Source organism: Podarcis muralis, chromosome 2 (assembly GCF_964188315.1).
Source record: "Podarcis muralis chromosome 2, rPodMur119.hap1.1, whole genome shotgun sequence".
In the NCBI taxonomy this organism is placed as follows: Eukaryota; Metazoa; Chordata; class Lepidosauria; order Squamata; family Lacertidae; genus Podarcis; species Podarcis muralis.
Genome location: NC_135656.1, coordinates 107,746,455 through 107,799,616, shown reverse-complemented (window position 1 = coordinate 107,799,616; position 53,162 = coordinate 107,746,455). Strand labels below are relative to the sequence as shown.

At 47.6% G+C, this 53,162-nt stretch overlaps 5 protein-coding genes across 7 annotated transcripts; all 5 read left to right on the top strand.

The window, feature by feature from the left end:
• The first annotated feature begins 514 nt into the window (after positions 1 to 514).
• On the top strand, positions 515 to 6,573 carry LOC114588637 (cholinesterase-like). Of its 2 annotated transcripts, none has more exons than XM_028714045.2 (4): positions 515 to 633; positions 1,416 to 2,895; positions 3,698 to 3,864; positions 5,491 to 6,573. In XM_028714045.2, exons 2-4 carry the CDS (start codon positions 1,424 to 1,426, stop codon positions 5,556 to 5,558), a joined length of 1,707 nt encoding a protein of 568 aa, XP_028569878.2. In that variant the 5' UTR covers positions 515 to 633; positions 1,416 to 1,423; the 3' UTR covers positions 5,559 to 6,573. The 2 variants fall into 2 exon arrangements, with proteins under 2 accessions (XP_028569878.2, XP_077781294.1); XM_077925168.1 differs by having other exon boundaries at positions 1,413 to 2,895.
• A 3,924-nt stretch (positions 6,574 to 10,497) lies between these two features.
• Positions 10,498 to 22,177, top strand: LOC114588661 (cholinesterase-like). Its single transcript, XM_077925164.1, has 4 exons — positions 10,498 to 10,635; positions 18,184 to 19,645; positions 20,398 to 20,561; positions 21,408 to 22,177. The coding sequence occupies exons 2-4, from the start codon at positions 18,195 to 18,197 to the stop codon at positions 21,500 to 21,502; spliced, it is 1,710 nt and encodes a 569-aa protein (XP_077781290.1). The 5' UTR covers positions 10,498 to 10,635; positions 18,184 to 18,194; the 3' UTR covers positions 21,503 to 22,177.
• Positions 22,178 to 24,526: 2,349 nt separating this feature from the next.
• On the top strand, positions 24,527 to 31,946 carry LOC144327040 (cholinesterase-like). Of its 2 annotated transcripts, none has more exons than XM_077925162.1 (4): positions 24,527 to 24,542; positions 28,700 to 30,161; positions 30,391 to 30,554; positions 31,837 to 31,946. In XM_077925162.1, exons 2-4 carry the CDS (start codon positions 28,711 to 28,713, stop codon positions 31,929 to 31,931), a joined length of 1,710 nt encoding a protein of 569 aa, XP_077781288.1. In that variant the 5' UTR covers positions 24,527 to 24,542; positions 28,700 to 28,710; the 3' UTR covers positions 31,932 to 31,946. The 2 variants fall into 2 exon arrangements, with proteins under 2 accessions (XP_077781288.1, XP_077781287.1); XM_077925161.1 differs by lacking the exon at positions 24,527 to 24,542 and adding an exon at positions 24,549 to 24,570.
• A 4,698-nt stretch (positions 31,947 to 36,644) lies between these two features.
• Positions 36,645 to 41,304, top strand: LOC114588625 (cholinesterase-like). The gene is made up of 3 exons (XM_077925163.1): positions 36,645 to 38,095; positions 39,081 to 39,244; positions 40,532 to 41,304. The coding sequence occupies exons 1-3, from the start codon at positions 36,645 to 36,647 to the stop codon at positions 40,624 to 40,626; spliced, it is 1,710 nt and encodes a 569-aa protein (XP_077781289.1). The 3' UTR covers positions 40,627 to 41,304.
• A 5,693-nt stretch (positions 41,305 to 46,997) lies between these two features.
• On the top strand, positions 46,998 to 51,418 carry LOC114588623 (cholinesterase-like). Its single transcript, XM_077923482.1, has 3 exons — positions 46,998 to 48,457; positions 49,490 to 49,653; positions 51,184 to 51,418. Exons 1-3 carry the CDS (start codon positions 47,001 to 47,003, stop codon positions 51,195 to 51,197), a joined length of 1,635 nt encoding a protein of 544 aa, XP_077779608.1. The 5' UTR covers positions 46,998 to 47,000; the 3' UTR covers positions 51,198 to 51,418.
• The last annotated feature ends 1,744 nt before the right edge of the window (positions 51,419 to 53,162 follow it).

Here is a 53,162-nt window from a genome sequence, read left to right as displayed (position 1 = left end):
TTTCCCTGTATCTGTGGACATTTGTATCACTCCATGGCTAAAGGACAGAAGGATTGAAATAACTTTGGGCTTCAGCAGGTGAAGCCGACTCCTGGCCCATGACAAGCCCTTTGTGCTGACAGAAGAATCACACAAGTTTTCACTTAAGCACTGCATTTTGTTCTGAGAGCCAGGCTACTGGTTGGTTGTATTTGTGGACATTGGTATTACTTCGTAGCCAAAGGACAGGAGGATGGCAATAACTTTGGGCTGAATCCTTTTAAGTTCTACTCAGAGTGGACACACGGAAATCAATGGTCCTATCATAGTCATGTCCTTTAATTGTAGTGGGTCTCCTCTGAGTATGACTTATTTTGGAGGCAGCCCTTTGTCTTTCCCCCTGACCTTCCCCCAATTTATGTAAAAGCAAAGTCTCTCTGACCCCTGACATACATTCGGATCCTGCCAAGCTGTAGCCTCCTCCCACTGGGTGAGCAAAGCCAGTTGGTCATTGACTTTTGCTTACGTACAGATGGGCAGATGCTCCCACGCCCAGGTGTTTTTCATAAGAGTCTCTGGATCCTCAGCACTACCTAACTTTCCTCTTCAGAGTGAGTTGCAGGGGATACTGAGGAGCAGGAGAACCCCATCAGGGTGAGTCTGTAAGGAACAGAAATGTGATTTGAGCTGGCCATGGAGGTTAACTCAGAACATTACCAAAAACTGGAACCACAGCAACTCTAGATCACAAATCAGAGTGTCTCTTAAAATGGATGAGAATGGGGGAATGTTCTTTGGAGAACAGGTAGAAGACCTGCCATAGGAAAGGAAATCAGAAACTTGTGTTCTAGCAGTGTCAATGTTGTTGCTGTTTTTACCTTTTTTGGGGTTGGGTTTGTCTTTGGCGATTTCAGTGATAACCCCTTCTGTCAAACTGTACAACAATAGACCTGGAGAAACGTTATTTGTGGAATAGCTAAAGTACAGTATGGAGATGCTTTGAGTATCCAGGTGTTGATTCCCCAGGAGATTTGAGCAAGGTGAAGATACTTCTCAATGTCTCCATTTAAGGTGTACTGTAGCTGTTAGGACAGATGTACATGATCGAGAGATGTGATATACCCAGTTACCTGTTGCATTCATAATTTAGAGGAACCAAAACTTCTGTTAAATAAAATAGGCATTAATAACTATATATGCTTAGGACGGTACAGGGACTAGAAACCATCAAAATACTGGACAGTGTCCCCTGGTACCTTAAAGAGTTTTTATTGTGGTATATGTTCTTTTGTAGGAAGGGACATACAAAAAGAAGATATGTTTGATACTGACCCTTCCATTTGGGTTTCTTCTTGTATTCAGGCTTGGTTGCATTATTCAAATGTCCCATATTTTAATGTTTCCCAACCCACCCTTATTTCTGATTCGTTCAGCAGCAGCAACTATGTGTTGTTTCCGGATTTCACCCTCCTCCTTGTGCCTCCTCCTCTTCCTCCTGGCTTCCAGTTCTGCCTCTGAAGATGATACTGTGGTGGTCACCAGCAGCGGTCCTATTAGAGGCAAAAGACTCCCAGCTGGCTCTGGCTCTGTGACCGCCTACCTGGGCATCCCCTATGCTGAGCCCCCCATAGGCAAACTGCGCTTCCAGAAGCCAGTTCCACATCAGCCGTGGAGCCAGGTCTTGGAGGCCACCAGCTTTGGCAATTCTTGCCTTCAGGTAAACATTGAAAAAATGCCATATGCAGAGCTATTTGCTGCTAACACACCACTTTCAGAGGACTGCCTCTTCCTCAACATCTGGGTGCCCCACCCACGGCCAGTCACACCAGTGCCCATCCTCCTTTGGATCTACGGCGGGGGTTTCATCATTGGCACAGCCTCTTTGGATATGTACAATGGGGCCTTGTTAGCAGCTACAGAGAATGTCATTGTGGCCTCCATGAATTACCGCGTGGGGACCCTAGGTTTCCTGTACATGCCGCCAGATGCCCCAGGAAACGTTGGCTTGTGGGACCAACATCTGGCTCTGAAGTGGGTGAGTGAGAATGCAGCTGTGTTTGGCGGTGATGCAACCCGGATAACTCTATTTGGCGAAAGTGCTGGAGGAGCTGCAGTTGGTTTCCACCTGCTTTCACCGGCAAGCCAACCCCTTTTTGCCCGTGCTGTGCTTCAGAGTGGAGTTCCCAATGCCCCCTGGGCTTGGAAGAATCCTGAAGATGCCCTAAGAGATTCGGCGATGGTTAGTGGCCTTGTGGGGTGCCCTAAAGCTAACCACAGTGCTATGGTAAGCTGCCTACAGGGGTTGGAAATGAACAGCAAAATGTTTGATGCCTTGCAAACTTTCTTCTCATTGACAACGGATGGGGAGTTCCTCCCAGATGATCCCCCAAAGCTGCTGGAGAGTGGCCTTGTTCACAGCAAACCCATTCTCACTGGCGTCACTGCTGATGAAGGGTCAACTATGGTATTTTTTATGTTTCCTAACATGACATCGAAGGATGCAATACTGACCCAGGAGCAGGCCCTTAGAGCAGTCAATGGAACTTTGAAAGGAGCAACCAAACAAAATGTTGACCAGGATGTGATACAGAAGTACACTGAAGGTAGCCATGGGTCGGAACAATATCGTTTGGCCATGAGTCATTATATGGGAGATTACTTCTTTGTGTGCCCTCTGCTTGAATTTGCTGAGAAGGTGGGGAAAGATAAGAACCAAGTTTATGTTTACTCCTTCGACCACCGCAATCCTGACTCTATTTGGCCTGAATGGGCGGGGACACCTCATGGAGCTGAGGTACCTTACTTGTTTGGAAGCGTGGAATTAGTGTTGCAAACAAACCGGTCGGAGGTGAAGGCTGCCGAAGCCGAATTGAGCCGCCAAGTGATGCGATACTGGGCAGAATTTGCCAGAAGCGGGTAAGGCATTAGTCAAACACTTTCGGATCATCCGTGTCATTGATGGCACCTTTGCGCAGGTTGTGAATGTGGTTCAGCTTGAATGTTGTGGGTTGTCCACCTCCCAGCATGTTTCCTTTGCTAAAAGGCTTCCATTTTGTGGAGGACGGGTGGGATTCTCTCTGTCCGGTCATTGGGCGTCTCCCTCCCCAGTGCACCCCTCTCACCTGCTGGGTTCTGTGCTATCCTTGAGGGCTTTCCCCAGACTGGAATATGTCCTTAAAGTGAGGTAATATTTCTTGCATGCCTCGATGCAGAGATTGATGTTTTCATGGCAGGAATGTAGCCTATTGTACAAGGCAAGAGTCACATCCATTGACTGGCCCACTTTTGGCTCCCTAAAGCTTATGTATGAGGTAATGTGGCCCCTGCTCTGAAAGGTGTTCTCCACCTCTGCTGTAGTTATCATGGACAATGCCTTACTGCACCTGTGAGTAAGCTTCTACCACAGCATGTATGATCCTAGGTTGGAGGGCACCATTTTGAGAAACACAGTCATTTTTCCTAAAGCGAATCTGTTGCCCATATACAGGACTGCTGTCAGCAACTGGAATCCTTGCACAGCTGCCCACTTCTGATGTCGGCTATGGGGCAACTTTTATTTGTGGCACAGCACTCCCAGCAGCACTGGGAGCAAGGTTTAGACAGCATTTAAATCCTGGTGTGGCTTATCTATTTATTACATTATACAACACTGGAAGCTTCACCCTGCAAACCAATCTGAGGCTGAGATATGGCTCTGATTTCTTTGTTTCCTCTACAGGAATCCCACTGGGTCCATGGGAGATGAGGCACAGTGGCCTGTCTACAACGCCGCAGAGCAGAAGTTCTTCCACATTGGCACAGATGTGGCAGCCCAGCTCAAACGGATGTCACCTAGCCCACAATGCGATTTCCTGAGCTCCTTGCATTCCAAGGCCACACAAACAGGTGTGATTAGGGCCCTTTAAGGAAAGGAACCATATGCAGTTCCCAGCTCTGGATTAGAATCACAGAACAGAACCAGAGAATTGTAGAGTTGGAACAAACCTCAAGGATCATTTAGTGCAAGCCCCTGCAGTACAGGAATAGGCAGGTGGCTCGTGAGGGAATGAGACCCGTGGCCTTGGCGTGATCAGAACCATGCCCCCAGTGCAACCACTAGGAGAAGGGATATCACTGAAAGTAGGCAATACTTCTGTGAGGGCTGCACAAAGAGGTGGCATTGTGGGGCATATGTTCTGGGCCCACACCCCAGGAGAGGGACCATGGACAGGATCCGTCCCCACCTGCTTCTCTTCTTTACCGTTGCAACCTGCTTGTACACCTGCCTGTCACCCTGGCTCAGACAAGGGGTGGGTGGGTGAAAAGGCAAAGCAGTGGATGTCCCTGTCTGCTTGCCTCTCCATCTGGCAAACAAGCCGGTGGTAGCAATGAGGAGAAAGGTGAATAATACCAGCCGGTGATAATGCCAGAGTGGCAGTTGACTCGGTAAGAGAAGGGGCCTCATGATGTGTGCTTTGTTCAAGGGCCCTCCGAAATTTGAAACCAGTGCTATCTTCTGTGAGCCCAGAATGTTCTAGAACAAGGCCCAAATATGTCCCTCTCTAAGAAAGAGTTGCCTCAGCATACCAGGCACCTGTGCTGAAAGCGGATCATCATCTAGCTGTTCTTTCTCACATCACGGTCCTATTCAGTTCTCCTCGTGGCCACTTCAAGAAATTGAGGGCGGTTTTCTTTTATCAAAGGTTCTCCACAAACTCCCCACAGCAGTATTGTTCCCTCAGTACTCTTCTCCTCTCCCCTCACTGGCTTAACCACCCTCCAAAGGTCATTCTCCCAACACCCCAAATCCCTTAGCAACAGTTGCCAAGGCTGCCCCAAACCCTCAGCCTTCACTTGCTCACAATTCAATTCTTTTCCTTGTTTTCCCAGGCAACTGGCCTAATGAAACATATTAAAACAGCAAGAACATTAAACAACCTAACAAAACGACACGAATAGATAAATGATCTTCCACACACATTTTCATGAGTCCTTTTCCACCTAAATTGCCGGCAGCTGCAGGAATGTGCGGAACTGAATTTAAGAATGAAGAAATGAGAAACTGGGAGAACCAAAATGGGCAGATCTGTCTATCTTTAGTGGCTACTGGTCAGGGATGATCACCACAGGCCAACAACATCTGGAGGGCCACAGGTTCCCCATCCTCTGCTTTTTAAAAAAGGCCTCATCAGCTCCCACAGCATTCTGGTACAGGAGACATGATGTGGAAAAGGAAACTTTGTTATTGTCATTGTAGGAGTAGCGGCAAGGGCTTTTAAAAATAAATAAATTGGTAAAGTGAGGAGGGAAAGGAACACCTGTTCCCCTCAGCCACCTCTGAGAGCTTTGCCCCTGAAGCAGCTTAAGACCCCATCTTCAGTGGGGCATGAAGGGTACCATAAAATGTGGGGAGGGGGATTCTGCTTTTGCTTAAAAACAAAAGTCAGGAGACTGAGCAATCTCCTGCATGGATAGTCGTTTGACCTTCTGCTCATTAGTTCTTTCCCTCTGTCCCACATTTGTCTTTTGCAGAAAAATCTCCAGAGGTTCCTGCTTCATCTACTTTGGAGAAAGATGTGAACAGTGCGACAGAAACCTAGAAAGGCAGAACAGGAAATATCTTGCAGCAAGTGAAATGGGAAGCTCTGAAATGGGGAAAATCATGCCTTAGAAACAGTTTCAGCTAGGCCTGCTCCTTAACACAACTATTCACAATGCAGCTGTTCATTGGGACAAAACTGACTGAAGAAAAAAACAAATGGTTTGATAGGCAGTTGATGAAAATGTAAATCCCACTCAGGCATTTGGTACTCTGGGCAACTGAGTGCATGAATGGGATCTGCAGAAGACATGCGCTCATTTAGGGTTTCCATCCCCAAGGAGGGAGCCACCTGCATAGAATAATAGAATCAGAGTTGGGAGGGGCCCAAGGGTCATCTAGTCCAGTGTTTCCCAACCTTGGGCCTCCAGCTGTTTTTGGACTACAATTCCCACCATCCCTTGCCACTGGTCTTGCTAGTCAGGGATGATGGGAGTTGTAGTTCAAAAACAGCTGGAGGCCCAAGGTTGGGAAACACTGATCTAGTCCAACCCTCTGCAATGCAGGAGTCTCAGCTAAAGCATCCATGACAGATGGCCTATAGGACTCCTTTATGCTGATGTCAGTCATGCATCCCCTAGGCAGCATGGCTTAGCCTGGTCATTCTGGAGAGGCTCTTCAAATGTTCAGTATAAACAGGTAGCGAGTGCTTGAGTGGGACTGAAACGGAAAGGAATGAAGTGAGTACAGCCTCGTTCTCTCAGAGGGCAGCCAGATCACCCCTTTGTCATCGTTCACATTCATAGGTTTTTCCAACCACCACAAGAAGATATCAAGATTAGGGATCCTTGAAGCTTTTGTTCTGTCTGAATTTTTCATTGAACCAACGTAGATGTGTCTGTCCTGAAAAAAATATGCAGATCAGAACACAGGCAGACTTTGGTTTTCACACTAAATATTGCATACTGGGTTTCAGCTCAGATACATACCAAAATGCATATTAAAAAGGGATGTGCTTAGTTGAAATGTGTAGATAAAGGCAGACTTTGTGAGGAAATATATACGTTCAAAAATAATGCAAGTGTTTGGTGTTTTATTGTTGTTGCTGTTGTTAAAAGGAATGACAGGAATGATAGCTAAATCTATGCAGGTCTTTCCAAAAAGCGAAGTTCCCAGATGTGCTGGGAGTGTAAAACATTTGGCAGCTGAGCCAAATGCTATTGTGTGACACACCCACTTTGCCATTACTGTTCCTTTGGCCTCTAATTGACCACCCCATTTAATAATAATAATAATAATAATAATAATAATAATAATAATAATAATGTAGTATTATTTATACCCCACCCATCTGGCTGGGCTTCCCCAGCCACTCTGGGCGGCTTCCAAAAAAATATTAAAATACAGTAATGCATCAGACATTAAAAGCTTCCCTAAGCAGGGCTGCCTTCAGATGTCTTCTAAAAGTCTGGTAGTTCTTGTTCTCTTTGACATCTGGTGGGAGGGCATTCCACAGGGCGGGTGCCACTACCGAGAAGGCCCTCTGCCTGGTTCCCTATGATTTGGCTTCTCGCAGTGAAGGAACCACCAGAAGGCCCTCGGCGCTGGACCTCAGTGTCCGGGCAGAATGATGGGGATGGAGATGCTCCTTCAGATATACTGGACTGAGGCCGTTTAGGGCTTTAAAGATCAGCACCAACACTTTGAATTGTGCTCGAAAACGTACTGGGAGCCAATGTGGGTCGTTCAAGACCGGTGTTATGTGGTCTTGGTGGCTGCTCCCAGTCACCAGTCTAGCTGCTGCATTCTGGATTAGTTGTAGTTTCTGGGTCACCTTCAAAGGTATCCCCACGTAGAGCGCATTGCAGTAGTCCAAGCGAGAGGCAACCAGAGCATGCACCACTCTGGCGAGGCAGTCTGTGGGCAGATAGGGTCTCAGCCTGCATACCACATGGAGCTGGTAAACAGGGCTGCCTTAGACACAGAATTGACCTGTGCCTCCATGGACAGCTGTGAGTCCAAAATGACTCCCAGGCTGCACACCTGGTCCTTAAGGGGCACAGTTACCCGATTCAGGACCAGGGAGTCCTCCACACCTGCCCGCCTCCTGTCCCCCAAAAACAGTACTTCTGTCTTGTCAGGATTCAGCCTCAATCTGTTAGCCACCATCCATCTTCCAACCGCCTCCAGACACTCACACAGGACCTTCACCACCTTCACTGGTTCTGATTTGAAAGAGAGGTAGAACTGCATATCATCCGCATATTGATGGACACCCAGCCCAAACCCCCTGATGATCTCTCCCAGCGGTTGCATGTAGATGTTGAAAAGGATGGGGAAAGGACAGAACCCTGAGGCACTCCACAGGGGTCTGAACACTCACCCCCCGACTTGCTGAACACGGCCCAGGAGGAAGGAGCAGAACCACTGTATAACAGTGCCCCCAACCCCTCTAGACTGTCCAGAAGGATGCTGTGGTCGATGGTATCAAACGCCGCTGAGATATCCAGCAGAACTAGGAAACAGCTCTCACCTTTGTCCCTAGCTCACCGGAGATCATCAACCAGTGCGACCAAGGCAGTTTCAGTCCCATGATGAGGCCTGAATCCCGACTGGAAGGGATCCAAATGGTCCGCTTCTTCCAGGCGAGCCTGGAGTTGTTCAGCAACCACTCGCTCAATCACCTTGCCCAAGAATGGAAGATTTGAGACTGGGTGATAGTTGGCCATATTGGCCGCATCTAAAGATGGTTTTTTAAGAAGCGGTTTGATAACCGCCTCTTTCAATGGGTCTGGGAAGGCTCCCTCGCAGAGAGAAGCATTCACCACCCCGCGAAGCCCATCGCCCAGCCCTTCCTGGCTAGCTTTTATAAGCCAGGATGGGGAAGGATCAAGGAGACAGGTGGTTGGTTTCACTCGTCCAAGCAGCCTGTCCACATCCTCGGGGGTAACAGATTGGAATTGATCCCATACAACTTAACTTACATGATCTATATTTTAAATAGCATGGAAAGAGTTTACCAGCCACATTCTTTTTTTAAATTGAAATGTTTTCTCAGCAGCATTAAAATTAAAGAAATCCTAGTGACAATCTCATTCACCTCCGGTGAAGTGACCTACTGGTTAACCAGTGTATCAGTAGAACCAGGCTACCCAGTGCTTATGCTGGAACAGAGACCCAGTAGACGTTCCTATCTTGTTGGGCTACATTTGCTATTATCTCTACCCAATCTCTTCTGGTGGGAGCTGCAGCCAAACAATAGATGGAGGGCCACAGGATCTTCAGCCCTGGCTTCATACAACCAGAGTGAGAAAGCTGGGATTCATTACAGGTATAGTTGTAAATCTGTATAGAAAAGAATAAACCTCATAGAGTGGTGGAAGCATAAAGCGCAGGGAAAAAAGCAAGGATAAAACTAGGTTTGAACCCAGCATGCCTCAAACATTGACACGTTGGAAAGAGTTGCATGCCAACAGGATCACAGTGCTTATGCAGGATTCAGTTTCCTTGGAATGATGGACAGCGGAGACGGTGGTGCTTTTAGGATATATGAATAAATATCATTGCCTGCAATGATATCTTAGGAATGGGTGTGTATTGTTCGAAAGCTGCTACTTAAAAATCCAAAATGGAGTTCCAGGTTTCTTAAATGAGGGGTTGTTGTGGTTCCTATCCAGAAGACAATACAGTGGTACCTCAGGTTACATACGCTTCAGGTTACATATGCTTCAGGTTACAGACTCCGCTAACCCAGAAATAGTACCTCGGGTTAAGAACTTTGCTTCAGGATGAGAACAGAAATCGTGCTCCAGCGGTGTGGTGCTACCTAAAGTGGTGCTTCAGGTTAAGTACAGTTTCAGGTTAAGTGTGGAGCTCCGGAACGAATTAAGTACTTAACCAGAGGTACCACTGTATAAGAAGAATAACCCCTATGAGCCAAGCCCTCTTGTATCCCATGATGCCAACCCATGGCAGAGCTCAGTGGCAGGAGTGGCCAGCCAACCAGTCAAGTCTCAGGGTGGGTGGGTATTTGCCTGGAGGCAGAGTCCGTACACAAAGTTCAGTCCAGTCCTAAAGTCAGGAGTATCTCACTTCACGTAGTTTAACAGTCCGGGGGATCAAGGAAGCTGAGAGTCCAGGGTCACAAGAAGCCAAAAGCAGCAAGGTCTGGCCAGGAATGACAAATGTTGTTTCTAGCAACTGACTGACGCTGCAAACCCTGCTTAGGAAAGCTGGAGCCATCTGGTTCTCCTCATGAGCTAGAAGGTTGATCAGCAGCAGGTGGAGTCACTCTGCCTTCTGCAACTTCAGGCTGCTGCTCAGCAGGTGAAGCCGACTCCTGGCCCATGACAAGCCCTTTGTGCTGACAGAAGAAGAAGAAGAAGAAGAGGAGGAGGAGGAGGAGGAGTTTGGCTTTGATATCCCGCCTTTCACTCCCCTTCAGGAGTCTCAAAGCGGCTAACATTCTCCTTTCCCTTCCTCCCTCACAGCAAACACTCTGTGAGGTGAGTGAGGCTGAGAGACTTCAGAGAAGTGTGACTGGCCCAAGGTCACCCAGCAGCTGCATGTGGAGGAGCGGAGACGCGAACCCGGTTCCCCAGATTACGAGACTACCTCTCTTAACCACTACACCACACTGGTTTTCACTTAAGCACTGCATTTTGTTCTGAGAGCCAGGCTACTGGTTGGTTGTATTTGTGGACATTGGTATTACTCCGTAGCCAAAGGACAGGAGGATTGCAATAACTTTGGGCTGAATCCTTTTAAGTTCTACTCAGAGTGGACACATGGAAATCAATGGTCCTATCATAGTCATGTCCTTTAATTGTAGTGGATCTCCTCTGAGTATGACTTATTTTGGAGGCAGCCCTTTGTCTTTCCCCCTGCACCTTCCCCCAATTTATGTAAAAGCAAAGTCTCTCTGACCCCTGACATACATTCGGATGCTGCCAAGATGTAGCCTCCTCCCACTGGGTGAGCAAAGCCAGTCGGTCATTGACTTTTGCATACGTACAGATGGGCAGATGCTCACACGCCCAGGTGTTTTTCATATAAGGGTCTGGATCCTCAGCAGTACCTAACTCTCCTCTTCAGAGTGAGCTGCAGGGGATACTGAGGAGCAGGAGAACCCCATCAGGGTGAGTCTGTAAGGAACAGAAATGCGATGTGAGTTGGCTATGGGGGATAACTCAGAACATTACCAAAAATTGGAACCACAACAACCCTAGACCACAAATCAGAGTGCTTCTAAAAAATGAATGAGAATGGGAGAATAGGTAGAGGATCTGCCATAGGAATGGAAATCAGAAACTCGAGTAGTTGTGGAGAAACTTCACCCATAGTGCAGTTTGGTGATGCTTTGAGTAACTGGGTGTAGATGCCCCAGCAGATTTGAACAAGAAGGGGACTCTCTTCAATTTCTCTATTTAAGGTGTAGCTGTGAAGATCGATGTGCATGATCAAGTGATGGCTTGTGTTATTGTATTTATATTTATTGTTTATTTATTTAATAAAAATTATTTTAAAAAACCTGCAAAGTGGTTTACCAAAACAAACCCCCCCCCAAAAACACACCACAGCAGTAGATAGAATCAGGAAAAATTAACAATCCTACTTTAAAACATACAAAAGATTGAAATTACTTCAACTTCCTAAGCATCTAGGTATGCTTGCCTAAAGAAGAATGCTTTTAGCAGGTGCCCGAAAAGAGTCTAGCAAAGGCACATGCTTTGTTGCAATAGGCGAGGAGTTCCAAAGTGCAGGCGCTGTCACAGTAAACAATGCAGTACAGATATTATGTGGACCTGTAGTAGTGCTTGAAACTACTGAAGGGGAGGTTTTATTTTTTGTGATTTCACCATGCTCTGTATTATCCGAAAAGGAAAATATTTATTTAAGAAACAGGACTGCACAGCAGCAATCTAGTCTCATCATGATCAGTGGGACTTATTCCCGAGCCCACGGTGCATAAGACGGGCTGCAATCCTATGCACCCCTTGCATCCAACTTGTACCTAAAACTCTGCATGAGCCTGCACCAGAGAATTGCAGAGTTGGAAGGGACCCCTGAGGGTCATTTAGCCAAACTCCTGGGGCAATGCAGGAATCTCCAGCAGGACCATCCCTGACCGGTGGCCATCCTTCTTCTGTTTTTCCCCTCAGCCAGGAAGATACAACAACGGAGACTAGAGGTGGGGGAAAAGATAAATTTTGACAATGGGGCAGATTTATCAGGTGTGCACAGGCACAGCTTGAAGACTTTACACAGAGAGGAACCCCACATGGGTTTTGTTATGTAGTGTAGTTTCACCCTGGGCCAACAGGGGGATACTGTATATAGTTTTCACTCAGGTCTGTAGATAGTTTTCACTCAGGTCCGCGGCAGTTATTTTAGGCGGGAACTCTGGGCTGTTGTGGTTACAATGTGACAGCCGGCTGCCTATAAATACAGGCCGGCTGAGCTGTTCACTGTCAGTTCTATTCCAGCTTACCAGAATAAAGAGCTACTTGAAGAAATCGCTGTGCCGGCTGCTATGTCAACCCACCACTTAACACTGGCGACGAGGATGGGATCGATGGACATCAGAGCACAGCCAGATGCGGCCAGCCTCTGAACTGAGCTGAATCACTGAGCTGAATCACAGAGCGAAATCACTGAGCGAAATCACTGGGCAGAACCAGTTCAGAGCTGACTGTTCTGGCTAGAGCACTGTGTTCCATCCATCGCCCTTCACGCCGGCATCGGAATCATGGCTTCACTTGTGCCTCTACCGCCGTTTGCGCCAGCCTCTGAATCATGGGACTCCTACCTCGCTCGGTTCGACTGCTACCTCCAAGCCAACGAACTGACAGCAGTATCACAGGATCGGAAGCGGGGCCTATTCCTCAGCCTCTGTGGGCCTGAGGTGTTTGAGACGGCCCGAGCGTTGGTTGCGCCTGAAGCAGTCCAGGCATCACCATGGGACACGATCCAAGAGAAGCTCCGCAACCACTACGCACCAAAGCCGTCCAAGATTGCTGCCCGCCATGCGTTCTACCACAGGAACCAGGCAGAGGGGGAGTCAATCAACAACTACACCACCGCCCTGCGACAGGCTGCAATGCACTGTGAGTTCCGAGACTTAGACGATGCCCTGATGGATCGAATCGTCTGCGGGGTCCGGGACATCCATCTGCAACGGCGTCTCCTAGCCAAGCCAGACCTCACGCTACAGAAAGCCATTGAGGAGGCTGTGGCCTCAGAAGCTGCTGAACGCTCCGCTCAGGAGATCCGCAAGTCCAGCAGCCTGCGTCTTGCTAGGGAGCCCGTTCCGGTGCATCATGAAGAGGCCAGCAGTGAGGAGGCATCCTCCAGTGAAGACGATGATGTGCACCAGACAAAGCGGGAGCGCAGGAAGTTCCAACAGAAGTCCAAGGGCCAACCGGAATGTGCTGGCTGCGGAGGCAACCATTCCCGTGCCAAGTGTCGATTCAGAGACGCCATCTGTAGGAGGTGTTCCAGAAGGGGCCACATCGCTAAGGTCTGCCGATCGGCTCCGTCTGACACCCCCCCTTCATCGACTCGCAAGTCCAAGTCTTCACTCCAGTCTGCCAAGGAAAGTTGTTTCGCTCTCACCAACTGCCGCTGCCCGTCTGGAACCACGATTGGCCAAACCGACTCGCCTACGAGACGCAAGCTGAACGTCACGGTGCTCATTGAAGGAGCTCCATGTGACATGGAGATCGACACCGGGTCTGCCCTGTCCATCGTGTCATGGAGCACCATCAAAAGACTGGTACCCAGAGTGTCCAAAAGGCAACTCGACTCTCACCGCGTACACCTGAGAGACTACCAGGGAAACGACGTTCCCGTGGTAGGCGTTGGCCGGTTCCGGATCGCCTTCAAGGATTTTTCGGGCCTGCTCCGGTTGGTGGTGGTCGAAGGTCAGCGGCCAAGCCTCCTAGGGCTAGACTGGTTTGATGCCCTCGGCCTGGAAGTCACCGGCATCAACTGCATCTCTAACGCAGAGACTGAGGGTCTGGTCAAAGACTTTGCCGAGGTTTTTGACGGCACCTTGGGCCAATATACAGGTACGCCCATCTCCTTTAGCCTGGATCCACAAGTCGCCCCCATCAAGCTAAAGCCACGCCGGGTTCCCTTTGCTCTCAAGGCTAAGGTGGACGAACAACTGGACAAACTGATCGCCCAAGGAGTTTTGGAGCCGGTTGACCACGCAAAGTGGGAAACCCCCATCGTCACGCCTGTCAAGCCAGATGGGTCGGTGAGAATCTGCGCTGACTACAAGTGCACGATCAACAAGGCACTTCAGCAGCACGCTTATCCGGTTCCTGTTGTCCAACACCTGCTGCATTCCCTGGGTGAGGGTAAGGTCTTCGCTAAGCTGGACCTTGCCCAAGCCTATCAACAACTGCCAGTCGATGATGCCACTGCTGAAGCCCAGACGATCGTCACCCACCGGGGGGCATTCCGTTGCCGCCGGTTGCAGTTCGGGGTGAGTGTGGCTCCTGGCATCTTCCAAGGCCTTATGGAGCGTCTCCTGCAAGGGCTTCCGGGCGTGGTACCATATTTTGATGACGTCTTGGTGTCTGCAGACTCACACCAGCAGCTGTTCGAGCGCCTCCGTGCCGTGCTGACCAGGTTCCAGGAGGCCGGGCTCAAGGTAAAAAGGGAGAAGTGCCAGATCGCCGTTCCACAGGTAGAGTTCCTGGGCTATCTTATCGATGCCTCCGGTCTTCATCCAACCACATCCAAGATCCGCGCTATCCAGCAGGCCCCCACTCCAAAGAACAAAACGGAGTTGCAGGCGTTCCTGGGGCTGCTGAACTTTTATAACATGTTCCTGCCCCACAAAGCCACAGTGGCTGAGCCTCTTCACCGACTCCTTAGCACTAAGACGCCTTGGGCCTGGGGTCATCGGGAGACGGCGGCCTTCAACGCGGTCAAGGCTCTCCTTTCTTCGGACAGTGTGCTGGTACAGTACAGTGAATCCAGGCCACTGGTCCTTGCCTGCGACGCCTCACCTTTTGGCATCGGGGCTGTCCTTAGTCACCGTTTTCCAGATGGAAGAGAAGCACCGCTCGCCTACTTTTCCAGGACACTATCTCCGACGGAACGGAATTACAGCCAGCTCGACAAGGAGGCATTGGCACTTGTGGCTGGAGTGAAGAGGTTTCATGAATACCTCTATGGCAGGACTTTTGACCTCATCACTGACCACAAGCCACTCCTGGGCCTCCTCGCCGGTGATCGTCCAACTCCACCGGTCCTCTCACCACGCATGCTGCGATGGACTGTTTTCCTGGCTGCCTACCACTACCGGCTCATCCACCGCCCGGGGAAATCGATGGGCCATGCCGACGCCCTCAGCCGTTGCCCTCTTCCAGCATTTGTGGAAGACCCGGCTCCAGCTTCATCGCTCCTTCTGATTGAGGATCTTCCGGCAGCGCCTGTGTCGGCTGCCACTGTGGCCTCCGCATCTGCCCAGGATCGCACCATCAGCCGGGTGCTCAACTGGGTGTGGAGGGGGTGGCCACAAGGGCCCTTTGCATCGGAGTTCCAGCCCTTCGCAACCAGACAACATGAACTCTCAGCTCATCGCGGCTGTCTGCTGTGGGGAGACCGCGTCGTGATTCCCCAGGGACTCCGTCAGCGCGTCCTGGAGGCTCTGCACGTTGGCCACCCGGGAATTGTCAAAATGAAGGCGTTGGCTCGGTGTTACGTCTGGTGGCCTAATATGGACGATGCCATCACTGCCTGGGTGTCCGCCTGTCAAGCGTGCCAGGAGTCGAGGCCTGCACCACCGGCAGCTAAGGGATACACGTGGGAGACGCCAAAGACACCCTGGTCGAGGGTGCACATCGATCTGGCTGGCCCCTTTCACGGCCGGACCTTTATGGTAGTGGTGGACGCCTATTCCAAATGGCTGGAGGTCGCCCTGATGCCCTCCACCACTACCGAAGCTGTCATCCGGGTGCTGCGAGGCCTGTTTGCAACGCATGGGTGTCCTGATGTCCTTGTCTCTGACAACGGACCGCAGTTCACATCAGGCACGTTTGAGCGGTATCTTTTGGGACTGGGCATCCGCCATGCCCTAACGGCACCCTTTCATCCATCCAGCAACGGGCAAGCGGAAAGAATGGTGCGCTCGACAAAAGAGGCACTGGCGCGCCTGGACCGGGGAGACTGGCATGAGCGGGTCGCCGAATACTTGTTCGCGCAACACATCACCCCTCATGCGGCCACAGGGAGGAGTCCTGCGGAACTGCTTATGGGCCGCCGCCTCAGGTCACCGCTCGACCGGCTACACCCAGACTTTGCCGTGGCTGAACCCCCAGGCTGTGCCAACGCACCACGGTCATTTGTCCCAGGAAACCAGGTCTTTGCCCGGAACTATGTGGGGGACATCCCTTGGGTGCCAGCCACAGTAGTGGGAGTCACTGGACCTCGCTCGTACCAGGTGGCACTCGAAGACGGGCGCTTGTGGCGACGGCACATAGACCAACTTAGGCGCAGGGTTGGGGACTTGGACACTACCGAGGTGCCCCCAACTGCGCTTGCGGCTCCAGAAGAGACACGTACAGATGGCGAGGCTCCACCTACACCTCCCTCGCAAACTGCCAGCGTGGAGCCGAACCAAGCCGTCTCAGAACAGACTCAGACCACTCCACTTGCGGAGGCTCCACTCACAGCAGCGGATCCAGGGGAGTTGGTTCCAACGCCACCTAGGGTCGCACCACAGCCTCAGCGAGAACTGTGTGGCCCTCCGGACTTGGCTACCAGTCCCCGGCGGTCTGGCAGAGTTTCCAAGCGCCCAACTCATTTAAAGGACTATGTTGTTGGACAGGTATCACTGTTGGTCTAAGTATGGGAAATGTAACCGATATGCTTTTGTGCCTAATTGAACCATTACGCGTAGTGCTGTATATAAGGAAACCATTACGATTGTAACTAACGCCTTATCTCGGTGGGGAGGGGTGTTATGTAGTGTAGTTTCACCCTGGGCCAACAGGGGGATACTGTATATAGTTTTCACTCAGGTCTGTAGATAGTTTTCACTCAGGTCCGCGGCAGTTATTTTAGGCGGGAACTCTGGGCTGTTGTGGTTACAATGTGACAGCCGGCTGCCTATAAATACAGGCCGGCTGAGCTGTTCACTGTCAGTTCTATTCCAGCTTACCAGAATAAAGAGCTACTTGAAGAAATCGCTGTGCCGGCTGCTATGTCAACCCACCACTTAACAGGTTTCCCCGCATGTAACGCAACAGGCAGGGAGCCAGCTCAGATAGCGAGACATTGGGGGAGGGGAGGACAAAAGAGTACCAAAGTCCGCCCATTTTATCCTCTTTGGGATGGTGGCGCTAGGGCTCTGGGACCACCCTCCCCAAAATATTTAGTCTTGTGTCTAGGAATATTTTTCTGCAAAAGCATCAGACTGGTTGTCAAAAGTGTGAACTTCATTAATAGACCCTACTTAAAGGAATTGGTCAGTTAGCCACAGAATTGCTTTGCTGATTTTTCTCATCTTCTTTTAATTACACAACTGCCTTTGGGAGGTCCTAGCTTCATGCAGGGGAGACTGAGGGCAAAGGGGAGGCTGCCCTGCTGAGTGCTCAGGGCGGCATTGAGCCGCTCCTCCTGGTGCCACGCATGGGCAAAACTGGGCGGTGGCACTGCCACTGTCCCACACGCTCCGCTTTTGGGGGAAGCAGAGGCTTTTCAGAGGGGGATTGGGGCCTGAAGGGGGTCGCAGGACAGGCAGCGGCCTTGGCAGGCTTTCCCAGCAGCCCAGAAAGTCGGCCTATGTGAAGAAAATTAGACTAGGCCGAGTAGATTCGGCCTTGCCTTGCCTTCGCCCCCAACCCAGCTGGCCAATTGGCTGCATGCAGGAGGCGGGGTGAAGGCAAGGCAAGGCCTAATCTACTCAGCCTAGTCTCATTTTCTTCACATAGGCCGACTTACCGGGACCCGGGAAGCCTGGCAGAGGTTAGGGCAGTAGGGCGGTTCATAAAAAAACTTTTTTTTTTTTAAATGCCTGCTCCAAAGGTCTTATCTTACTTATATATATATGATCTTACTAGGGATTGTATAGCTATATCTGAAATTTCATGAATATCAGTTAATATCTTGACCCTGCTCCACTGAATTGAACTTTCAGCCTTCACTACATAGGAAAACGGCTGAGTAAACAGCTATTTTTGTGGAGGAGGGTCAAGATACTAACTGATATGCACGAAATTTCATATACAGTGGTACCTCGGGTTAAGAACTTAATTTGTTCCGGAGGTCCGTTCTTAACCTGAAACTGTTCTTAACCTGAAGCACCACTTTAGCTAATGGGGCCTCCTGCTGCTGCCGTGCTGCACAATTTCTGTTCTCATCCTGAAGTATAGTTCTTACCCAAGGTACTATTTCTGCATTAGCGGAGTCTGTAACCTGAAGCGTATGTAACCTGAAGCGTATGTAACCCAAGGTACCACTGTATAACTATATAATCCCTAGTGTAGTAAGATGAGACCTTTGGAGCAGGCATTTTTTTTAAAAAAGTTTTTTATGAACCGCCCTAGTAGGGCAGTAATTGTTCCTTGATAATTTGTGACCCCCCTCCGTGATGGTACCTGGGGTGACCTGCCCCCCTGCCCCCTTCCTACGCCGCTGCCCCATGCCACTCCTATTTCTGATTCTTTCAGCTGCAGACGCTATGCGTTGTTTCCGGACTTCACCCTCCTCCTTGTGCCTCCTCCTCTTCCTCCTGGCTTCCAGCTCTGCCTCTGAAGATGATACTGTGGTGGTCACCAGCAGCGGTCCTATTAGAGGCAAAAGACTCCCGGCTGGCCCTGGCTCTGTCACCGCCTACCTGGGCATCCCCTACGCTGAGCCCCCCATAGGCAAACTGCGTTTCCAGAAGCCGGTTCCACATCAACCGTGGAGCCAGGTCTTGGAGGCCACCACCTTTGGCAACTCTTGCCTTCAGTTTAATAACGATTCCTTCCCTGATCGACCCATATGGACTCCAAACACACCACTTTCAGAGGACTGCCTCTTCCTCAACATCTGGGTGCCCCATCCACGGCCAGTCACACCAGTGCCCATCCTCCTATGGATCTATGGTGGGGGTTTTAGCATGAACTCAGCCTCAGCAGATGTCTTAAATGGAGGCTTACTAGCTGCTACAGAGAATGTCATTGTGGCCTCCATGAATTACCGTGGAGGAATGTTAGGTTTCCTGTACTTGCCGCCAGCTGCCCCAGGAAATGTTGCATTGTGGGACCAACATCTGGCTCTGAAGTGGATGAGTGAGAATGCAGTTGTCTTTGGCGGGGATCCAGCTCGGTTGACTCTCCTTGGCCTCGGTTCTGGAGCAGCCTCAGTTGGTTTTCACCTGCTTTCACCGGCAAGCCAACCCCTTGTTGCCCGTGGTGTGCTTCATAGTGGAGCTCCCACTGCCCGCTGGATTTGGAGGAATCCTGAAAAGGCTGAAAGAGAATCAGCGATGTTGAGTCAGCTCATGGGGTGTCCTAAAACTAACCACAGTGCGATGGTCAGCTGCCTCCAGGGAAAGGAAATTGAGAGCCATGCACTTTCTGAACTCTGTGGTATCAGATCAATAACAGCAGATGGGGAATTTCTCACCGATGAGCCCAGAAAGCTCCTGGAGAGAGGCATTCAAGGCAAACCCATTCTCACTGGTGTCATGGCTAATGAAGACTCATTCATGGCATACCTTATGCTTCCTAGTGCTGAAGTAAATGATGGGATCCTGACCTGGGAACAGCTTCTTGAGCGGGTGCTGGAAACTCTGAAAACAGAGGAGGTTGCCAGGGCTATAGCCCTGAAGTATGCTGAATACTTTCAAGGGCCAGAGCGGTACCGTTTGGCCTTGATTCAGTATTTGGGAGATTATCCCCTTTTATGCCCAATGATGGAGTTTGCTGCAAAGGCCAGGGAAGTTGGGAGCCCAGTTTATGCTTTCTACTTCAGCCACCGCAGTTCTGGCTTTCCTTGGCCAGAGTGGATAGGGACCCCCCACGGAGCAGAGATCCCCTACTTGTTTGGAAACTTGGCAGCATCATTGCGGAAAGACCCATCGGAGGCGGAGGTGGAATTGAGCCGGCGAGTGATGCGATACTGGGCGGAGTTTGCCAGAAGCGGGTAAGGTATTCACCTTTCTGTGCCAAGGACTAAGTATGCCTGCCCATATATGCCAACATGCCTTTTACTATGTTTTTAAAAATAAATGAAGTAATTATCTTGTTGCACACCATCACAATATCTGAGTGGTGCTAGATTTCAGCGTTCCAGGTGTTTAACCTCGGTTTGGTTTCCATGGGATAAAGACTGGCGTGTCTTTAGGATATATGGTTTATTTGCACACACACAGATATGCAACCTGCTGCTATGATGGAGAGGCTGACAGCATTAACCCCCCAGTAAGTCTTGGACCCCAAGAATTACAAGGAACGTCGGCATCTTGCAGGCTACCCTCCCCCAGACTCACAACAATATTTTCAGCTGCTGATTTTATTTATACTTTATTTTTTTAATTTTTTGGATTACTTTTTGTAAACTTCTGAATGTTATTATTTTAAAATATCTATTCTGTTCCTGCAAACTGCTTCGACATCTGACAATCCACTTAATTAAATAAAAATAAGTAAATGGCAGAACCTGGATCATTAAACCATCGTAAACAACAACAACATGTGCACATACATTTCAGTGTATACAAATCTAAATGTTCCCATTTAGTAACTGATCTGTGGTTTTCAGAACTGAAAATGTTCTAGGGATGACTGCTTGCTTCTGACTTTTATGTCAGCTCTGTCTTCTTCAAGCATTGGATCCTCACCCTGAAATCAGTCTGGTGCTGTAATAAAGCTCTGATTTCTTTGTTGCGTCTACAGGAATCCCACCGGGTCTGCGCCCAATGAGGAACAGTGGCCGGTCTACAATGCTACAGAGCAGAACGTCTTCCACATTACCACAGAGGCAGCCCAGCACAAATGGACGCCACCTGGTTCACGATGTGCTTTCCTGGCCTCTCATCTAGCAAATGAAATAGAAGCAAGTGAGTTCAGGGCTCTCTTCGGAAAGGGGGGATACCCAGCTCTGGACTGGGAACCTACAGCCCTTAGTAGTGCAATTGCTAGATGAAAATATGGAGAAGGGATTTTATTAAAAGGGGGCATTTTTCTCTTATCAGAGGTCCTCCACAAACTCCCCACAGCTGCCTTGTCCCCTCAGTGCTCCAGGGTCCCTACTCTCCTCCCCACTCCCTTACTAACTTATCTTCTGGCTTTTTCAGGCTTTAACAAACATTAAAATAAGAGCCACCACATGAATAGTTATGTTATCTTCAACACAACATTTCATGAGTTTTGTTTTTTTTAATTGCCAATTGCTGGAGAAATGTGGAGAACTGAATCATAAGAACAGAGAAATGAGAAGCTGGGAGAACCAAAATGGGCAGATCTGTTCATCCATAGTGGTTAGTGGTCAAGGTTGAGCATTACAGGCCAATAACATCTGGAGGGCCATGTGTTCACCATCCTCCTTTTTCATTTTTTAAAATTCATTTTTAGTTCCTGCAGCATTCTGGTACAGGAGACATGATGGCTGGAGCCTTGCTGGCCTCACTGCAGAAGCCACTGCGATAAAGCATTTTCAAAAATGTGAGCTGGGGAAGGGAATACTTGCTCCCCTTGGATGCCTCAGAGAACTTCCTGTGAAGCAGCTTAGGACCCCATCTTCAGTGGGGCATGAGGAGTACCATAAGAATGCAGGGTGGAAGGATTCTGGCCTGCTTTTGATGGAAAACAAAAACTGGGAGACTAATCAGATCGCCTGCAAAAGGAGTTTGATCTTCTGTTGATCAATTATTTCCCCTAACCATTGTTTATTTTTCCTTTTGCAGGGAAATCTGAAGAAGGTTGTATACCACCTGTTCAGGAGAAAGATGTGAAGAATGACGCCCGAGATGGCGAAAACCATGCCTCAGGAACTGTTTAGCTAGGACAAACTCTGAGGGATCTGCAGCCATGTACAAAACATACGGTAGCATAGCTATTCATTGCAATAAACCTGAACGAGGAAATAAATTACTGTGATATGAATTGAATAAAAATGTAAACCCTTTTCAGGCATTTGGTATCTCCAGAATACAGTGGTACCTCAGGTTAAGTACTTAATTCGTTCCGGAGGTCCGTTCTTAACCTGAAACTGTTCTTAACCTGAAGCACCACTTTAGCTAATGGGGCATCCCGCTGCTGCTGCGCCGCCGGAGCATGATTTCTGTTCTCATCCTGAAGCAAAGTTCTTAACCTGAGGTATTATTTCTGGGTTAGCAGAGTCTGTAACCTGAAGTGTATGCAACCTGAAGCAATTTGTAACCTGAGGTACCACTGTACTTGGGTTTCTTCAAGAAGAATGGGGATCTGGAACGGTGCCAACCACACATTCCCTAGGTAGGATGGCCAGTGAGACTGGCCTGTGAATTTTGGATAGCCTCTTCACACACTAAGTATATATAGATACTGACTGCTTGAGTGGCAGAAAAACTGAAGGGAATGGTGTGAGCCTTGTTCTAATCAAGGTTAGCTGGGTCACCCCCTTTGCCTCCATCTCATTTACAGAATTTTAATGCTTTGCCAACAACTTATTCCTAATAAAGATCCTTGAAATGTTTGCTCAGTCTGCATTCTTCTAATTGAGCCGATGTAATTTGCACATCCTGGAAACAGAACATAGGTATGATTTGGTTTTCGACAGCACACTAAATACTATGATCCGGTTCTCAGTGCAAAAACATAACAAAATGCATATAAGATAGATATGCTAAGTCAAAACATGCATAAAATGCACAAAGCATGTACAAAATGCACATTTTGTGGGAGGGAAACTGTTTCAAATATAATGCAAATGTTCACGTAGTTTTTAAAGGGCTTTTATCACACATTGGGATGGGAAGAACTGATGAATAAAACTTAAATGAAGCACGCAAGACTTATCTGGACAAGAAATCGACTGATCCATAATTCAATGACCACTACTTTCAACACTGGCAATTTGAGGGCAGCAGCCTAGCTTCCTGGTTTGCATAACTTGTGGCCCATACAGCCCTAATCTCCTACTGAGGGGAATGCTGACAGGGATGAGGGGGAAATTCCATTTAGTTTGCATTGAAAGGCAAGTTTACCTAATTCACATTTTCTGTTGCAACATACCAACCAAAGCACAGAGATCCTTCAAAATGTGCAATTCTCTGAATTTTGCAATGCAATTTTCCAGTCAAGCAATGTTTACCAAAACACATATTACTAGGGTCAAGTGTGCGTAGAAAGGCATATATTGGAGAAAATGACATACAAAAATGTGTTATATTAGGGGAAATTAGTTTGCAGAGATATGAGTATTGGGCAAAATTGCATAAATATATATATATTAGGAGAGACACTCGCACTAAAATGCCCGTGAATTTTCACGAGGATGTTCTTTTAGAAAATGACCAACTGATGTGGAAATGTGGAGAAATTGAATTTAAGAAGGGAAGAAACGAGAAACTGAAATGGACAGATATGCCCATCTTTTCCATGGTTTCCAGGAGGAGTGGGGTGTGTGTGTGTGTGTGTGTGTGTGTGTGTGCGCGCACACACTCGCTAAAACTCCCCATCACTCCAGCATCAGCCTTCTAAGGCAATAGTCTTTCTCTGCCCTAATGCTAAGGCTGACCCTAGATCCATCAGGAGTTTTTCTCATTCTACAGAAGCAAATTTGTCCGCTTCAGTTTCTCATTTTCCTACAGATTATTTGCTTAATAATAATAATAATAATAATAATAATAATAATTTATTTATATCTCGCCCATCTGTCTGGGTGGGTATTTGCCTGGGTGGGTATTTGCCTGGAGGCAGAGTCCGTACACAAAGTTCAGTCCAGTCCTAAAGTCAGGAGTATCTCACTTCACGTAGTTTAACAGTCCGGGGGATCAAGGAAGTTGAGAGTCCAGGGTCACAAGAAGCAAAAAGCAGCAAGGTCTGGCCAGGAATGACAAATGTTGTTTCTAGCAACTGACTGACGCTGCAAACCCTGCTTTAGAAAGCTGGAGCCATCTGGTTCTCCTCATGAGCTAGAAGGTTGATCAGCAGCAGGTGGAGTCACTCTGCCTTCTGCAACTTCAGGCTGCTGCTCAGCAGGTGAAGCCGACTCCTGGCCCATGACAAGCCCCTTGTGCTGACAGAAGAAGAAGAAGAAGAAGAAGAAGAAGAAGAAGAAGAAGAAGAGGAGGAGGAGGAGGAGGAGGAGGAGGAGTTTGGCTTTGATATCCCGCCTTTCACTCCCCTTCAGGAGTCTCAGAGCGGCTAACATTCTCCTTTCCCTTCCTCCCTCACAGCAAACACTCTGTGAGGTGAGTGAGGCTGAGAGACTTCAGAGAAGTGTGACTGGCCCAAGGTCACCCAGCAGCTGCATGTGGAGGAGCGGAGACGCGAACCCGGTTCCCCAGATTACGAGACTACCTCTCTTAACCACTACACCACACTGGTTTTCACTTAAGCACTGCATTTTGTTCTGAGAGCCAGGCTACTGGTTGGTTGTATTTGTGGACATTGGTATTACTCCGTAGCCAAAGGACAGGAGGATTGCAATAACTTTGGGCTGAATCCTTTTAAGTTCTACTCAGAGTGGACACATGGAAATCAATGGTCCTATCATAGTCATGTCCTTTAATTGTGGTGGGTCTCCTCTGAGTATGACTTATTTTGGAGGCAGCCCTTTGTCTTTCCCCCTGCACCTTCCCCCAATTTATGTAAAAGCAAGGTCTCTCTGACCCCTGACATACATTTGGATGCTGCCAAGGTGTAGCCTCCTCCCACTGGGTGAGCAAAGCCAGTCGGTCATTGACTTTTGCATACGTACAGATGGGCAGATGCTCACACGCCCAGGTGTTTTTCATATAAGGGTCTGGATCCTCAGCAGTACCTAACTCTCCTCTTCAGAGTGAGCTGCAGGGGAGCAGGAGAACCCCATCAGGGAGGAGGAGAACCCCATCAGGGTGAGTCTGTAAGGAACATAAATGCGATGTGAGTTGGCCATGGGGGATAACTCAGAACATTACCAAAAACTGGAACCACAACAACCCTAGACCACAAATCAGAGTGCTTCTAAAAAATGAATGAGAATGGGAGAATAGGTAGAGGATCTGCCATATGAATGGAAATCAGAAACTCGAGTAGTTGTGGAGAAACTTCACCCATAGTGCAGTTTGGTGATGCTTTGAGTAACTGGGTGTAGATGCCCCAGCAGATTTGAACAAGAAGGGGACTCTCTTCAATTTCTCTATTTAAGGTGTAGCTGTGAAGATAGATGTGCATGATCAAGTGATGGCTTGTGTTATTGTATTTATATTTATTGTTTATTTATTTAATAAAAATTATTTTAAAAAACCTGCAAAGTGGTTTACCAAAACAAAAAAAAAAAAACCCCAAAACACACCACAGCAGTAGATAGAATCAAGAAAAATTAACAATCCTACTTTAAAACATACAAAAGATTGAAATTACTTCAACTTCCTAAGCATCTAGGTATGCTTGCCTAAAGAAGAATGCTTTTAGCAGGTGCCCGAAAAGAGTCTAGCAAAGGCACATGCTTTGTTGCAATAGGCGAGGAGTTCCAAAGTGCAGTTGCTGTCACAGTAAACAATACAGTACAGATATTATGTGGAACCTGTAGTAGTGCTTGAAACTACTGAAGGGGTGGTTTTACTTATTGTGATTTCACCATGCTCTGTATTATCCGAAAAGGAAAACATTTATTTAAATAACAGGACTGCATAGCAGCAATCTAGTCTCATCATGAACAGTGGGACTTATTCCTGAGCCCACGGTGCATAAGACGGGCTGCAATCCTATGCACCCCTTGCATCCAACTTGTACCTAAAACTCTGCACAAGCCTGCACCAGAGAATTGTAGAGTTGGAAGAGACCCCTGAGGGTCATTTAGCGAAACTCCTGGGGCAATGCAGGAATTTCAACTAGACCACCCCTGACTGATGGCCATCCTTCTTCTGTTTTTCCCCTCAGCCAGGACATGCAACAACGGAGACTGGAGGTGGGGGAAAAGATAAATTTTGACAATGGGGCAGATTAGTCAGGCGCGCGCAGGCACAGCTTGAAGACTTTACACAGAGAGGAACCCCACATGGGTTTCCCCGCATGTAACGCAACAGGCAGAGAGCCAGCTCAGATAGTGATACATTGGTGGAGGGGAGGACAAAAGAGTACCAAAGTCCGCCCATTTTATCCTCTTTGGGATGGTGGCGCTAGGGCTCTGGGACCACCCTCCCCAAAATATTTACTTGTCTTCAATGTATTGTTACCGCTGTTATTCTATAGTACAGATCCTTTTTAAACTAAACTTTCTCTAAAATTAAAATGGCAGAAGTAATCAGTAGCATAGATAGCAAAGGAAAGGAAAGTCCCTAATAGATACAAGGGAGACACAGATACACAAGCACACAGAAGTAAACAACCCAGCCTTGGGGAGAGGGGTGGGAATGTACAGTTTGCTGTACTTAGCCTCGAGATGGGAGACTGAAAGGGCTTAAAAAATAAAAAATAAAAGTCTTGTGTCTAGGAATATTTTTCTGCAAAAGCATCAGACTGGTTGTCAAAAGTGTGAACTTCATTAATAAAGGTAAAGGTACCCCTGCCCATACGGGCCAGTCGTGTCCGACTCTGGGGTTGCGTGCTCATCTCGCTTAAGAGGCCGGGAGCCAGCGCTGTCCGAAGACACTTCCGGGTCACGTGGCCAGCGTGACGAAGCTGCTCTGGTGAGCCAGCACCAGCGCAGCACACGGAAACACCGTTACCTTCCCGCTACAAAGCGGTACCTATTTATCTACTTGCACCCGGGGGTGCTTTCGAACTGCTAGGTGGGCAGGAGCTGGGACTGAACAACGGGAGCTCACCCCACTGCGGGGATTCGAACCGCCGACCATGCGATCGGCAAGTCCTAGGCACTGAGGTTTTACCCACAGCGCCACCCGTGTCCGAACTTCATTAATAGACCCTACTTAAAGGAATTGGTCAGTTAGCCACAGAATTGCTTTGCTGATTTTTCTCATCTTCTTTTAATTACACAACTGCCTTTGGGAGGTCCTAGCTTCATGCAGGGGAGACTGAGGGCAAAGGGGAGGCTGCCCTGCTGAGGACGGCATGGAGCTGCTCCTCCTGGTGCCACGCATGGGCAAACTGGGCGGTGGCACTGTCACTGTCCCACACGCTCCGCTTTTGGGGGAAGCAGAGACTTTTCAGAGGTGGATTGGGGCCTGAAGGGGGTGCGCAGGACAGGCAGCGGCCTTGTCAGGCTTTCCCAGCAGCCCAGAAAGTCGGCCTATGTGAAGAAAATGAGACTAGGCTGAGTAGATTCGGCCTTGCCTTGCCTTCGCCCTGCCTCCAACCCAGCTAGCCAATCGGTTGCATGCAGGGGGTGGAGTGAAGGCAAGGCAAAGCCTAATCTACTCAGCCTAGTCTCTTCGCATAGCCCGACTTTCCAGGACCCAGGAAGCCCAGCAGAGGTTAGGGCAGTAGGGCGGTTCATAAAAAACCCTTTTTAAAAAAATAAAAAAAATGCCTGCTCCAAATCTTATTACACTAGGGTGTCATCTGTGTGCAGATGACACCCAGCTCTACCTCTCCTTTAAATCAGAACCAGTGAAGGCGGTGAAGGTCCTGTGTGAGTGTCTGGAGGCGGTTGGATGGATGGCGGCTAACAGATTGAGGTTGAATCCTGACAAGACAGAAGTACTGTTTTTGGGGGACAGGGAGCGGGTTGGTGTGGGGGATTCCCTGGTCTTGAATGGGGTAACTGTGCCCCTGAAGGACCAGGTGCGCAGCCTGGGAGTCATTTTGGACTCACAGCTGTCCATGGAGGCGCAGGTTAACTCTGTGTCCAGGGCAGCTGTCTACCAGCTCCACCTGGTACGCAGGCTGAGACCCTACCTGCCCACGAACTGTCTCCCCAGAGTGGTGCATGCTCTAGTTATCTCACACTTGGACTACTGCAACGCGCTCTACGTGGGGCTGCAATTAATCCAGAATGCGGCAGCTAGACTGGTGACTAGGAGTGGCCGCCGGGACCACATAACACCGGTTCTGAGAGATCTGCGTTGGCTCCCAGTACGTTTCCGAGCACGATTCAAAGTGTTGGTGCTGACCTTTAAAGCCCTAAACGGCCTCGGTCCTGTATACCTGAAGGAGCGTCTCCACCCCCATCGTTCAGCCCGGACACTGAGATCCAGCGCCGAGGGCCTTCTGGCGGTTCCCTCGTTACGAGAAGTGAGGCTACAGGGAACCAGACAGAGGGCCTTCTCAGAAGTGGCGCCCGCCCTGTGGAACGCCCTCCCATCAGATGTCAAAGAGATAAATAATTACCTGACATTCAGAAGACATCTTAAGGCAGCCTTGTTCAGGGAAGTTTTTAATATGTAACGCTGTACTGTTTTTAACACTGATTGGGAGCCGCCCAGAGTGGCTGGGGAAACTCAGCCAGATGGGCGGGGTATAAATAATAAATTATTATTATTATTATTATAGGGATTATATAGATATATCTGAAATTTCATGCATATAAGTTCATATCTTGACCCTGCTCCACTGAATTGAAATTTCAGCCTTCACTACATAGGAAAACGGCTGAGTAAACAGCTATTTTCATGGAGGAGGGTCAAGATATTAACTGATATGCACGAAATTTCATATACAGTGGTACCTCGGGTTAAGAACTTAATTTGTTCCGGAGGTCCGTTCTTAACCTGAAACTGTTCTTAACCTGAAGCACCACTTTAGCTAATGGGGCCTCCTGCTGCTGCCGGAGCACAATTTCTGTTATCATCCTGAAGCAAAGTTCTTACCCGAGGTACTATTTCTGGGTTAGCAGAGTCTGTAACCTGAAGTGTATGAAGTGTATGTAACCTGAAACGTATGTAACCCAAGGTACGACTGTATAGCTATATAATCCCTAGTGTAGGAAGATAAGACCTTTGGCGCAGGCATTTTTTTTAAAAAAAGTCTTTTATAAACCGCCCTAGTAGGGCAGTAATTGTTCTTTGATAATTTGTGACCCCCTCCGTGATGGCACCTGGGCTGACCTGCCCCCCTGCCCCCTTCCTACGCCGCTGCCCCATGCCACTCCTATTTCTGATTCTTTCAGCTGCAGACGCTATGCGTTGTTTCCGGACTTCACCCTCCTCCTTGTGCCTCCTCCTCTTCCTCCTGGCTTCCAGCTCTGCCTCTGAAGATGATACTGTGGTGGTCACCAGCAGCGGTCCTATTAGAGGCAAAAGACTCCCGGCTGGCTCTGGCTCTGTGACCGCCTACCTGGGCATCCCCTATGCTGAGCCCCCCATAGGCAAACTGCGTTTCCAGAAGCCGGTTCCACATCAGCCGTGGAGCCAGGTCTTGGAGGCCACCACCTTTGGCAACTCTTGCCTTCAGTTTAATAACGATTCCTTCCCTGATCGACCCATATGGACTCCAAACACACCACTTTCAGAGGACTGCCTGTTCCTCAACATCTGGGTGCCCCATCCACGGCCAGTCACACCAGTGCCCATCCTTGTATGGATCCATGGTGGGGGCTTTAGCATGAACTCAGCCTCAGCAGATGTCTTAAATGGAGGCTTATTAGCTGCTACAGAGAATGTCATTGTGTGCAACTTGAATTTCCGCATGGGGACCCTGGGTTTCCTGTACCTGCCTCCAGCTGCCCCAGGAAATGTTGCGTTGTGGGACCAACATCTGGCTCTGAAGTGGGTGAGTGAGAATGCAGCTGTCTTTGGCGGGGATCCAGCTCGGTTGACTCTCCTTGGCTTAGGTGAAGGAGGAGCTTTAGCAGGTTTCCACCTACTTTCACCGGCAAGCCAACCCCTTGTTGCCCGTGGTGTGTTTCATAGTGGAGTTCCCACTGCCCACTGGGTCTGGAGGAGTCCGGAAAAGGCTGAAAGAGAATCAGCGATGTTGAGTCAGCTCATGGGGTGTCCTAAAACTAATCACAGTGCGATGGTCAGCTGCCTACAGGGGAAGGAAATTGAGAGCCATGCACTTTCTGAACTCTGTGGTATCAGATCAATAACAACGGATGGGGAATTTCTCACCGATGACCCCCGAAAGCTCCTGGAGAGAGGCATTCAAGGCAAACCCATTCTTACTGGTGTCACGGCTAATGAAGACTCATTCCTGGTATACCTTATGCTTCCTAGTGCTGAAGTAAATGATGGGATCCTGACCTGGGAACAGCTTCTTGAGCGGGTGCTGGAAACTCTGAAAACAGAAGAGGTTGCCAGGGCTATAGGCCTGAAGTATGCTGAATACTTTCAAGGGCCAGAGCGGTACCGTTTGGCCTTGATTCAGTATTTGGGAGATTATCCCTTTTTATGCCCAGTGATGGAGTTTGCTGCAAAGGCCAGGGAGGTTGGGAGCCCAGCTTATGTTTATTCCTTCAGCCACCGCAGTTCTGGCTTTCCTTGGCCAGAGTGGATAGGGACCCCCCACGGAGCAGAGATCCCCTACTTGTTTGGAAACTTGGCAGCGTCATTGCGGAAAGACCCATCGGAGATGGAGGTGGAATTGAGCCGGCGAGTGATGCGATACTGGGCGGAGTTTGCCAGAAGCGGGTAAGGTATTAACCTTTCTGTGTCAAGGACTAAGTATGCCTGCCTATATATACAGACATGCCCTTTTAATACGTTTAATGCCCCTCTCCATTTGATAACTGATCGTGGGATTTCAGGACTGAAAATATTCTAGGGATGACAACTCGATGCTGACAATCAAGTCAGCAATGTCTGCTTTAAATCAGTCTGAAGTCGCAATGTGGCAATGATTTCTTTGCTGCCTCTATAGGAATCCCACTGAGTCTGCGCCGAAAGAAGAACAGTGGCCCGTCTACAATGCCACAGAGCAGAACATCTTCCACATCACCACAGAGGCAGCCCAGCACAAATGGATGCCACCTGGTCCACGATGTGCTTTCCTGGCCACTCATCTAGCAAATGCATTAGAAGCAAGTGAGTTCTCTAAAAACTCCATATGGCAGTATTGTTCCTTCAGAGCTCCAAGGTTCCTGCTCCTCTCCTGACGCCATCACTGGCTTAACCTCTGGGTTTATGGAACATTAAAAATACAGCGAGAATATTAAGCTACCAACTGAACCACATCATATTATCTGCTACACAAATTTTCATGAATATATATATATATATATATATGTATATAGCCAATTGTGCAAAAAATGCAGAGAACTGAAATTAAGAACAGAGAAATGAGAACCTGGGAGAACCAAAATGGGCAGATCTGTTCATCCATAGTGGTTAGTGGTCAGGGATGAGCATTACAAGCAAACAACATCTGGAAGGCCATGTGTTCCCCATCCTCCTTTTTCATTTTTTAAAATTCATTTTTAGTCCCTGCAGCGTTCTAGGACAGGAGACATGAAGGCTAGAGCCTGAGGATCAAAAAGCTTTGCTGTCGTCAGTGTAGGATTCACCACGATGAGACCTTTTTGTTAAAAAGTGAGCGGAGGAAGGGAATACTTGCTCCCCTCAGCCACCTCAGAGTACTTTTCCCTTGAATGAGCTTAGGATGCTATCTTCAATGGGGCACAAAGGGTACCATAACAATTCAGAGTGGGAGGATTTCGGCCTGCTTTTGATTTAAAACAGGAAACTACAGTGGTGCCTTTCAAGACGAAAAGAATCCGTTCCGCGAGTCTCTTCGTCTTGCGGTTTTTTCGTTTTGCGAAGCAAGCCCATTAGCGGATTAGCGGATTAGCGCTATTAGCGGCTTAGCGGGCTTAGCGGATCAGCTGATAAGAGGCTTAGCAGCTTAGCGGATCAGCTGTTAAGCGGCTTAGCGGATCAGCTGTTAAGCGGCTTAGCGGATCAGCTGTTAAGCGGCTTAGCGGCTTAGCGGATCAGCTGTTAAGCGACTTAGCAGATCAGCTGATAAGCGGCTTAGCGATCAGCTGTTAAGCGTCTTAGCGTCTTAGCGGATCAGCTGTTAAGCGGCTTAGCGGATCAGCTGATAAGCGGCTTAGCGGCTTGGAAAAAAGGGGGGGGGAGGAAAAAAACCCTGCAGGAACTCGCAAGACATTTTCGTCTTGTGAAGCAAGCCCATAGGAAATTCGTTTTGCGAAGCACCTCCAAAACGGAAAACCCTTTCGTCTAGCGGGTTTTCCGTCTTGCGAGGCATTCGTCTTGCGGGGCACCACTGTAATTAGATCTCCTGCATGAGGAGCGATCTTCTGTTGATCAGTTCTTTCCTCCTACGCTCTCTTTTTTCCATTTGCAGGGAAATCTGAAGAAGGTTGCATACCACCTGTTCAGGAGAAAGATGTGAAGAATGAGGCCCGAGATGGCGAAATCCAGGCCTCAGGAACAGTTTAGCTAGGCCCACACTTTGTTGGATCTGGAGCCATGTACAAAACATAGCATCGCGACAAACCTGAACGAAGGAAGAAATCACTGTGATATGAATTGAATAAAAATGTAAACCCTCTTCAGGCATATGGTATCTCCAGAATACTTATGTTTCTTCAAGAAAAATGGGGACCTGGAACACTGGGAATCTGGCACACTTAGTATATATGGATATTGACTGCTTGAGAGCCAGTGTGGTGTAGTGGTTAAGAGCGGTAGTCTCATAATCTGGGGAACCGGGTTCGCGTCTCCGCTCCTCCACATGCAGCTGCTGGGTGACCTTGGGCCAGTCACACTTCTCTGAAGTCTCTCAGCCCCACTCACCTCACAGAGTGTTTGTGGTGGGGGAGGAAGGGAAAGGAAATTGTTAGCCGCTTTGAGACTCCTTAAAGGGAGTGGAAGGCGGGATATCAAATCCAAACTCTTCTTCTTCTTCTTCTTGATTGGCAGAAAAACTGAAGGGAATGGTGTGAGGACAGCCTTATTCTATTAGAGGTTAGCTGGATCAACCCCATTGCCACAATCCCATTTATAGGATTTTAATGCTTCCACAACAACATATTCATAATAGGGATGCTTGAAACTTCTTTTCCATCTGCATTTTTTAATTGAGCCAATGCTATTGGAAATGATATGCAGATCAGAACACAGGTATCATTTGATTTTCACAGTAGACTAAATGCTGCAATCCAGATCTCAGCTCAATAACATAACAAAATGCATATAAAACGGATACGTCAAGTCTAAATATGTACAGAACGCACAAAACATGTACAAAATGCACATTTCGTGGGAGGGAAACACTTTCAAAAGTAAACCAAACACTGTGTAGTTTTTAAAGTGATTTTTTTTTTTTTACACTTTAGGGTGGGTTGAAGTGATGAACAAAACTTAAGTGAAACATGAAAGACTTATCTGGAGAAGAAATCAACTGATATAGTCATCCCCGATTCAGTAACAACTGAATCACCTTCCCATAGATCAGTGGTTCTCAACCTGTGGCTCCCCAGATGTTGTTGGACTACAACTCCCATCATCCCTGAGCTCTGGCCTTGCTAGCTAGGGGTGATGGGAGCTGTAGTTCAACATCTGGGGACCCACAGGTTGAGAAAGGCTGCCACAGATGCTTATGTCTCCTCCTCCCCCAAATCCTTCCTAAGCAATCTGAGACTCTGCCATTGTGCCTATCTTTTTCGTCCCTCTTCATAACTCTTCTGGTTCTAGGAGAACAGGGAGCAGGAGAGCTGGTCGCAGCAGGAGTGGAAGACACCCTGGCTTCTTCACCAGCCTGACTCTTCTCTACCTATTGGTCCCCCTCCTCTCCAGCTCCTGCTTCTGCCTCTGATTCTGGGCTTCCCTCTGCCACAGACTCTTCCTGCTCACTGAACCTTGTTACCTCTTCAGATTCCAACACCTCCTCCTGCCAGTCTGCTCCTTCTTCTCCATCTGACCACTCATTGTCATCCCACCACCAATCCCCGGCCTTGATCCTTCTTCCCTTGGGGTTGCCTACCTGGTGCCTTCTACCACTTCTCTGTGTCCAGCCAGTCCATGGATTGGGTGCTGACAGAAGAGTCACACAATTATTCACTTAAGCACTGCATCTTGTTCTGAGAGACAGGCTACTCTTTGGTTGTATTTGTGGACATTGGTATTACTCTGTGGCCAAAAGATAGGAGGATGGCAATAACCTTGGGCTGAATCCTTTAAGTTCTACTCCGAGTAGACACACACAAATCAATGGTCCTATCATAGTCATGTCCTTTAATTGTAGTGGGTCTCCTCTGAGTATGACTTATTTTGGAGGCAGCCCTTTGTCTTTTCCCTTGCACCTTCCCCCAATTTATGTAAAAGCAAGGTCTCTCTGACCCCCGGCCTACATTCTGATGCTGCCAAGGTGTAGCCTCCTCCCACTGGGTGAGCAAAGCCAGTCGGTCATTGACTTTTGCATACGTACAGATGGGCAGATGCTCCCATGCCCAGGTGTTTTTCATAAGAGTCTCTGGATCCTCAGCAGTACCTAACTTTCCTCTTCAGAGTGAGTTGCAGGGGATGCTGAGGAGCAGGAGAACCCCATCAGGGTGAGTCTGTAAGGAACAGAAATGTGATTTGAGTTGGCCATGCTGGCTAACTCATAACATTACCAAAAACTGGAACCACAGCAACTCTAGACCACAAATCAGAGTGCCTCTAAAAAATGAATGAGAAAGGGGGAATGTTCTTTGGAGAACAGGTAGAAGACCTGCCATAGGAATGTAAATCAGAAACTTGAGTTCTAGAAGTTTCAATGTTATTTTTTTACCTTCTTTTGGTTGGGTTTGTCTTGGGTGTTTTGAATGATAGCCCCTCCTGTCCAACTGTACAGCAGTAATTCTGGAGAAGCTTCACCCATAGAATGGCTGAAGGACAGTCTGATGATGCTTTGAGTAACTGGGTGTGGATGCCCCAGCAGATTTGAACAAGAAGGGGACTCTCTTCAATTTCTCCATTTAAGGTGTAGCTGTTAGGATAGATGTGCATGATTGAGAGATGTGATATATCCGATTACCTGTTGCATTCATAATTTAGAGGTAGCAAAAATTATGTTAAATAAATGAAATAGGTATGAATAGTACAGTAATGAATAACTATATGTGCTAAGGATGCTACCGGGACTAGAAACCATCAAAACATCAGAAAAAGCTGGAAAGGGTCCCTTGCCATCTTAAATGGTATTTATGGTCCTATAAAAGCTTCTGTTATTCTATGTCCTATTTTTTATTTTTTGCAGATAATGTATATGCCATTTGACTGTTAAAAGACACTCAAAGTGTTTTACAAAAAGATAAAACAATAACAGTATCAGTAAGAAGAACTAAAAACAGATTAAAACTCTCACACCCATATTAAGATATTTGTTTCCGGTTACAGACATTATGGTTAATGATGGCACTGAGGAGAAAAGTTTTTGGTTTTTTAAAATATAAATGTGTGATATTATTGCAGCATTGTGATGGTGAAGTGTTATACCTTTCCCACATTTAAAAGAATCTGGAGAGCCTTTCAGGGCAAAATAGAAATTGATTAAAAAATAAACAGTTTGATCAAATGGGGCCCATTGCTAAGGCCATACTGAACGTATGGTCAGTTGGCCAATATTCACTGCCCATATGAAAACCCCATTCTCTTCAAAATATGGAAGAGTGAAAGGTGTGGGGAACTTCAGGTGTGGCGGATGCTGAATGTGATCCTTGGGGACTTCATAGACCCTAGGGACTTGTCACTATGGTTAACCCAGTTCTGGGAGAATCAGAGAAAATTATCCCCACCCCCATCATCATCATCACCATTTCAGATTTCCATATTGTGGGGGCAACCAAAGATGGGGGATATTACATACATTTCTGTCTTCTAAATAAAATAGCAGCATGCCGTACTGCATGCAAATCCCTTGGTTTGCCTGTGCCAACATCTGGTTGGCCTTCCCGTCACTCCTGACTGTAACACATCAGTTATTATTTTGCAAAAAGAGCCTGAAGGTTTTGTGAGTTTATACATACAGTGATGCCTGCCTGAATGGAAATTTTTTTTGAATGAACCTAGTCTCCAGGCAAGATGACTAAAGAGGGACAGCTATCTGATGGCTATCTGAAATACTCTTAAAACATCAGCAGGTGAGGTGGTGATGCAACAGTTACTGGAAGAAGAATGTCAGCCCTCAGGGTGGTTAGAATCGTAGGATTGTAGAGTTCGAAGGGAACCCGAGAGCCTTCGCGTCCGTCCCCCGCAGAATGCCTTCTAGCTCTATGATTCTATGGAACTGTCTCCCTGTTCCATATACAGTGGTACCTTGGGTTAAGTACTTAATTTGTTCCAGAGGTCCGTTCTTAACCTGAAACTGTGCTTAACCTGAAGCACCACTTTAGCTAATGGGGCCTCCCGCTGCCACCGCGCCGCCAGAGCCCGGTTTCTGTTCTTATCCTGAAGCAAAGTTCTTAACCTGAAGCACTATTTCTGGGTTAGCGAAGTGTGTAACCTGAAGCGTACGTAACCTGAAGCGTATGTAACCCGAGCTACCACTGTATTCCTCTGCCCTTTACAACTCATATTGCTGCTCCCTGAGTTTTGTAACTCTATCCCTGCAGGCCATGTGCAAATGTGGTGTATGGCTGACATTTTAGGAATGCTTGTTTCCTATTGAAAATTTGTACCAATGCCTTGCTCAGTGTTTTTTTCTGGGGGGATGCATACCCCTAAACATTTTGTTAATCTAACGGAAGAAGAAACTATTTTTTAAAAAATTAGTTTCTTCACTAGCACGGTGAATTGTCAGTTCTGTTGCTACCCCCTATGGCGGCCTCATTTCCTGTTATGGCGTTTCCTGAGTCTCAGACGGAAGCGAGTGTTTAATGTGTGAAGCAGTGTGGAATGTGAGTACTCCTAAACATATTTCTAGAAAAAAAGCACTGGCCTTGGTCCCTGCTTTCCTTCTCCGGTGCCCAATTGTATTCCTCACATGCCTGTAGGTTATGTTAGCTGAAGCTGGTGAGAAGTGAAGTCCAACAACACCTCGAGGGCCACAGGTTCCCAATCTTGTTTTACATGGTTATCTTAGAGTAGGCACCCCAAGAAGATAAATAGAATATTTATGTTGTGTTTCCCATGCCACTCCTATTTCTGATTCGTTCAGCTGCAGCTGCTATGCCTTGTTTCCGGACTTCACCCTCCTTCTTCTGCCTCCTCCTCCTCTTCCTGGCTTCCAGCTCTGCCTCTGAAGATGATACTGTGGTGGTCACCAGCAGCGGTCCTATTAGAGGCAAAAGACTCCCGGCTGGCCCTGGCTCTGTGACCGCCTACCTGGGCATCCCCTATGCTGAGCCCCCCATGGGCAAACTGCGTTTCCAGAAGCCGGTTCCACATCAGCCGTGGAGCCAGGTCTTGGAGGCCACCACCTTTGGCAACTCTTGCCTTCAGTTTAATAACGATTCCTTCCCTGATCGACCCATATGGACTCCAAACACACCACTTTCAGAGGACTGCCTGTTCCTCAACATCTGGGTGCCCCATCCACGGCCAGTCACACCAGTGCCCATCCTCCTATGGATCTATGGTGGGGGTTTTAGCATGAACACAGCCTCAGCAGATGTCTTAAATGGGGCCTTATTAGCTGCTACAGAGAATGTCATTGTGGCCTCCATGAATTACCGCGGAGGAATGTTAGGTTACCTGTACTTGCCTCCAGCTGCCCCAGGAAATGTTGCATTGTGGGACCAACATCTGGCTCTGAAGTGGGTGAGTGAGAACGCAGCTGTCTTTGGCGGGGATCCAGCTCGGTTGACTCTCCTTGGCCTCGGTTCTGGAGCAGTCTCAGTTGGTTTACACCTGCTTTCACCGGCAAGCCAACCCCTTGTTGCCCATGGTGTGCTTCATAGTGGAGTTCCCACTGCCCGCCGGATTTGGAGGAGTCCTGAAGATGCCGAAAGAGAATCAGCGATGTTGAGTCAGCTCATGGGGTGTCCTAAAACTAACCACAGTGCAATGGTCAGCTGCCTACAGGGGAAGGAAATTGAGAGCCATGCACTTTCTGAACTCTGTGGTATCAGATCAATAACAGCAGATGGGGAATTTCTCACTGATGAGCCCAGAAAGCTCCTGGAGAGAGGCATTCAAGGCAAACCCATTCTTACTGGTGTCATGGCTAATGAAGAATCATTCCTGGCATACCTTATGCTTCCTAGTGCTGAAGTCAATGATGGGATCCTGACCTGGGAGCAGCTCCTTGAAGGGGTGCTGGAAACTCTGAAAACAGAAGACATTGCCAGGGCTATAGCCCTTAAATATGCTGAATACTTTCAAGGGCCAGAGCGGTACCGTTTGGCCTTGATTCAGTATTTGGGAGATTATCCCTTTTTATGCCCAGTGATGGAGTTTGCTGCAAAGGCCAGGGAGGTTGGGAGCCCATCTTATGTTTATTCCTTCAGCCACCGCAGTTCTGGCTTTCCCTGGCCAGAGTGGATAGGGACCCCCCACGGAGCAGAGATCCCCTACTTGTTTGGAAACTTGGCAGCGTCACTGCGGAAAGACCCATCGGAGACGGAGGTGGAATTGAGCCGGCGAGTGATGCGATACTGGGCGGAGTTTGCCAGAAGCGGGTAAGGTACTAACCTTTCTGTGCCAAGAACTAAGTATGCCAGCCCATATATAACAACAAGCCTTTTAATATGTTTTTAAAAATAAATGAAGTAATTATCTTGTTGCACACCATCTTGTTGCTAGATTTCAGGGTTCCAGGGGTTTCACCTCGGTTTGGTTTCCTTGGGATGAAGACTGTCATGTCTTTAGGATACACTTGTACCTGGGGATGCGAACGGGATCTGTTCCGGAGCCCCTTTCGCATCCTGAACGGAAGGCAAGATGTGACGGCGTGTCTGGACGTGTGCGGGTTGCGTTTCGCTGCTTCCACACATCCACTTGACATCATTTTGAGTGTCTGCGCATGCGCGAGTGGTGAAACCCGGAAGTAATGCGCTGCGTTACTTCTGGGTTGCCCCGGAGCGCAACTCGAACGCGCTCAACCCGAAGCACATTCAACTCGTGGTATGACTGTATACGGTTTATTTACACACGCATAGATATACAACCTGCTCCTATGATGGAGAGGCTGGCAGCATTAACCCCCCAGTAAGTCTTGGACCCCAAGAATTACAAGGCTACCCTCCCTCAGAATCCCAACAATATTTTCAGCTGCTGGTTTTGTTTATACTTTTATACTTTTAATTTTTTGGATTACTTTTTGTAAACTTCCGAATGTTATCATTTTAAGATATCTATTCTGTTCCTGCAAACTGCTTTGACATCTGACAATCCAATTAATTAAATAAAAATAAGTAAATGGCGGAACCTGGATCATTAAACCATCGTAAAAAACAACAACATGTGCACATACGTTTCCATGTATACAAATCTAAATGTTCCCATTTGGTAACAGATGTGTGGTTTTCAGAACTGAAAATGTTCTAGGGATGACTGCTTGCTTCTGACTTCCATGTCAGCTCTGTCTACTTCAAGCATTGGATCCTCACCCTGAAATCAGTCTGAGGCTGTAATAAAGCTCTGGTTTATTTGTTGTGTCTACAGGAATCCCACCGGGTCTGCGCCGAATGAGGAACAGTGGCCTGTCTACAATGCTACAGAGCAGAACGTCTTCCATATTACCACAGAGGCAGCCCAGCACAAATGGACGCCACCTGGTTCACGATGTGCTTTCCTGGCCACTCATCTAGCAAATGAAATAGAAGCAAGTGAGTTCAGGGCTCTCTTTGGAAAGGGAGGATATGGCGATACCCAGCTCTGGATTGAGAACCTACAGCCCTTAGATGCTAGATGAAAATATGGAGAAGGGATTTTATTAAAAGGGGGCATTTTTCTCTTATCAGAGGTCCTCCACAAACTCCCCACAGCTATCTTGTCCCCCCAGTGCTCCAGGGTCCCTCCTCTCCTCCCCACTCCCTTACTGACTTATCCTCCGGCTTTTCCAGGCTTCAGGCCTTATCAAACATTAAAATAAGAGCCACCACATGAATAGTTACTGTCAGGTGGCTGTTGCGGTTGCTCGAGAGTAACCAGGCAGGACTCCAACCTGTGTTTTACAGGCTTTATTTTGGTGCAAACTATTTACAGTGAAGAGCCCGGAAGCTCATAGCTGGCTCAATCGCTAGCAGAATCCGGGAGTGGTCTTTCTTTGGACCTCCCCCAACATAAGAGTTTTGTTACCCCCAACCTTCTCCTCCCCTCTTTGTGCCTTAGGCTACTGCGCAGGATGGGCAAGGGCGTGTTTCCCTTCTGTCCGGCTTGCCCAGGAGCGGCGTTAAGGCCCCCACCAGCATCCTCTGGTCCTTGCACCTCTTCCCCACTGGAGGTGGGGCTTTCCTCCTCCACGGAAGAGGAATTGCTTCGCAAGATTTTTGGAGGCTCCCTGTAACACAACTGCCCTTCTATTTCTCGCCTCTTGAGCCGATGGCAGTTCCCTGACAGTTACGTTATCTGCAACACAACATTTCATGAGTTTTGTTTTTTTAAATTGCCAATTGCTGGAGAAATGTGGAGAACTGAATTATAAGAACAGAGAAAGGAGAAGCTGGGAGAACCAAAATGGGCAGATCTGTTCATCCACAGTGGTCAAGGATGAGCATTACAGGCCAATAACATCTGGAGGGCCATGTGTTCACCATCCTCCTTTTTCATTTTTTAAAATTTATTTTTAGTTCCCACAGCATTCTGGTACAGGAGACACGATGGCTGGAGCCTTGCTATCATCACTGCAGGAGCCACCACGATAAAGCATTCTTAAAAATGTGAGCTGGGGAAGGGAATACTTGCTCCCCTTGGATGCCTCAGAGAACTTTCTGTGAAGCAGCTTAGGACACCATCTTCAATGGGGCATGAGGAGTACCATAAGAATGCAGGGTGGAAGGATTTGGGCCTGCTTTTGATGGAAAACAAAAACCGGGAGACTAATCAGATCTCCTGCAAGAGGAGTTTGATCTTCTGATATTTCCCCCAACCATTGTTTATTTTTCCTTTCGCAGGGAAATCTGAAGAAGGTTGTATTCCACCTGTTCAGGAGAAAGATGTGAAGAATGAGGCCCGAGATGGCGAAAATCATGCCTCAGGAACAGTTTAGCTAGGCCGAACTTTGAGGGATCTGCAGACATATACAAAACATATGGTAGCATAGCAATTTATTGCAACAAACCTGAACGAGGGAAGAAATTACTGTGATATGAATTGAATAAAAATGTAAACCCTCTCCAGGCATTTGGTATCTCCAGAATACAGTGGTACCTCAGGTTAAGTACTTAATTCGTTCCAGAGGTCCGTTCTTAACCTGAAACTGTTCTTAACCTGAAGCACCACTTAAGCTAATGGGGCCTCCCGCTGCTGCTGCGCTGCTGGAGCATGATTTCTGTTCTCATCCTGAAGCAAAGTTCTTAACCTGAAGCAATTTTTCTGGGTTAGCAGAGTCTGTAACCTGAAGCGTATGTAACCTGAAGTGTATGTAACCTGAGGTACCACTGTACTTGGGTTTCTTCAAGAAGAATGGGGATCTGAAACGGTGCCAACCACACATTCTCTAGGTAGGATGGCCAGTGAGACTGGCCTGTGAATTTTGGATAGCCTCTTCACACACTAAGTATATATAGATACTGACTGCTTGAGTGGCAGAAAAACTGAAGGGAATGGTGTGAGGACAGCCTTGTTCTAATAGAGGTTAGCTGGGTCACTCCCTTTGCCTCCATCTCATTTATAGGATTTAATGATTTGACAACAACTTATTCCTAATAAAGATCCTTGAAATGTTTGCTCAGTCTGCATTTTTTAAATCGAGCCAATATAATTTGCACATCCTGGAAACAGAACATAGGTATCATTTGGTTTTCAATAGCACACTCAATACTATGATCCGGTTCTCAGTGCAAAAACATAACAAAATGCATATAAGATAGATATGCTAAGTCAAAACATGCATAAAATGCACAAAGTATGTACAAAATGCACATTTTGTGGGAGGGAAACTGTTTCAAATATAATGCACAGGTTCGTGTAGTTTTTAAAGGGCTTTTATCACACATTGGGATGGGAAGAACTGATGAATAAAACTTAAATGAAGCACGCAAGACTTATCTGGATAAGAAATCGACTGATAATCGACTGATCCGTAATTCAATGACCACTACTTTCAACACTGGCAATTTGAGGGCAGCAGCCTAGCTTCCTGGTTTGCATAACTTGTGGCACATACAGCCCTAATCTCCTACTGAGGGGAATGCTGACAGGCTAGGGATGAGGGGAAAATTCCATTTAGTTTGCATTGGAAGGCAAGTTTACCTAATTCACACTTTCTGTTGCAGCATACCAACCAAAGCATAGACATCCTTCAAAATGTGCAATTCTCTGAATTTTGCAATGCAATTTTCCAGTCAAGCAATGTTTACAAAAACACATATTACTAGGGTAAAGTGTGCGTAGAAAGGCATATATTGGAGAAAATGACATACAAAAATGTGTTACATTAGGGGAAATTAGTTTGCAGAGATATGAGTATTGGGCAAAATTGCATAAAAATATATATATTAGGAGAGACACTCGCACTAAAATGCCCATGAATTTTCACGAGGATGTTCTTTTAGAAAATGACCAACTGATGTGGAAATGTGGAGAAATTGAATTTAAGAAGGGAAGAAATGAGAAACTGAAATGGACAGATATGCCCATCTTTTCCATGGTTTCCAGGAGGAGTGGTGTGTGTGTGTGTGTGTGTGTGCGCGCGCGCACACTCGCTAAAACTCCCCATCACTCCAGCATCAGCCTTCTAAGGCAATAGTCTTTCTCTGCCCTAATGCTAAGGCTGACCCTAGATCCATCAGGAGTTTTTCTCATTCTACAGAAGCAAATTTGTCCGCTTCAGTTTCTCATTTTCCTACAGATTATTTGCTACATCATCATCATCATTTATATCCCGTCCATCTCTCTGGGTTTCCCCAGCCACTATGGGAGGCTCCCAACACAATATTACAAACACGATAAAACATCAAATATTAAAAAAGTCCCTAAAGAAACCGGCAGGGACACGGGTAGCGCTGTGGGTTAAACCACAGAACCTAGGACTTGCCGACCATAAGGTCGGCAGTTCAAATCCCTGCAATGGGGTGAGCTCCCGTTGCTCGGTCCCTGCTCCTGCCAACCTAGCAGTTCAAAAGCACGTCAAAGTGCAAGTAGATAAATAGGTACCGCTCCAGCGGGAAGGTAAACGGCGTTTCCGTGCACTGCTCTGGTTCGCCAGAAGCGGCTTCGTCATGCTGGCCACATGACCTGGAAGCTGTACGCCGGCTCCCTCGGCCAGTAAAGCGAGATGAGCGCCGCAACCCCAGAGTCGGCCACGACTGGACCTAATGGTCAGGGGTCCCTTTACCTTTTAAAGAAACCGGAGCATAAAATATGGAACAGACACACAGAACATAAAAGCTGGAACAGACTTTGAGTTGCACATTGCTAATCTGGATCCTGCTAAAGTCTACATATGAACAACACCCAGGGGCGGATTTAGGTTTGATGAGGCCTTAAGCTACTGAAGGTAATGGGGCCCTTTATATGTCCAGCTGTTCTTTGTCAACAACAAATTGTTGCTGTTTTTTGTGTTGAATATATGATATATGATATATATTCCTTATGAGGAACGGCTAAGGGAGCTGGGCATGTTTAGCCTGGAGAAGAGGAGGTTAAGGGGTGATATGATAGCCATGTTCAAATATATAAAAGGATGTCATATAGAGGAGGGAGAAAGGTTGTTTTCTGCTGCTCCAGAGAAGCGGACACGGAGCAATGGATCCAAACTACAAGAAAGAAGATTCCACCTAAACATTAGGAAGAACTTCCTGACAGTAAGAGCTGTTGGACAGTGGAATTTGCTGCCAAGGAGTGTGGTGGAGTCTCCTTCTTTGGAGGTCTTTAAGCAGAGGCTTGACAGCCATATGTCAGGAGTGCTCTGATGGTGTTTCCTGCTTGGCAGGGGGTTGGACTTGATGGCCCTTGTGGTCTCTTCCAACTCTATGATTCTATGACCTAATAGGTATCTAAAGTCATTTGCACATAATGAAATCTTATCATAAATTTTGGAAATGTACATCCAGGTTTTTTCCCCTTTAATTTTTTTGGGGGCCCCCAAGAGAGTGGGGCCCTAAGCTATAGCTTGTTTAGCTTATACGTAAATCTGGCACTGATAAAACCCAGCAATAGAGTAGCCGTGTTGGATCAAACCTGACACTGTGCCAGGTTTGCGTCTTCTGGAAGCTGCTGGGACCTGAGTGCATTTTTTTATTTTTTATTTTTTTGTTGCTGCTTTTGATGAAGGCCCCACAGAGACCTTGGCCTTCCGATGAGAGTGACAGAAAAGCAACCAGAGCGGGAGCACAACATGTTTGGCCAGACCAACGCTGGAAGTGTGTCAAAGGTCCCTGCATTAGCAAACACTTATACAACAGGATCCCAGGTGCTCATTTTCCTCCCCATCTCAGATCAATTACAGTGGTACAGTGGTACCTCGGGTTAAGAACTTAATTCGTTCTGGAGGTCCGTTCTTAACCTGAAACTGTTCTTAACCTGAGGTACCACTTTAGCTAATGGGGCCTCCCGCTGCCGCCGCACGATTTCTGTTCTCATCCTGAGGTAAAGTTCTTAACCCGAGGTACTATTTCTGGGTTAGCGGAGTCTGTAACCTGAAGCGTCTGTAACCCGAGGTACCAGTGTATTGATAGCTGGAAGTTCCCTTGCATGAAGAATAACTTATACAGTGGTACCTCAGTAACAGACGCTTCAGGTTACAGACTCCGCTAACCCGGAAGTAGTACCTTGGGTTAAGAACTTTACCTCAGGATGAGAACAGAAATCGCGCAACAGCCGCGGTAAAGATGCTGATTGTCTGTATCCACAGTTTTAGGCAGCGAGGCTTCTGAATACCAGTTGCTGACAACCACAGGCTGGGGAGAGGGCTCTTATGCTGAGATTCCACTTGTCGGTCCCCCACAGGCATCCGGTTGGCCACGGGGAGAACAGGACGCTGGGCTAGAAGGGGCACTGTCCTGATGCAGCAGGCTCTTCTGATGTTCTTAACATTCATTGGCGATTGTAATACTCAGCCATCGAATCATAGAACTGTAGAGTTTGAAGGGACCACAAGGGTCATTTAGCCTGACTCTTTGCCATGCCCAACATGGGGCTCAGACCCATGACTTTGAGATTCAGAGTCTCGTGCTCTTCCGATTGAGCAGCATAGTTAAAATACAGTGGTACCTCGGGTTACAGATGCTTCAGGTTACAGACTCCGCTAACCCAGAAATAATACCTCAGGTTAAGAACTTTGCTTCAGGATGAGAACAGAAATCGCACGGCGGCAGCGAGAGGCCCCATTAGCTAAAGTGGTGCTTCAGGTTAAGTACAGTTTCAGGTTAAGAATGGACCTCCGGAACTAATTAAGTACTTAACCCGAGGTACCACTGTACAGTGGTACCTCAGGTTACAGATGCTTCAGGTTACAGACTCCGCTAACCCAGAAATAATACCTCAGGTTAAGAACTTTGCTTCAGGATGAGAATAGAAATCATGCTCCAGTGGTGTGGCAGCAGTGGGCGGCCCCATTAGCTAAAGTGGTGCTTCAGGTTAAGAACAGTTTCAGGTTAAGAACAGACCTCCAGAACGAAGTAAGTTCTTAACCTGAGGTACCACTGTATATGGATTTCCCCCCTCATCACCAGGCACAAAGGGAACTAGAGGATGGAATTCGGAATCGTTCAAACCCCCTCACCCCCATGCAATTCTGATGCTAGCTCTGACGCAAGACCCAATTGAATGACCAGTAGTTAAAACGTTATGTAATTCTTGGTGACTTAAAATGTCGGCGGTTGTGATGGTGAAACAACATTCATTAGAAGAAAGAATGTCGCATTTCAGGACAGTTGTACCTGGTGGCTTAAGGGCACCCGGATGTGGGCATGAAACATAACACAGGAGCCTTGCAATTCCTGGAAGGTGCTCTTGCCACACGGGCCTTACAATACAAAAGGAGCACCAGCGACCAACACATCAGTCTCAAAGAGGGTGAAGGGAGTGTAAGAACTGCAGAGGTGGAACTGCTTTCCTCGCAGCACCCCCAAGGAGCAGTCTGAAGCCTCCATAAGTGCCCCCTTCTTTCATCCAGAGCAAACGATATTGGGTAAGTATACCACTGCAGAGAATGTGCGGTTGTGTTGTAGATGGGAATATCTTTTATAATTAAGGTTTTGTTAAAAGTTTTCATAATAGATTACATTAAAAAGCAAACTGATCTAAACAAAAATAAAAACAAAGAGAAAAGGAGAAAGAAAGAAGGTCCTCTCTCACAGGTATGTATTAGCCCTTATCCCAAACAGAAGGAAGTGAAGACTCCCAGATTTCACTTGGGAGTTTCCCAATCTTCTCCCAGACTGGGAGGTCCTCACTTCCTTGCCTCTCACACAGTATCCTTCAACAACCAGTATATTGAGAATTCTTGAGAAGATGAAATCAACAAGCCATTTATTTCTTTCTCTTAAAAAAACCCCTGGTATTGTTTCCTTGGTCTCCCCCCCCCCCTCCAATCCTGGGTTGCATTAATGTCCTGACCATTGGTCATGTTGGCTGAAGCTGATGGTAACTTATATCCCACAGCACGTGGAAGGCCACAGATTCCTTATCTTGTTTATATGGTTAACTTGGGTTGCATTCACATTGCAGTTTTCTTTCATGCTGTTTCCCTGTTAATTTCTGCACCTCATTTGAGCTTTCACATGAAGGGCACTTCTGGGTAAAAAAGGATAAAGGTGAAGGACCCCTGGACGGTTAAGTCCAGTCAAAGGCAACTGGGGTTGAAGGGAGCTGGCCGAGGGAGCTGGCGTTTGTCCACAGACAGCTTTCCAGATCATGTGGCCAGCATGACTAAACCACTTCTGGCACAACGGAACACCGTGACGTGTGCCAGAGTGCATGGAAACACCGTTTACCTTCCCACCACAGCAGTACTTCTTTATCTACTTGCACTGGTGTGCTTTTGAACTGCTAGGTTGACAGAAGCTGAGCAACGGGAGCTCACCCGTCGCAGGGATTCGAACCGCTGACCTTCTGATCGACTAGCCCAGGAGGCTCAGTGGCTTAGACCACAGCGCCACCCACATCCCTGGCACTTCTGGAAATGTAGCAGAATAAGTTTAGCACCACTTTTCGTGCTATTTGCTTCTGGGTGGGAAAAATCAGTTTGCAAATAAAGTAGAAATGCACTAAACATGCACCATACCCCACTAGATTTCCAGAAGCGGTTGTATGTCATGTGAAAGCTGAAATACAATGTGAAAAACAAGAGTCTGGGAAACATCTGGAGAACAGAATAGACTGCCATGTGGCTGACGCGTTTCTAAAAGAAATATATAATAATATATTGTTCTGTTTCCCACCCTAACCTTATTTCTGATTCTTTCACCTGCAGCTGCTATGCTCCGTTTCTGGACTTCACCCTCCTCCTTCTGCCTCCTCTTCCTCCTGGTTTCTAGCTCTGCCTCTGAAAACGATACTGTAGTGGTCACCAGCAGTGGTCCTATTAGAGGCAAACGGCTCCCAGCTGGCTCTGGCTCTGTGACCGCCTACCTGGGCATCCCCTATGCTGAGCCCCCCATAGGCAAACTGCGCTTCCAGAAGCCCATTCCTCATCAGCCGTGGAACCAGGTCTTGGAGGCCACCACCTTTGGTAACTCTTGCCACCAGGCAATTATTGATTTCCTACCTAATTCCACCATATTATTTCCCAACACACCACTTTCAGAGGACTGTCTCTTTCTCAACATCTGGGTGCCCAACCCACAACCAGTCAAACCAGTGCCCATCCTTCTATGGATCTACGGTGGTGGATTTATCAGTGGCACAGCCTCGCTAGACATCTACAATGGGGCATTCCTAGCTGCTACAGAGAATGTCATTGTGGCCTCCATGAATTACCGCGTGGGGAGTCTGGGTTTCCTGTACCTGCCGCCAGATGTCCCAGGAAACGCTGGCTTGTGGGACCAACATCTGGCTCTGAAGTGGGTGAGTGAGAACGCAGCTGTGTTTGGCGGTGATGCAGCCCAGATAACTCTCTTTGGCGTAAGTGCTGGAGGATCCTCAGTTGGTTTCCACCTGTTTTCGCCGGCCAGCCAACCCCTTTTTGCCCGTGCTGTGCTTCAGAGTGGAGTTCCCAATGCCCCCTGGGGTTGGAGGAATCCTGAAGATGCCCTAAGAGTTTCGGTAAATGTGAGTGACCTCATGGGGTGTCCTACAGCTAACCACAGTGCTATGGTTAGCTGCCTACAGGGAAAGGAAGGCAAGGCATTTTCTGACCTGGGACCTATGTTTTCTTTGACAACCGATGGGGAGTTCATCCCAGATGATCCCCAAAAGCTCCTGGAGACTGGTGGCGTTCAGGGCAAACCCATTCTCGCTGGTGTCAGTGCTGACGAAGGGTCACACATGGTATTAATGCTATTTCCGAGCATCATAGGAAACGATTCAATACTTACCAGGGAGCAGCTCTATGAAGGGGTGAATCAAACAGTAAAAAATGGAACTAAACAAAATGCCATCAATGCTGCAATACTGAAGTACGTCCAAGAAAGCCATGGGCCAGAACAGTACCAAATGGCCTTGACTCAGTTTTTAGGAGATTACTTCTTCGTGTGCCCACTGGCTGAGTTTGCTGCAAAGGTCGGAGGAGCCAAGAGCCCAGTTTATGTTTACTACTTCGACCACCGTTCTCCCATTTGGCCCAAGTGGGCAGGAACACCCCACGGAGCTGAGTTGCCTTACTTGTTTGGAATCATGGCATCTGAGTCGCAAACAAACCAATCGGAGGCGGCGGCTGAGGATGCTGAATTGAGCCGTAGAGTGATGCGATACTGGGCAGACTTTGCCAGAAGCGGGTAAGGCATTAATCCCTCTGCGTTGTAAAACAAACACTTCCTGCTTATCTGTGTCCTAGAGGCTGCCTTTGATCTCTGTGCAAGTCGTGAATGTGGTTCAGCTTGAAATGTGCACCCACTTCCCAGCATGTTATTGTTGCAAAAGGCTTCAATTCTGTAGAGGCAGAGTAGGAAATGTCAGTCGAGGGGGGACAGAAAGGCGATTCTCCAGGCGTCTCTATCCAACCATGATGAGCCTTCCATCCCAGACCACATGTCTCACTTGTTGGAGTCTGTCTGTCTATCATCCTTCTATTAGGTGCAGGTCAATTCTGTGTCCAGGGCAGCTGTTTACCAGCTCCATCTGGTACGCAGGCTGCGACCCTACCTGCCCACAGACTGTCTCACCAGAGTGCTGCATGCTCTAGTTATCTTACACTTGGACTACTGCAATGCACTCTTTGAAGGTGACCCAGAAACTGCAACTAATCCAGAATGCGGCAGCTAGACTGGTGACTGGGAGTGGCTGCCGAGACCATATAACACTGGTCCTGAAAGACCTACATTGGCTCCCGGTACATTTCCGAGCACAATCCAAAATGTTGGTGCTGACCTTTAAAGCCCCAAATGGCCTCGGCCCAGTATACCTGAAGGAGCATCTTCACCCCCATTGCTCAGCTCCGAGGGCCTTCTGACAGTTCCCTCACTGGGAGAAGTGAGGTTACAGGGAACCAGGCAGAGGGCCTTCTCGATGGTGGGCACCTGCCCTGTCCTCCCATCAGATATCAAGGCAATAAACAACTATCTGACTTTTAGAAGGCATCTGAAGGCAGCCCTGTTTAGGGAAGTTTTTAATGTTTGATGTTTTGTCATGTTTTTAATATTCTGTGGGGAGCCACCCAGAGTGGCTGGGTAGACCCAGCCAGATGGGTGGGGTATAAATAAAAAAAATATCATCATCATCATCATCATCATCATCATCATCATCATCTGTCTTGTATTATTTATTGATTACCCGCTCTTTACTATCTGGTTTCTTTGTTGCCCCAACAGGAATCCCACTGGGTCAGAGGCAAGTGAAGTGAAGTGGCCCGTCTACAATTCCACAGAGCAGAACTTCTTTCATATCGGCGGAAAGGCAGCCCAGCCCAAACGGAGGTCACCTGCCTCACACTGTGGTTTTCTGGCATCTCTTTTTTCAAATGCGAGAGAAGCAGGTGAATTTGGGGCTCCTCTGGGGGTAGGAGTGTATGTAGTTGCTCAGCTGTGCTCCCGTTCTGACCTCCAAGACAAGGAGATAAGTCACTACACAGCCTTTAGAAGACATCTATAGGGAAGTTTATATTTATTTTGAAATGCTTTGTTGTGTTTCTATATATAATGGAAGCTGCTCAGACAGGCTGGGGCAACCAAGTCAGATGGGCAGGAAATACTACTACTACTACTACTACTACTACTACTACTACTACTAATGGAATCCAGAATACTCTAGAAAAGGGATGGGGAACCTAAAATATGGGTCCTGTATATGTCTCCAACTGGCCCTTGCAGTTCTCTCCAGCCCACACCCACTCCCCTTGTTTTTGCCTGGCCTAGAAAGTGTCCTTGATTGTTGATACAGTGGTACCTTGGGTTAAGAACTTAATTCGTTCTGGAGATCCGTTCTTAACCTGAAACTGTTCTTAACCTGAAGCACCACTTTAGCTAATGGGGCCTCCCGCTGCTGCTGCGCCGCCGGAGCACGATTTCTGTTCTCATCCTGAAGCAAAGTTCTTAACCCGAGGTACTATTTCTGGGTTAGCGGAGTATGTAACCTGAAGTGTCTGTAACCTGAAGCGTATGTAACCCGAGGTACCACTGTAATGCCTTTTGCTGTCCTGGATAGAGGATAGAGGGGGAAGTGTGAAACTCCCCATAGCAGTATGTTTCATTCACTGCTTCAAGGCTCCTCCTTTCTGCCTCCCACACTGGCTTACCTGCCCTCCAGTGGTCACTCTCCCAACATCCCAAATCCCTTAGTAACAGTTATGAAACATGAAAACAACAGCAAGAACATGAAGCGCCCAAACAAAACCACACAGATAGTTATGTTATCTGCCACACACATTCTGCAGGAGTTTTTAAGAATGGAGAAACGAGAAACTGGGAGAGGCAAATCGGGACTATCAGACCAACAACAACTGCAGGGTCTTAAGTTCCCCATCCATTTCCCCTCCCTATTTTAGAAAAGTTCCCACAACATTCTGCTACAGGATGCATGGTGGCTGCAGGCTGCAAACCAGAAAGCCTTGTTATCACCACTGTAGGAGTAATTTTTTTTTAAAAAAAGTCTGGCTGCAGCATTCTGCCTCAGCTGGAGCTTTCGACCCAAGGGCAGCCCCAAATACAGCACATTACAGTAATCCAGCCTTGAGGTTACCAATGCATGGACTACAGGAGACTAGCTATCCCTGTCCAGGAATGGCCATAGTTGGCAAATCAGACATAGTTGGGAAAAGGCACTCTATACTACTCACCTGGTTTTTTAGTAGGAGTGCAATGCCATCCAGAACAGGTAACTTGCCAATTTCTCAATCATGGGAACCACCTATCCACAGAGCCTCCATCTTCCCAGGTTTCAAACAAAGTTTATTGGCTCAAGAGAGTATACCAGTAGATCAGTATGTCAAGAGACTAAGATTTTGGGCATGAAGTTTTCGTTCTTTCTATTGATCAGTTCTTTTCCTCTTTCTTTCTTTCTATTTTAGAAAGCCTTTTCTGAGGTCTCTGAAGAAGGCAGCACTTCAACCATTTTGGAGAAAGGTCCGAAGAATGAGACCCAAGAGAATGGAAACCACACTTTAGGAACAGGTTAGCTAGGCCCACAATTTGTGGGACCTCTAGCCATGTTACGAAGCACTACACAACTGTTTGGGATGTAGCTGTTCAAGACAGTTTGGTTCACTGCCACAATATCACAGATTGGTCGCTCCAATCCGCACTGGCTGTATTGTCACTTTTGAATAAATGTTAAAAATAAATGTTAAAAAGAAAACAAAGGATGTAGTAGTTCATGGGGGGGGGGGCAAAGCTGAGTGAGGAAGCAGACAAACTGCTGAGATATGAATGGAATGGAAATGTAAACCGTATTCAGGCATTCAGTTCCTCTGAGTACCAGATGCATGAATGGGGTCTCTAGAAGACATCTGTTTCCTCCCCGAGAATGGAAATTTGATTAATCAGGATTCCCATCCCCAGAAAACTCAATGCATCTGAGGCTCTTGCACATGGATGCCAATTGTGCACACACAGTTCTGATCTTGAAGAGAGGGGAATACGCAGCGGGTAGGGGTGGGGGAGAAATTCGTCAGTTTTCATTTAAAGGCAAACACACCTAATTCACACTTTCTGGAACAGCATGCAAACTGAAACAGATAGCCTTCCAAATCAATCCTTCTCCGGATTTTGCAATGCCAGTCTCCAACCAAACACACACCCTAGGTTAAGGCATGTACTGGAGAAACTATCAAGAGAAAAAAAATGTGTGATGTATTAGGGGAAATTGCTGTGCCAAAATATGAAGATCATTGCATTAAAAAAAAATTGTATGCATACCTGCATAAAAATGTACATATCAGGAGAATTTGGCACTAAAATGCTGATGGATTTCCATGAGGTTATTTTAAAACAAATCACAAACAGGTGTGGAAAACTGAAGACTGGGGGGGGGGGGGGAGATAGAAACAGGGAGAAACTGAAAGTGACAGATTTGCTCATCTGTGGGTTAAACCACAGAGCCTAGGGCTTGCCGATCAGAAGGTCGGCTGTTCGAATCCCCGCGATGGGGTGAGCTCCCATTCCTCGGTCCCTGCTCCTGCCAACCTAGCACGTCAAAGTGCAAGTAGATAAATAGGTACCACTCTGGTGGGAAGGTAAACGGCGTTTCCGTACACTGCTCTGGTTCGCCAGAAGCGGCTTAGTCATGCTGGCCACATGACCCGGAAGCTGTACGCTGGCTCCCTCGGCCAATAAAGCGAGATGAGCGCCGCAACCCCAGAGTTGGTCACAACTGGACCTAATGGTCAGGGGTCCCTTTACCATGGCCCTCAGGAGGAATTGTGTGTGTGTGTGTGCGTGTGTGCATGATGGAACTCAATCTCCCCATCTCTCCAGCATCTGCCATCTAAGTTGATTGTCTCACTCCACCTAATGGTCCTGGATACACCAGCAGCCTTTCTCATTCTACGTAAGGTACTTATTTCCAGATTATTTGTTACCTTAAAGAAAGCTGAGGTCATTTCAATCTGTTTGAGTATTATAACCTCTGTATGTTTTCAAGCAGGATTGGAATTTTTTCTTGATTTTCTTGTTTTGTCTTTCTATAAATCACTTTGAGGGCTTGTTTGTTTTACAATCAAGCAGTGTATACATTTTCTGAAATAAAAAAAGAATGACCGCTCCCCTCTTAAAACGGGGGGCGCCCTTTGCGTGGACGCGTGCAGCCCTGCATCTGGAGTGGCCCCATCAGCATAGACTTTGCCTTCCCTCAGGTGGGATACCTGGAGGTCACCGCCTACTTCAGTGAGTTGTCCAATCAGGGAGTTTATCGAACTGGCAGAGAGCAGGAGGAGGGGGTGAGTGAGTGGAGCAAATACATAAATTGCCCTTTTCTGAACCTTGGGAATCACAAGTGGGGTGGCTACTATCGTGCTCAGGTTCTGCCTGAGAATTTCTCACAGGCCTCTGG

What these genes read in the sequence shown, in the direction of transcription:
- LOC114588661 (XM_077925164.1), top strand. Translation starts at nt 18,195, where the DNA reads ATGCGTTGTTTCCGGACTTCACCCTCCTCCTTGTGCCTCCTCCTCTTC. An exon ending in GCGGAGTTTGCCAGAAGCGG is followed by an intron (nt 19,646 to 20,397) that starts GTAAGGTATTCA and finishes TTGCGTCTACAG; the next exon opens with GAATCCCACCGGGTCTGCGC. An exon ending in AGCAAATGAAATAGAAGCAA is followed by an intron (nt 20,562 to 21,407) that starts GTGAGTTCAGGG and finishes TTCCTTTTGCAG; the next exon opens with GGAAATCTGAAGAAGGTTGT.
- LOC144327040 (XM_077925161.1), top strand. An exon ending in GCGGAGTTTGCCAGAAGCGG is followed by an intron (nt 30,162 to 30,390) that starts GTAAGGTATTAA and finishes CTGCCTCTATAG; the next exon opens with GAATCCCACTGAGTCTGCGC. An exon ending in AGCAAATGCATTAGAAGCAA is followed by an intron (nt 30,555 to 31,836) that starts GTGAGTTCTCTA and finishes TTCCATTTGCAG; the next exon opens with GGAAATCTGAAGAAGGTTGC.
- LOC114588625 (XM_077925163.1), top strand. Translation starts at nt 36,645, where the DNA reads ATGCCTTGTTTCCGGACTTCACCCTCCTTCTTCTGCCTCCTCCTCCTC. An exon ending in GCGGAGTTTGCCAGAAGCGG is followed by an intron (nt 38,096 to 39,080) that starts GTAAGGTACTAA and finishes TTGTGTCTACAG; the next exon opens with GAATCCCACCGGGTCTGCGC. An exon ending in AGCAAATGAAATAGAAGCAA is followed by an intron (nt 39,245 to 40,531) that starts GTGAGTTCAGGG and finishes TTCCTTTCGCAG; the next exon opens with GGAAATCTGAAGAAGGTTGT.
- LOC114588623 (XM_077923482.1), top strand. Translation starts at nt 47,001, where the DNA reads ATGCTCCGTTTCTGGACTTCACCCTCCTCCTTCTGCCTCCTCTTCCTC. An exon ending in GCAGACTTTGCCAGAAGCGG is followed by an intron (nt 48,458 to 49,489) that starts GTAAGGCATTAA and finishes TTGCCCCAACAG; the next exon opens with GAATCCCACTGGGTCAGAGG.
- LOC114588637 (XM_028714045.2), top strand. Translation starts at nt 1,424, where the DNA reads ATGTGTTGTTTCCGGATTTCACCCTCCTCCTTGTGCCTCCTCCTCTTC. An exon ending in GCAGAATTTGCCAGAAGCGG is followed by an intron (nt 2,896 to 3,697) that starts GTAAGGCATTAG and finishes TTTCCTCTACAG; the next exon opens with GAATCCCACTGGGTCCATGG. An exon ending in TTCCAAGGCCACACAAACAG is followed by an intron (nt 3,865 to 5,490) that starts GTGTGATTAGGG and finishes TGTCTTTTGCAG; the next exon opens with AAAAATCTCCAGAGGTTCCT.